This window comes from Acipenser ruthenus, chromosome 9, assembly GCF_902713425.1.
Source record: "Acipenser ruthenus chromosome 9, fAciRut3.2 maternal haplotype, whole genome shotgun sequence".
Classification (NCBI taxonomy): Eukaryota; Metazoa; Chordata; class Actinopteri; order Acipenseriformes; family Acipenseridae; genus Acipenser; species Acipenser ruthenus.
The window spans coordinates 10597011-10660043 of NC_081197.1; the positions used below are offsets into that span (position 1 = coordinate 10597011).

Here is a 63033-nt window from a genome sequence, read left to right on the forward strand (position 1 = left end):
ATATCTCTAAACATTTACAGCAACCCAAGCTGTGTCTGACAGAATAGTGTGCAGGGAATTAGACTTAATGTATTTACACCAATTACCAAGGACGCTGACACCTTATTACCTGTTACTAAAGCAAATACTACTCCCACGGTGAAAGATGCAGAGAGGATGAGGTGTGTCAAGGCGGTGTCTAAGGCTAAGCAGGGGAGAATAAATGAGATGGAAGAATGTGGAACAGCATAAGGTTGGATGGCGAGACCTGTGGACAATGGAGTAGAGCAGCTTCCTAATCAGGTCCAGATGTTCTTCCATCACCGCAGAACCAGAATGTGTAGGTAGGGGAGTCACTGCATATCCTTTGTATTCATCACCAGCTACCCTGAAGCACATTCTTGCAGGGCACCAATATCAGCAATAGCTGGAACACAGAGTAGGACATTCCTCCGTTCAAGAGAGCAGCCAGCAGGAAAGGTTGTTAGTTAGGTTGTTGTTACTAATATTTGTTTGGGACAACTGGAGGCTGCTAAGATTGGCGAATATAGGCAGATGTTAGCCAGAGCCTTATTTTCACACCCAAGATTGCTAAAACTACCCTTTGAACTGACATCATCTTGTGGTCAGTCTCAGTACGCCTTGTTCTCCTGGTGGAGCTAACAGTGCCATGGGAGGATTCCGTGGATGAGGCGTACGAGGAAGAAACTCCGGTATGCTGAGTTAGCCGCTGAGGCGGAACAGCGGGGGTGGAGAGTCCAGGTTTATCCAGTAGACGTGGGCTGTCGTGGATTCCTCACGTACTCCATGACCCGACTTTATAGAGATTGGATTCAGTGGACAGGAGTTGTGGCATATGGTGAAGGATTTATGCGAGGAGGCAGAGAAGTAGCAACTGGCTCTGGCTGAGGAGGAAAGAGGCAGATTAGGGATAACAAAAGAGAGGTGACAGATGAATTCAACATCAATGAAAAGGAATGGACAGCTAAGGCAAGTGATGGAGCAAGTTAACATCAATAAAAAGGAATGGATGGCTAAAGTCAGTGGCATAGCCAGGATTTTGTTTCGGGGGGGATGGATGGAAATTTTTGCACTGGCTAAAGTAAGTAAAGTGGGCTGGTTTGGGTGGGGGATGGAGCAGAGTGGTGCTGGTGCTGCCAACATCACTGTCAATCAGGAAATCCCGCAGTACAATGTTCTTTAAGCGCCTTTAAAAAGTATTTGCTTTTTTATACTGGTTATTTTACATCTGTGAAATAATAATAATAATAATAATAATACTACTTAAAATTGCAGATTTCAACACCACAACATTGACACTATTATAATTTCAGTTATAATCAGTTATAATGGGACAGTTTGATTAAAGAGCTCTGAACATCACAGAGGGCTGGCTGTATCATAAATGCTGTATTTGCTTGTCGGAGTCTCTATTTTAAGTGTCCACTGGAACTGCTGACGTGTAGTGCCATCTGTTGCTGATGTAAAGACGCCCAAAATCATAGCAACCGATCCTTCAAGCCAAAAAAATAAATAAAAAAACACACTTAAAATGTTTCAATACTCAGGGAATGAGGTAGCACAGCAAAATGTGTTCCTCACATTGGCATTGTGTGTTTTATTACAGTCAGTTTAGTCTCCTAAAGAGCTCTTCTAGGCACACAGATTTTATTCTTAGAATAGTAGCGCTTCTTGTAGGTAGCTACTGTGTTCAATTTTAATGTACTAGCCTTTCACTTCTAGAAGGTTCACAAGTGAAATTAATTTAGTGGCCACTGCTTAGACAATATCCCTAAGCCAGCACACTATTTAGTTGAGCAACTGTCAGTCTGAATGGCAGGTGTGTCCCTTCCGGTCTGGATTATTGGACTGCATTGTTAAGAGCTTTGTTAGGAAGCTCTCAGGCACCCACCTGAACTATACCGGGCTGTAGGTTATACCTAAGCCCCTACCGTTTCATATGTATCAATTCTCAAACAAAAATATTTAAAACTTTCATTTAACAAATCTACAAACTCAGGTCTCAAGAACATATTACCATGTTGTTTTCTATTTTGTCTAAAGCTGCAGTCTTGAGGGGTCTATTAAAAAGGTGACAACCAGCATTGGAACATATTGTGACAGTCCTTGTTAGGACTTTCAATCCCTGCTTGCAAAATGAACACGAACAACAGCATAGCTGTTATCTACCGGGAAAGAAAGAATCAATACATCTTCTGGCAGTCGCAAATGTAAATACCCCCCTACTGGTTGAGCTTTTTTTAAATGCTGGTTTCAAACCTTTTATTTTAAGGGGTCAGCATGTTCTACAGAACTGACTCTGTGGGGTGGGATTGTCAATAAAACCTGTTGAAAACACATTTCACTGATGTTTTACAAGGGGCAGACATTTTACATTTTATTATTATTGAGAAACAAGGTCATATTGTCACGATGCTCACGTAACCAAACAATGAATACAGGCAGTGGACAAGCTGTAGCAACCAGAACAGGCCATACTGTAGGCAAACCTATTCCAGTACAGAATTACTTTATATTGTTTTAAATTACTTTTTTTTTTTGCATTGCATTGCATACAGTGACATCTAATGGCAAATTGGTGTAACTGCAGTTGGAATTTTGCTAGTACACAATGTCACTGCATTTACACTTATTTGGCAGACACCTTTATCCTATATTGCATCAAAATAGGTCCCAAAGCGTTATTGGTTATTGACAGCCATGCCCTGCTTTAATCTATATGTTTAATGACATTCACACCAAATACATAACATTTCTATAAATTAAAATAGATCCCCTTGATTCAGGATTCAGGGACAGAATTTGTACAGGGCTCCACAATTTCAAACAGGTAGTAGTGTGCACTAGTCCTTCTTGCAATGTCCAATGCAGTCTCGTCACTGCTGCTCTTGAGGTGTGGTTTAATGTATCGATTCATCAACAGCAACTCCAGTGTCTCTTTGGCGTCTTTATTGCTGGAGGCAAGGTGTAATGGGGTGAGCCGGCCGTTAGTCTGTGCGTTGATGTCTGCTCCTTGCTGAAGGAGGTAGGAGGCGACCTTTGTATTATTCCACTTGCAGGCGCTGTGCAGCGGAGTCCACCCGTCAACAGTCCTGGCGTGAATATCAGCTTTATGTGCTATGAGCTCCTTTACTACCTCCAAATGCCCATTATAGGCTGCACGGTGAAGTGGGGTGTATTTGTCATCATCTCTAGTGTTTACCAGCTCAGCACTGGTAGACAGAAGCCTTCGAACAGTTGAAACCTACAGAAAAAAAAAACACACACTCAACAAACTTTACACAGTACAGAAGATGGCCCAAAGTTGTGCATCACCCTATCGAATTAACAAATTTTGCTCTTAAAGTCGAATGAAACCTGCTGAATGTTACATTGACGTATCAAATTACATACCGCTTTGTAGTTTTCCATATAGTTAAATAAAACCGACACAAATTGAAAAATGCGACACTTTGAAATCTAACATGAAATACTGTACTACTGTTATAGCTTCCGGTAGACTAATAAAGAAACTACAGAATTATCTAAATTATGTTCATGTGTTTTGTTTTTTTTTAAATGATGTCTCAATCCTAGCCATTGCTGTAGAAGCCGTAAACACTACACTTACACAAAATAATAAAGAACTGCTATTTAAAAGAGCCAGAGAACATGCTGTGCATGTTAAAGTATTCCAGTAACCGCCTGCAGTGTTTAATCCTTTGCTGTATTTTCTGTTTTCTATATCGCAGCAATTAAAAAAAACAAACAAATAAAATTAAAAAAAAAACAAATAAGGTGACTGCTTTTTTTCAACTTTTACTCAGGAACGTTTTCCAAGAGAAAGAGATTTTTCTTCTAAACATCACAGTGTGTCCAATTCATACTCTCTTCTGCAACAATGCTGGTTCTGTGATTGAAATGAGTGGCGTATTGTGGGAACAGAAAACCAGCACTGTTGCAGAAGGAAGCATCACTGCAATCCTTAGAAGACATTTCATTTCACTGCTGGCAAAAGCTCCAGAGTAAATGTCAACAAATGTAGTGCCCAATTTATTTATGACCCGTGATGCAAGATTAAAAATGTAAAAAGACTCAGAAACACATTCAAAAATATAACACTGCGAAGCAGACAATACGGGACACAGCAAATGTAACGTAATGCGTTTCTTGTAAACTGTGCAGGGTTTTCTGTAATACTTTAAGGAAATGTGATTCATACAATACTACATGCTTCTGCTACCTCAAGTTTAGTCTTTTACACTGTACAGTGACCTTAAAGAGTCACAGGGGTTCCTTAATTCTGCATTTTAAAAAGTCACCAGGATGTGATGACGAAAACAGAATACATTTGTTTGTGTTCATCTTGTTTCTCCAGTTTCATTGTGATATTTCTTTATTTGTCTATCGTTACATCCCTCATCAACAAAGTGTTTGGAGTCCAACATAAAAAGATGAATTGTAACATGAGCTCTAATTAGTAGATTTAAAAAGTGTACAAAGAGCTCTCACAGAACCGTATAATCAGGCTGTGCCAAGAGTTAAAAAAAATCTACATACATAATGATTACAGAAATGTTCTTTCATATATTAAAAATTATCATAGTTTCCTTTTTATGGAACTGAGATTTTACAAAAATGAATAATACATTAGTGAACTGCTACTGTAAAATGTCATCCTTTCCATAATATTTATTTATTAATCAAATCCACAACACATTAAAACAATTTTGTTAAATTCAGTGTTCTCTTGGAATACATTTTTATTAATAAAGTTTAGTGGCCAGAGCCAATTTCTCAAATTAAACAGTGATTTTATATTGCAAACAAGCTAAGTGCCTGCAGGGGAACGTGCGCACGCCACAGGCAGTATCCATCAGCTTGCACAGTCCAGCGGCAGCACTCTTATCGAGTCTGTCTGTACGCATAGGCTTTTCATATTAGATTTCATTACAGAGGAAACTACTGACGGGACACATACATTATCCTAATCAGCCAACTGGTGATAAGAAGAGAAAACATCAATCCAAGATGTATTACTTCAAGTGAGTTTAGGTTATTTGTCATTCTTTTAAATTGACTATATATAAAACAAACAAAAAAAAATGTAAGTTGAAAACCTACTGCAACTATCTGCCTTGAGCATGTGTTGTAGGACAGGATACAGTGAGCAGAGCAAATGAAATGGCTATTGACCCATTATGTATGTGAAGATTTTTAGTTTTGGAAATAAAATAGATCTTGCATACTAAAATCTTATCTCTTTCCAACCTGGGGATATGTTTGCTCTAATGTTTAATACAGTAGCCTACCCTGAAAGATGGATTTCTAATGTTCAACACTACAGACCTGTATAGGTCTTGGAATGATAATAACTCCACTCAAAACAGCAGACCAGAATACTAAATCTGATATACTAATATTTATATCAATTTCAATTTATTTTTCAGTATAACACAAAGAAAATAAATTAGTTATCCTTGGGTAGTCTTTTTGTAAAGTAACAAGTTAAATTCTTAAAGAAGCTTCATTTTGTTTTACGTGCTTTAAGTGCAACATTTGGCTGCAAACAGAATAATTATTCTAACTGCAGGTTTGCATATCTTACGCATGTGTTAAAAAGGTGACTCCCAACCACACATTATTGGAATTTTCCAGTTGGAGCGAACGGCTTTTAATCTGTGCAGAGAAGTTTGGTTGGTTCTATGCTAAAGTTCAGATGTTACTTTAAAAGAAGCGCAGGAAGTTAACCAGGAGGGCAGAAAAAGGCATGATTATTCACATTATTATTTTGGTCCAGCCTGAGAAGTCTCTGACTTGTCGTGTGCCTGATCAGAAGGGTCCCTGAAGCACAGTGAGGTTAACTTTCCCCTCCAGTCGACTGAACTCCCTAACCTGCAGGAGCCCAAATGCTAATGAAGCGATACTATGGGTACCCAGCCAAGCTCTGCACAGCCAGCAGGATTTCAACCATGCTAGAGTAGCTCACCCCAGGCGAGGGTGCTTTTGCAAGTTGAGCCAAAAAATAAGTGTCTGCTGATCTGCCTCTTGTATATTGTGCTCTACTCTACTCACGCGGTTCATCTCGGCAGACCAGAGCACTAACTCCTCCGGGCAGTTCTCCCGTTTCTTCTCCTGCTGTTGATACCACTCCTCGCTCCGCTCTCCATCCTCCTCTTCGTTCTCTTCCTCTGGCCACAGGCTGTGGGTCCCGATGGGGATCAGGTGTCTGTGTGTGTCCAGCAGCTCCAGCTGATTAAAATCCTCTGGAAAGTCCCCCAGCCTGGCCCCCTTCCCGTCTGCACTTGCTGGGCATGTTGGCGGCAAAGCCGCCACTTTCCTTTCGCTGTTGCATTGGGCCTTTGGTTCAGCCATTTCAGTTTGACTTCTCCTTGCAAAAAATAAATAAATAAAGAAGCTAAAAATACACATAATATTGAGAAGGCATCCTCCAGTTCTGCTAAGTAAAATGTCTAATACAGTAGGACAGGGCAATAGAATAGAATATTAAAAAAAACACACACACAGGGATATATAGATACATAGAACGCAAGGCGGGACTACACCCTGGACGGGACGTCAGTCCATCGTAAGGCAACAGGGACAATTTAGAGAGGCCAAACCACCTAGCCAGCATGTCTTTAGACTGTGGGAGGAAACCGGAATACCCGGAGAAAACCCACGCGAACACGGGGAGAACATGCAAACTCCACACAGACACACGAGGCTGGAATCAGACCCTGGACTCTGGAGCTGTGAGACAGCAGCGCAAGCCACTGTGCCGCCCGAAAATAAATGTTTTATTAAATAAAATAAAAACTGCAAGGTCTCAAATAATTCATTGATGTCTGCTATGGTTTTATTTGATCCTCGTACTGTTTACTGAAAATACAAGCAAAGCATGTTAAAAACAGTTTTACAAAATTGTTGATTTATCAGATGTTTCTGTTAGTTTCAAAAAGTACTTGAACGACTTCCATGCGGTACGGTTAATTTAATTAATAACCAACCACTTGTGACAAGCCTAAAAGTACTGCACTGATGTTAACATTTATTAAATCAACGTACGAGCTTTTAATCCTTTAAATATAACAATGTTAGTCGCATTTCATGTAGCTTAATCAAACCATACAGTTCCTTTTAAAACTACAAAAAACTACAACACATTTAAAATTCAATTAGCTGCTCTACACGAAATGTAAAGGCTAATTGACATACATTATGCAAGAGTTGCATGTTGAGTGCTTTCGTCGTTCTTAACATTTTTTTTTTTAATGGGCACCTCGTTTTATAATGAATTGATATAGCACAGCATTTTAGATTAGTAAAGAATGGGTTACTACAGTTAATTTAGGAAAAGACAAGCCTGGAGTGGCAGAATATTATTATTTTTTTTCTCGATACATTCTGAGCTGTGATGTGATGATCCCGATCTGTGGCTAGTATAACGTCGAAAGAAGCACTGAACGCATTTTATTATTTCAGAACAAAAAATAAACGTACATTAAAATAGCAGATACAACAAATACGTTATCTCATCACACATTATAAAACGTATTACACAATGCACTACTGCGCTCACCTATCTCTACCAGCTTCCATTAAGTTTGTTTTCTCGTTGCATCAACCCGCTCTACGCAACTGAACACGTTTGTGGGAATTGTCGTTTTTCAAATAGGTTGTTCTTGGTTTGATTGTGACAGCGAAGAGGTATCGCACTACAACTCCCACATTTCTGCGCGCCCGACCGTAAACAGAGAAGCACTTCCGGTAGGAGGGAGCTTTCACGTGGATACACAGAATGGACCGCTGAGACAGACAGAGCATCTGAAGTTAATGAGTCGGTTTGGTAATTTTTTGATGTTAACATTTTCACAAAACGATAAAAACAGTGTATAATTATACTATTTTGTGTGCTCTAAAGAGACACGGTTATTATTTTCAAAATTGCATGACGGCAAACAAGTTGTCAGTAAAATGTATACGCTACTGAGTGCTGTTGCTATGAACCCGTGTTATAGTATTATGACAAAAGTAATTCATGTTTTGTATTTGTTTAAAGACAGCATTTAGCTAACATTCTGAACTCAATACACATTAATATTATCATTGCATAAGTAGTCTGAGTAAAACAAAAAAAAAAAAAAATTTTTAGCTCAGAATTTGGTCAAATTGTTAGTAGGATTTTTTGACTAGGGTCTTTAACAACTAATTCAGTAAGTACAGTAGGATATAATATTTGAGAACAAAATGCATTTTCATGTAGTGTATGTTGTATTAATCTACTATCACGTATTTTGGAAAAGTAGGTTATAACTATAATTAACACTGCCGTACCCCCAAACTCGTGCGGTTTTTTTTTTCACTTTTATGAATTCTCTTATTGTTGATTACATTCTTCTATACCTTTACAGACAGTCAGAAATCAAACGTTGTAGGCTTTCCAGTTTGTTTTCTTTCACTAAAGGAAGTCCCTCAGATTGTGACCAAGAAAGCAAAACAGTCATTTTAAATTAAATACATGTGTTGATTGGGTTGGGTTTGCCAATTATATCCATCAGGTGTTTTTTTTCTGCATCTGGTGATTGTTTTCCTCATGAAAAATATTGCAAATAGTTTCTCAAATGCATGCACATTTATATATATATGTCCAACAGCCCTCTCTGCTGCACTCTGTAGCATGCAAACTTTTAAATATCACTTTATGGCTTGTTCTTCTCTAGGTCCTTCATTGACGAAATAAACAAAAATTCTGCATCTATATTCTGTGCTATCCTGGTGAACAGTTCAGTTCAAGATGAGCTCTGAAAATACCCTGTAAGTTGCTGAAATAAGCATTACTTTATACAAATTAAATAGGGAAATGTGCATCACTTAATGTTTCTCTCACTCATCTTTATTCACAATTGCACATTCTGTAACACACTTTCTTAAAAACCTTTTCATAAGACATTTTTACTCACACATTTTCTGACATCCACTCCTACACACTCACTGTATGACCTACACGCTCTAGTTATATGTTTAGCTTTTTTATATATAAAAAAAGAATATTGTCTTGAACACTTTTATGGAAACAGATCAAACCCTTGCATACAGGATGGCTACACGTTGTCCTGATACCTGTTGTAATATGTCTTAATATTTCAGAGATGATGAGAACACGTTCAAGATCTTGATAGCAACTGACATTCACCTGGGCTTTATGGAGAAGGATGCCATACGTGGAAACGATTCCTTTGTGACCTTTGATGAGATTTTAAAATGTGCCAAAGAAAATGAAGTAAGTCACAGAAAGCACGTTTTCCTCTAATGGCCAGTATCTGGTTTCACAGACCTCGATTTGCACTTACCCTTGACTACCCCACCAAAGGTAACATTGCTAAATGGGGCAGTGAAACCAACCTTAAGTGACTAAGTAAATGACTTTTGTTTGAATCCATCTTGGGTCTCATTGTGCTTGATCTCTCAACATCCAAAAACGCAAACATTTGCTCAAGGGAAGGCCATTACTAAATGTTGCGGAGAAGCTCACGTAACATCTAAAACACAAGACACTGGAGTCTATTCAGTTGATTATAAACAGTGGAAGATCCAAGTACTTCCAAGTAAAGAGACACAACAGTCCTCTTGTTTTTAAATACTATAAATGATGGTTGTGCTTACATCTGCCACTGTTTCGATCAGTTGAGTCGATCCCACTTGGTTTTCTAATGTGCAGTTCTCGTTCTAGTGATCAGAATACTCTTTTACAATTCTTGTGTGCTCTTTTAAAGGTTGATTTACTATTACTGGGTGGCGATCTGTTTCACGACAACAAACCCTCTCGACGGACCCTGCACAGTTGCATGGAGCTGCTGAGGAAGTACTGCATGGGAGATCACCCAATACACTTTGAAATCCTCAGTGACCAGGCTGTTAACTTTGGCTTTGGCAAGTGAGTATTGCGGTGCCGGGTTATTAACTAGACTATGTACAGTTACATACCAGAAGTAATTGAAGGGGTAATTAGAAAACAATAAGAGAAGCCCTCTGCTACCCTGACATGAGGTCTATGGGGAATCTAGTGCAGCTTGTGCATATCTACATGATTAACCATATTGCTACTCATATACATATACCACCTACGTTTGGTGTTTAACTAATCCTTTTTCCTTAAAGCCGTGACTATCGCATAGGTTGTGAAGAAGGAGACCTTCTGTGGCTTTTTCAATCCTTAAAATACCAATAAACATCCAAACAACATACATTAGTTTACTATTCAATATTAGTTGTGACCAGTCAGAGTATAGGATTCGTCTGCAGTGTGGGGGAAATATATATTTCTATTATAACAGTAACGTAAAAGAGGCTTTTAAACACTTTTTATTTATTTTTTAGTGGCTAAAGGGGATTAATAACACTTGCTGATTAAGGCAGATTAACAAAACCCCTGCTGCTACTAAACTAAAAATGGAACTAAAAAAGCAAACGGCAGGGGTCCCCGAGTGGCTCATCCAGTTAAAGCGCTGCCGCTGGGAGTGCAGGATGAGTCACACAGCTTGGACGCCGCAGTGGATAAAAAGCAGGGCTGATATCGGTTCTCCGGGATCGGTAGCCCACCCAGCTCTGCTTGGGATTGCTCTGCGTAAAAGCGATTCTGGCTTTAGGCTTGTGAGCTCAGAGGACGCTCACACGCCCTCAGAACGTCTGCTGTGTGGGGACTCGCTGCAGTGAGGGGAAAAAACATAATTGGACGTTCCAAATTGGGGGAAAATAAATAAAAATAATTGGTCACTCTAAATTTAATAAATGAATAAATAAATAGAAAAGCAAACGGCAACATTTTTCACAAATTGAAATGGAAAGTAAATAAATAAAATGGAATAAAATATAAAAAAAAAAAAAAAAAAAAACACACCAGTATATGTACAGGTGATATATTAAGCTGTAGATTTTTCTTGGTCCAACGCCCTTTCTTTTGAGTAGCTACTTGGCACATTAATTACATCAAGAAATGATTTACAAACCACACAAAGCAACCTAAATTAGCCTCTGTATATTTTCTCCCCAGGTTTCCATGGGTGAACTATCAAGATGAAAACCTCAACATCTCCATCCCAGTCTTCAGTGTTCATGGCAACCATGATGATCCTACTGGGGTAAGACTTGCAGTTACATCGCAGTACACAATCTATTTACTGGGTCTATATGGAGAGTAGAGCCTATAAACTGATCCAGAACAAGCAGTTTTAAAGGGTTAACAATATTGCACAAAGGTACTCTTTCTTTAACTATTTGGCTCGCTCGTTATTAGGTGGACATGGGTGCATTTGCCTCAATACAGTTTCACCGATACGTGCATTCTCTTTATAACATGAAACACAAATTGCAGCATCTGTTATCTGTGGCTCCCAACTACAGCGTCGTAAAGCAGAAAGTGCTGTAGATGAAACCCTGAAACCATAATGCCACCCTGTCATGCAGACATGCCTAATACCAGTAATGTTTGTCATGGCATGAAGGCGGATGCGCTCTGTGCCCTGGATATCTTGAGCTGCGCTGGCCTGGTCAATCACTTTGGTCGATCCATGTCCATCGAGAAGATTGATATCAGCCCTATCCTGCTGCAGAAAGGAAGCACCAAGATAGCCCTCTATGGTATAGGTAAGAGTCCTTTTGATCTTTGATCGGTCTACTTGACTAATTTGTGTCTCTATTTAAAATAATAATAATAATTACAAGGAAAATCACAGTCTTGTTTACAATAGTGTCTTGAAAATACACAAAAAACATTCACATAGAAAATGAAGATCAGTTCTTTCTAATTATTTGTTTCCATGGTTCTGAAACTAGATCCTCTCTTAGCTTTCAGGATGAAGTGTAGCAGATGGCACACCACGTTTTCATCTTAAATTGCAGCATGTTCTTATAGCCCAGACTAGTTTAACTCTTGTTCAAAGGGTTCAATCAATCAATCGATAAATATACAGAAACTGGACAAGAAATTTGAAACTCCTGCCTTATGCTTACTGTATGTTAAAGTCCGAAAATTGCTTATTGGTCATAAAACCAGTTAGTTGAATGAAATCCAGCATTTCAGAAGGCATTATTTAAAATTAATAATATTACAATTTCAAATGATGTGTTAAGAACTGCACTGAGTGGGAGATAATGTAGGAGTTTTTTTTCAGAAATTGCCCTAAATAAGGATCGCTGTTATTTTGAGCTGAAAAGAATGCAAAATTGGCGATGTGCAATGCTCATGTCAAAGTACAATGTTAACCTGTCCCTTCTTGCTGGAGAAATTACTCTTGAAGAAGAAAGAATATTGCAGCCTTTTTCCCAAATTGTTCAGTAATAATTGAAACTAGCCAGTGTGCTCTTTCTTTTTTTATGTAATCAGAAGAGAATGACAGTAAGGTACAGTGCTCTCCATGTGTTACTGAGTAGCATCCCAATGTGCAGCTTTCAATCAATCAATCTTTATTTTATATAGCGCCTTTCATAGTGGACCACCATCACAAATTGCTTTACAAGATGCATTAACATCAAGAAAATCCATAATACTTTAAATACAGAGAAAATGCATAATAAATGATATAGCAGCATAATACATGAAATAGTAGCAACAACACAGCAGCTAATCGGGCTTAAAGAGCATTGAAAGAAAGAGAGAACAAGTCGGTCTTGAGAGTTGATTTAAAGCGGGCGACGGTGGGAACATCACGCACCAGGGTTAAGTTTTAAGTAGAGCTGGGTGTCGTCAGCATGGGAGTGAAACATGATGCTGGCTTGGCGGATGGGGTGACCCAAGGGAAGCATGTAGATATTGAAGAGATGGGGCCCAAGAACGGATCTCCTCCCCTACAGCTGTACATTTGGTGTTGACAGGCTTTCATAGCTCTAAATTGAGGGCAGTGAACCAATGAGGGATAATATTATAGCGACCCGGGCACCGTTCTGTGTCTGCTGGACTTTTATGTGTCCCGTTTGTGTGTCTTGTCTGTCTTGTCCTGTGTATGTGTTACATGTAGCGTGAAGGTGCAACCACGCCACATAGAATGGGGAAAGGCGCAGGGATTGACCCAGTTGGTCAGTCTGAGTGGAGTGGGCGGGAGCAGCTGAGTGGGGGCGGGGGGGGCTGCACAGGAATGAGAGGGAGAGAGCTGCAGGTTTGATTGGTGAGCAGACTAATTGGCTGAGATGGGACGATTAGAGTGAAAAAAGGTCCTGTGTGAGAACGAAGCCTGGGAGGGGCGTAGAATGAGAGCCTGAGACAGAGAGAGGGAGCGAGTGCCTGAGTAAAGGAAAGTGGGAGTCAGTGAGTAGGAAAGATAGGGTCTTTTATTATTTTTGTGGCGTGGTCTTGGCCCAAACGGACTGTGTTAATTCAACCAATAAATTGTATATTCATCGCACCTGGAAACGTTCCACTAGGTTTACAATTACAATTGCTGTTACTATTATGTTAAATTTTATAATAAAATAGTTTCGGAAGCAGATACACCAACTTCCTCCCTCTAGATCATTCTTCCCACTCTATCACTGTAAATTAAACAGGCATGCTTTGGCTTCTGCCTGCTTTAGCAGGTGGGTATACTGTAAATATGACCTGCAAGCTCCATTGTGGCTTAAAATCCATAAACCAAGTATTTTTAAGCTGATGGCACTTAACACCTGTACAACACCATTTACAAACAGGGTATGTGGCAGAAGAAAATAATTTCCTTGATTTTTTTTTTGGATTATTTTATTTGTCCTCTTCAGGCTCTATTCCAGATGAGCGTCTGTACCGGATGTTTGTCAATAAACAAGTGACCATGCTCCGACCGAAGGAGGACGAAGACAGCTGGTTCAACATGTTTGTTATTCACCAGAACAGGTACCCATCTGTATAGATTAATCAAAACCAAAAGCCTCCATCATCTGGGATTTTGCTTATATAGTAGTTAACCATCCTGAGTCACATTGTCAGTACCTTAACAGGGCCAGATACATGTAAAATTCGAACTGGGGTCAAACTTGATTAACATTATTCAAAACTTGACAGTTACTTTTTTTTGGAATGGATTTTTTTTCTCCCGCAAAACAGTAAAGTGTAAAAAGTTGTATTCTTTTGTTTCAATTGGACTAAATTTTCAATATTCACATTTTTATTTCACTGAAAGGAAATCCAGTAAAGTTACTTAACCAGAAATAAACTTCTCGGACATTTGATTTAGGAGATTGTCCTTTCAGAACAAAAAAAATGTGCTGATGCCAATACAAAGCTTCAACCCTGTTTTTTTATAATTTCTAATTCTAATCTCCTCTATGAACAAAAAGTTATTTTATCAACACCTTTGTACATTAAACTCTGACTACAGTAAACGTCCACAAATTGTAACTTGTTATGATGAGTCACATCATGAGTTATTGGAGCAGGCTTACATAGTTAATACATCTGTTGTTTCTAATTGTAGAAGCAAACATGGAGCCACCAATTACATCCCAGAGCAGTTTCTGGATGACTTCCTCGATCTGGTTGTCTGGGGCCACGAGCATGAGTGTAAAATCGCCCCTGAGAGGAATGAGCAGCAGCTTTTCTACATCACTCAGCCAGGCAGCTCTGTTGTAACTTCTCTATCTCCGGGAGAGGCTGTTAAAAAGTAAGACTGAAGAAAGATCATAGGCCAGTAGACACATTTAGAAAAAAAAAACATTATCTTAGGGTCCCCAGTGACTCCCCTCGTAAAAGCACACTCACCGATTTTGAAGTGCAGGGTTTCAGGGTTTTATTGTTTCGATTGATCTTTCTGTTTTTATTTTGACTTTTGATTTTTGCCTGTGACAAATAAATTCAGTGTGGCGAGAATCCTGGCTTGTAAATAAAGATTTTAGATATTTTGGAAAAGGTATTCACCTCATTTTATGAAATGACTTCATTGGACTTTTCTTGTCATCAAGTCATCCTTGGCACATTGACCCTACAGGTTATTTTTAAAGGCATGTATTTCTTTGAAAATAATAATAAAAAGTTTGGTCAAGCAAGTACATATTTTTATTGACATGGAGTAACCCATACTTGATAAATACAGCAATATTATCCTTTTATTTATTTTATTTTATTTAAGTATTTTCTGGTACCTATTTTCTTTTCTTCGCTGCTGTTTTTTTATTGTACTCAGTGATTTCAATTCAGTTTAAGGGCGCATATTGGTGTTTCTCATACAGGCACGTTGGGCTGCTACGGGTTAAGGGAAAAAAGATGAACCTGCAGAAGATTGCATTGCAGACTGTGCGTCAGTTCTTTATTGAGGATCTGGTACTTGGGGACCACACAGACCTCTTCAATCCTGACAATCCCAAGGTTATTCAGAAAATTGAGGCTTTTTGCATCGAAAAGGTATCCGGCAGGCTAACCTCTTTTTTTATATAATTTGACTCATTCTCATCTTTTTCAGAATTAATCTCAGTTCCCAAGAATTGGTCTGACTAATATCAAACCTGGAACATGAATTACTGTTTGCAACTACCCAAAAAATAATTCTTGGACTAGAGTTTAAAGGGAAGAACAATCAGTCCCATCAAAGGCAGTACAGTGCTGCTTTGCAGAAGGATAGGCTACTTTTCTTTTTGATTAGGCAACACACCAAGAGGGCACAGCAGGGCCTGAGGTAACTTCAAATGGGATTGTTTAGGTGTACTGTTGTGACTTAAGATAACCTTTCATTACTGTGTATCGTGACTGTCTCGTGGGATAGGGATGTAAAAAAACAAAGAATATATAGAGCTATCCATTTGCTTTTTCTATTATCCTACAACGAAACCCCTTTCAGGAAATGAATACAGACAATACAGATGAATGGAGGTTCAAGCAAGAGGCTAGACAAAAGGTCTAGAATGATAGGTGCCAGTAATAGTTATAGGGCTTGTGCTTTCTGATGGACCATATCCAGGCATAGTGCTTGTTGACAGACCATATCCAGTGGATCCTCCAGTGGATCCTGGATAAGGGCGTCTGCTAAGAAATAAATGACTGATTCAAGTGGTAAGTGCAACTGAGTCACCAGTGTCGAAACTTAAATTGCATTTTCTCTTTTTCCATAAATGTGGACTTAAAAAGTACAAGCACTGATGGCATCAGATATGTATATACTTCACCTTCAAAATTTCTTAGAAAGAAAACAGTTTGGTGATTCATTTCTTACCTGTTTGTATCCTACAGTGTAGGTGTTCTGTATAATTCTCTATTGTTGTGTCTGCTCATGTCATTGTTTGCCATGCTTACTAATTACTCCAGCAAAACGTGACTCCTCAGTGAATGTAAGCTTTGTTTTGTAAACTGAAGTCCATAGCTGAAGCATTGTGCAGTGAAGCTTGTGCAACACTAATATGCTTCCCCACCTCTCTTCTTTACAATTAGCTTAAGGAGTCATTTCAGAAGCAATTTTTAATTTCTGTGGTGTTTGTTAACCCAGACTAGGCAGCTGAGAGAGTTTAAATATAATAAACGGTTGACACATTAATAAAACAAATGTTCTAATGCAATGTATGATTTACATACCTTTCAGAACAGTCCAGATGAATACCACAATTAAAATGAATTCGATATTTGAGCAATATTGAAGGCGCTTTTGAATAAGCTTAACGTCATTAGCTGTTACAAAACGTATTTCCACTGTTGAATTGTTAGATTGAATCAATGCTGGATATTGCTGAACGAGAGAGACTTGGAAACCCACTGCAGCCAGAGAAGCCATTAATCAGACTGCGGGTATGTTGAAAACTTTACTGGCTTATATGCTTTCAAAATGGTATGCTATTCACATGCATGGTTAAACAAGCATGCTTTCAAAATGGGATACTTCCATACATAGAATTGAACGAGCTCGTTTTACTGACGTGCGAGATGGATATAGGACCGTAGTTATTATATTGATGACTTATCCAAGGTAACTAAATGTACATTTCCATGTAATGGTCCTAGATAGCTATAAGAGAAAAAAAAAAACTGTTACTGTGGCAGAAGTATTACTTTGCAGTGCTGATGCTGAAAAAAAAATAATAATATACTGATCCTAAATAATTTGAAAGAGTGCAGAGTGCTCAATTGCCATAGATGGTTTGACTTTTTAGTGATCAGTTTTAAACATATAATGGTATTGATTGCCAATCTTAATTCTGGTTTGGAAGAGAGTTGAAAACATTATTTCGCAGCCATATGATTATGCATGGATAGACTGCACTTATGCATTCTAAAAGGGTCTAATATGCAAGAATGCTTCTGTATACTTTATTTTGCTTCCCAGTTAAGAAATGGCATACAAAAAAACAGCATATTTTCAGAGGTAGCAACAGAGGAGCTGCCAGACAAAGCATGATAGAAAGAAGAATTCTCGTCTTCAACTGTACACATCTTTTGTTAACTATTTATAGTACATTTGAACACAGACTGTAATAAATGCACATAGTACTATATATTATTATTATTATTATTATTATTATTATTATTATTATTATTATTATTATTATTATTTATTTCTTAGCAGACACCCTTATCCAGGGCAACTTAAAATTGTTACAAAATATCACAGTAAAAAGTATTGCATTACAAAGTATAACATTTCAAGTTATCACATTATAAAATATCACATTACAGTATATCATAATACAGGTAAGAGCAGTTATGAAAGTACAATAAGATCAAATTAAAGTAAGAGCAAAATAAAGAATACAGTAAATTATAAGTTAGAGCGAGTTTTGACTAATTCACTAAATACCTGTATGACTTGTTTTGTTTCTCAGGTTGATTACAGTGGAGGTTTTGAACCATTTAATGCTCTACGCTTCAGTCAGAAGTTTGTCGACCGAGTGGCAAACCCCAAGGATATTGTTCACTTTTTCAGACACAGAGAGCAAAAGGACAGAAAAGGTAGGTTGCACTTTTGTTTAACATAGTGGAAGGATGTTATAGGAGGATGTGTGGTCCAGTGGTTAAAGAAACGGTTTTATAACCAGGAGATCCCCGGTATTATATTATAATATTGATACCAACGTTATATATAAGTTTTTGCTCAAAGAGCCAACTTCCCAACGTTTCGTTATGTTTAACATACATTTTGTCAAGGGAAAGTATGTTTGAAAACAAACATTGGAGGTATTTATAGGCTTTTTGATGCCATGGTAACCACACATTTATTTCTCTTAAAGCTAATGTCTTTGTGATGTCATTCACTATGTAGCTAATGATGCACCGATCTACTGATCCTTTCTGTTTAAACCATCAGGCATCATGGTATTTAGTCTATTTATCCATTTATTTTCTTTTATTCTTCTGTATTGTAAATTATCTAATTTAATTTTTTCTAAAATCACAAACTTTAGGTCATTCATGGTGTTTCTGTTCCTTGTAAAGTGTTGAACTATTGGTTCGTTTTCTTTTTTATTTCTTATATTTGACAAGTGGTTCTGGAGGAGATGGTTCTGTCTCTCCTACATATTTTATTACATTTTATGCAAAATATACCATATACAAGGTTGCTATCCTTACATGACAGATTTTTTAAGACTGAATATTTCTTTTCTTTATTTTTGATTTCACTTGTATCTTTACCAATATATTTGCACACTTTACATGTGCTTTTACAGGTTTCAATGTCCCTTAATGTATCTATGACCCATTTACGTTTACTGTGGACTAAAATGTCAGCTATATACAAGTATACATAAATGCTTCCAAACTATTTTTGAAATGTTGGGTAATAATTTAGAATATGTAATTATTAATCGTACTCTCTTAACCCTGTCTTCCCTTTTCTTATAATCAAGTAGTTCATTCCTATTGAGTTTGTCAACCTTTCTCAATTCTCTCTCAATAATTTGTTGTTTATATCCTCTTTTCTTAAGATTTATTCCTTTCTCTGTTTTTTGTAGTCATTTTCATCAGAATAGATTATTTTTATCCTTATACCCAGTTCTTTAGGAATTTCTCTTTTTAGTATAGATAGGATGTGCAGATGACTACAGAGAAAGGAATTAAAAATAAACCTTAAGAAAAGAAGATATAAAGAACAAATTATTGAGAGAGAATTGAGAAAAGTTGACAAACTCAATAGGAATGAAGTACTTGATTATAAGAAAAGGGAAGACAGGGTTAAGAGAGTACCATTAATAATTATATATTCTAAATTATTACCCAACATTTCTACATACACCCAGAGGACAAAAGTCACAAAAAATTGCTACAGGATTTTGTGACTGATCACCTCCCACAACCTCCTCAAAATGTGTTTTCACCAGTTCAGGGCATGTTTAAGACATGGAGACTGAACTTCTCCCTCAACCCCTTAAGAAGGTGGGCCTGAGGCATGCGTACTGGCAGCAACGTGGAAAAACACAATACTTGGGTTGGGGAAACCCAGACAGGATTCGTTCTCGAGTGCTACCAAACTAGAAAACCATTAACTGGATCCTCGTGCATCAAGGTGCAGGGAGTAGAGCACTGTAATGCTCAACGCTTCCTTGATAAACTCTTTATCTGTTTTTTTTTTGTAGATAATGAACCCATCAACTTTGACGGGCTGGTGACCAGGACATCCTCTGAAGGAACGACTTTGAGAGTGGAGGATCTAGTGAAGCAGTATTTTGAGACGGCTGAAAAAGTGAGTACAATTCAAAACAAGAACAATAGTTTTTTTAAAAGGATAACGGACAGGCACATCCTTTTATCTCCAGAATCTTATTCTCTGAATCCCCTGTGAGAAAGGAAGGATAAGCAGTTGCCTTGATATGACAATACAAACACCTCTGCAAGTACATCGCTATGTGTCCTAATGCTTTCCAGAATGTCCAGCTGTCTCTGCTGACCGAGCAGGGAATGGGAAAGGCGGTCCAGGAGTTTGTGGATAAGGAGGAACGGGACGCCATCGAGGAGCTGGTGAAGTTTCAGCTGGAGAAAACCCAGCGCTTTCTGAAGGAGCGCCACATCGACGCCGTGGAGGACAAGATCGACGAGGAGGTCAGTGGCTGTTCAAGAGAAGATAAAGGATTGCTTTTATTGCCTCCTCTACTCACTAATATCTCAATGTGATGTTTTTTGCTTGTGAATTTGGTGCTCATGGAAAGTGTCACTGGCTTCAATCTGGTAAGGTTCCAGCAGACACCAGGAGAGCTTACCATCACAGCTAGATTCTGATCTGAACACCAACTGCTGATTGGTCAAGTAGACTAATGCTGCCAAATTGTGTGATGATTTTGTCCTGTGGACTTAACTTAAGTCATGAAAGTTGAACCACCTGCTTTGCCACCTAGGCCCCTGGGAGGTACTTATTTGAGCTGTTACTGTATCTATGGAACTTTCTGATCAATGGCATTAGCACTCATTTAAAAATTAAAGGCACGTCTAATTGGTAGTTTTTTTTTTTTAAACTAATGGTATGCTGTATTTATTTAAGCAGCTTGATATGTCTTGGCATGTCAGGGCATCGTATAGGTTGGACCTGCTGTTAAGTGAGTTGATACATACCAAACGCTTTGAGAAAGTGGCAGATCTAAATAATGCTTTTTTTACCTCTCTAAATTAATACTGCAGATGTTTTCGTCCAAGGTGGTTTATTGATTCCCTTATTAACATAATTAAAATACAGCATATTGTGCTCTGAAAAGGCCTGGTGTCATCACATTTTGTCACACAGTTGTTCATTTGAGAATCATTTTCTAATCAAAAAGAACCAGGCGTATTGAATTATACATATCCAGGTGCCCTTAGTTGTGCATTATTACTTTTCCCCCCAAGATGAAAATGAAAACTTTGAATTTTGTAGTACAGGTGCACAGATGTCACATGGTTATAAAATTGGATATTAGTCCAAACAGAAAGGGAAACGACTGAAGGCTTATTAATAATGTAATAAAATGCCATTTCATTTACTTTCCATATTCATAGTTTTATATATAGTGTTGTTTTTACCTGCGTCCATCACACACCTGTTTCTGCTGCCTCCGATTTAAGGATTGCTATGGATTCATCTTCCCTGCCAGTGTGATTCTGGGGTGTTTCTGTGTTATGCGTTGTGTTATTTTATTTGTTAGTTAGTTGTGTATTTTAAATGTTTATAACTATTCATTCGTGTTTATATGTTTGCTGTGTCTTTTCATCTGCCATTTCTCTCTGTATCTCCTTACTCTCTTTTTTCTTTTTTTTTCTTTTTTTTACCTTTTATAAGAAACATTTTTTAAATGTTTTAGTATTATATTGTTATTTCTGAAAATCACTTTGTATGTGTATATATATAGATATATATATATCTATATATATATATATATAATATATATATATATATAATTTCATTTTTCAAGGGCTTTTTTTTGTGGATGAATAAAATGTCAACCACATTTGTACAACATCCTGACAATCTCTCGCCTGTTTTTCTTCTCATGTACTGTTTCCTTTTAGAGTTGAAAAGTTCAAACAGTGATTCATCTGTCCAGAACACTCTTACTCTTCAGAGTTGGACCAACCCTTATGGTTTAATGGCTATTCGAGGTGTTTTTGATGGTTCCTCGTCTCAACGAAGGTTTTCGAGCTGCAACTCTCTCAATCTTACCAGCTGTTTCCTTTTGATGTTGTGACTTTTTTGATGTGGAATTGAAATCAGCAGCAAGTTGAGTGCTGGTTAGGAAACAATTAGCCTTGGACTTTCAACAATCGGTCTGTCTTCTCTTTTAGTTTTCCTCGTTCTACCTCGGCAACTTTTGGTTGCATAACTACCGTTTTTTCTGTATCTGTTGATTGTAGTGTGCACTCTGCTATGCAAAACATTGACGTTTCTTGCAATTTTTCTCACGGAATAACCTTGCTTGTGAAGGGTAAATATGGGTACACGATTATCATATTTTATCTCCTTCCTTGGAGCACCAGCAACTCACTTACTGTACATTCCTCCTCTACACTCTTTATTGCTCTTTTTGGTAAACAAATACATTTTTGATACACAGACATGGTGATTTATTTTCACACTGTTAAGAGTTTGATTGTTTGTTTATCTCCTGTCTTAAAATATGTTAATTTAATCAAATTTTGCCTGCCGTCTAAGGTATGGTTATTATTATTATTATTATTATGATTCTTTAATATTTATGCAGATGAATAAGTCCAGTAGAGGAAACCTTTTTTTGTGTGTGTGTGGATAATTTTGGTGCATTTGAATTGAATGTTTATGAAAGAAAACAGATATTTGGCGCTGGCTTCAGGCACAATTTGAGCTTCCCCTGGTACAGTAGCTCTGTGAGGGAACTTCAATCCTGACATTACTACTGCAAAAATATCAAACACTCAAGCTTCTCTGATTTAGCTCTTGTGTTCAAAAGATAATCTACTTTGTACAGCTGTTTTATAAAACTTAAAAGCAAAAAGCTACCAACAGCCAGCTTTTGAAAGTTGCAGTTGCAGGCTGACCTCAAGATTGCGTGTTTGAAGCCATTATGGCATGCTGTCAATTTTCAAGACTTTTCATCTAAAATATAGTACAATTCTGGGGGTGAGGTAAAGGTATAAGTCTTGAAACAAAAAGTCACCTTGGTAGTGATTACTCTTGCACCAGTTTCTGCCTGATGAAGGGACCTACAAAGTCTGAAAATCTTCTTTTTTTTTTTTTTTTTAGTTTGTGTGGCAGGATAGCTTGTGTGGTGATGTCAGACCAGGAACTGAATGACACAGAATGGTGATTGAAGAGCTAATGCGCATGTTTCATTTATAAATAAAGGTTAAACAAAACATAAACACTTTCCAAAACGGCACGGTGGCCAAAATAACTAGACAAACAAAAGACGCAAAACGAAACAAGTATCGTGCTTGTGTAAAACTAGCACGGGTAGCAATTGTTATCATCATTTAGTTTTAGTTTTAGTTTTAGTCATGTGGCTGGAGCCTTAATTAATCATTTAATCACTTATTCAATTCATGGGTCCAGCCACTTTCCCACGTGTTTTTATAGGGAGGATTTTAACTGCCTCCCTGTCACCCCCTCTTCCACAAACACACTTCCCCGTGCTCACGTACCAATATACATTAACTCCCCCGTATATAACCCAAACTATACGTCACATTTTGTCAATACAAACCACCTTACTTGGACGGGTCTGATTTCTACCAGTGAAAGGGTTAAAGGTCTGACATTCATTTTATTTAGGTCCCTATAACACTTTCTCTAGGTCACAAAACAGCCTTCACAGCTTTGCCATTCTTATGTTTATTCTGGACCATCCTTTAAGAAGCAACTTTCATCAGCTACTGCTCAGTGGTTTCATTACTTTTGTATTGCAGCCTCATTTAAAATGTTTGGCGTCTTCATTCAAAATGCACCAGCTGTGTCTGTCTGTACACAAAGAACGTGTTCACTGCCTTTTTCCACCAGTCTTATGAAATCCTTAGACTCATTAACATGTAGATGCTTTGGATTGTATTTGGGGTATAATCAGATAAACTGTTGTATTTTATACACATTGTTAACCTTTATACATTATGATGTCGTCAGTGATTATAAGGACATCCTGTATGTTTGTGCTGCAGTTTATGGCAAAGTTATTAATTTAATCAGAGCTAATTATTTAATCAGTGCCTTGTCAATTCATATTTAACCCCCCCCCCCTTTTTTTTTTTTAATAACACAAAGGTTCGACGTTTCCGAGAGTCAAAGAAGGACACTGTCGAAGAGGAGGAAGATGTCAGAGAGGTATGCAGTGATTCTCTTAGATACCTTGTATTATTATCCACTTTATGATACCTCAAGACTCTTTTCTTTCCTTTCTAGTTGGCTTCTCACAAACCAACCGTGCAGTTTCACTTGTTTTGATGGGCGAATCCAATCACGTTATTACACAATGCAAATTAGTGTATTTGACACAGCTATGGTATTATTAATCTAAAATTCTGCATAACAACAAAACAAATCCAATTATCTATTGGTTACTATAGAAACAGAAAAATGTTAAACAAATAATAAAAAAAAAGCACACAACATATTATGGGTATGTGTATTCATCCATTGGCAGCACATTTTTAAACACAGAAACAAAAAGACCAGCAGTTTCTAGTGACTCCTAGACAAACATGAATTTCACTGATAAGATAGCAGATTTATTACAAGCGCTGCAATTCATAATGCAGTTGTTTTTCCTGAATGTCAGAGTAGTTATGGGCTTATTTGACTTTTTTCACACAAAATATCGAGAGGTGTTGAAGATAAACATGAAGTACGTGCTCAGTATTCTAAACTTCCCTTGAAAGATTTCATTTCAGATTGTAGTCATTGATGGAATATACTGTACAGTACCAGATAGTTTAAAGCAACAAAAGCAAGAAGAGATTTTCGTTCTTTTTAAGCAATAATTTACAATGGGCATATGAGGAAAGTTAATGTGTTTCCCTGTATTTAGCTTGCTTCATCTGTACATTTAATAGGTAATTATTCAATTATCTATCCATTGATCCATCTGTTCATCTATCCATTTGTCTGTTTCACACAGCTACTTTTTGGAGTGTCCTATTGCAGCATTATATTTTCTGGTGATTCTCTGACATTTTAATGTGTTGCACCCTCCTATGTTAATTACCTAACACGCCTTCATTTATGAGCAATCGTGTTCCACGAGTCAAGTTCCATTGCCAATTAGTCCAGTAAAAACGCACTGCCATGTTGTTTTAACCTCAATCCATGCACTGACTGTATGCTTTTTCACATATCCATTTAACTCCATTTTACAAACCTTTCAATAAAAGGTGCCATTCTCCGTACATTGTGCAACCAAGGGATGCACAAAACAAGTCGTCTTGTTCTTGCAGGATTCAGAAAAGGGTTTTAAAGAGTAAGTAGTGGGTTTCCGAAAATATAGCGTGACACATCCCCACATGTTGCTACAACTGTTTAAATAATGTACTAGAGCGGACATTTTGAAAAGAACTTTGAAACAGACTAAATTTGTAAGTGTAAAAAGTTGTCAGGCTCTTGATGAAAAGAAAAATTACAGGTACATTATTTAAACCATTGTAGCAACATGTGGGGATGTAGAACACTATATTTTTAGGAACCCCGCTACTTACTTTTTTTTTTTTTTACTGTATATATCTCCTTTTCTTTGAACACGACTCCCCCCATTATCCAGGCTTTAAACAGGGCGAAAGCCCACCGGTCTCAGGGAGATGGGTCCACCTCCTTCATGGATGACATTGATACCTTGGAGGAGCCCAATGCTGAGGACTCGGATGACAGCATCACCCCCCCACCAAGTCGAGGGAGGGGACGGGCCCGAGGAGGTCAGAGGTCAACAACCAGAGGAACGTCAAGACGAGGGCGAGGTAAGTGAAACGGCCAGCTCGCCTTTTTAAAATAAAAAATAAGGCAGACCCATGTGGTTTAATATCCTACAAGACCAAAATTGTATTGTATTTGTACCCTGCAGTTTTAAAAGATTGCTCTCCCATTTTCATGTTTTTTTTTTAATTTAAAGTTTTCATAAAGGAGAACTCATTTTCAAGAGGGAACAGCAGTGTATATGGTATATCCAAATATCCTATCATTCACATAATACATATCGGTAAATATTTTCAGTTACAAGTACACTGTGATACAGCAGGTGAGGCATCAGAGCTTGTGCTGAAACAGCAAGAGCCCTACTCCCGTAAGACCTTAACGAATAAGATTGATGGTTACTGGATACTTCTATTGATAGTAATACTGTAGATTTAAAACTGTATTAGGCAATTAGCAAGGCAATTAGCAAAGCATCACAGCTCATGGATGTCCTGCTGTCAAGGTTTGGTAGTTTGAAGATATTTTAAAAGGGTTGAATATAAATGAAAAAGATAATTCTATGAAAAGAATGGTGCTGTGATCAATTTTTTTTTTTTTTTTTTTTTTTTTTTACATCCAAATGTGTCAGTCACAGCTGTGTCCTGAGTGCATATGCTTTCGGCAACCACAAGTGCACTTAAGAAATCGGACACAGCTCACTCGGAAGGTAAAATTAGCATTTCAAACAGAAGCACCGGAAGATTTTGTATGTAGAATGCTTCACGGAAATAGAGGCATTGCTCCCATACGGTCTTTGTCGGATTATGTTCTTTTGTGATACAGTCTGTAATAGTACATTATGTTTACAGTGGTGTATGGGATTGTTAATTTGTTTATTTAGCAGACGCCTTTATCCATGGTGACTTACAGAGACTAGGATGTGTGAACTATGCATCAGCTGCAGAGTCACTTACAATTACATCTCACCCGAAAGACGGAGCACAAGGAGGTTAAGTGACTTGCTCAGGGTCACACAATGAGTCAGTGGCTGAGGTGGGTTTTGAACCGGGGACCTTCTGGTTACAAGCCCTTTTCTTTAACCACTGGACCACACAGTTTGATATATGTTTTGCTTGACTCATTCTCATACAAGCAGACAAAGTGCTTTCTTTCCTCTGGGTTATTAATACAGTCTACATGTTCTGAATATTTCGTTTCCTACTGGTTTAATATCCTGTTTTCTGTCATTTGGTATTGCTCTTTCTGTTTATATTGTTATTTGCCTATCTTAATAACTATTCTAGAATAAAGTCCCCTTTCAATCACTTTTAAAAGCTGAATTTCTGAATGTAAATTTTTTTTTTGCCAAAATAAATAGACCATTTGGAAGGCGATTGCAGGTTTGTTTTTGCAGTAGCATTTTGTTTCAGCCGTTTCATTTCTATTGATACCACTGTGTAAGCAAGTCCATGCTAAATAACTGAAAACTTCCTCACAGCAAACAAAGTGGATGTATTATTTTTGTGAAAATTGAAGGCAGTCCCAGTGTTTACCATGTGGAGTGTGACGGACGGGCACGATCAGTGCATTGCGCTACACATTTTGAATGACTGGGAGGATTTCTGGGTGCCATTGTGTTTGTACAGAAATACTCTTGAATTACATAGAGATTTGTTGTCTTGTATATTAAAGGGGGGATTGCAGACAAACAACATTATTTTTAAAAGCTTTTGAGTAAGGTTTGAGTGATTTTATTATTATTATTTTTGTTCTTTATCGCAATTTTAGAAAGCAGGCTGGGGATATAGTGGAGGTGGACAAAGACCCTGAACTAGTCGGACCCAATGAGAGATTCCTCTCATAACTAAACACACCCTGCCATTCAGTCATAGACCTCTCTCAAGAACATAAGAAAGTTTACAAACAAGAGGAGGCCATTCGACCCATCTTGCTCGTTTGGTTGTTAGTAGCCTATTGATCCCAGAATCTCATCAAGCAGCTTCTTGAAGGATCCCAGGGTGTAAGCAGAGCCTGCTAATTGTGATTATTTATTTGTTGATTTAGTGGACAAATGACCACTGGAGGCTCTGTCTCTATCTCTGTTTAGGAGCTTCTGGCTCAACTGAATCAAAGACCTCTGGGAGAGGACGGTCTCACAAGAACCCGGTCATCAGCCCGACAAAGAACATGTCCATCATGGACGGTAGGTCATTATCAAAGATGTTCTTGTTAAACATACCTATAGTACCCACATCACCTGCAGTTTAATTCATATATATATATATATATATATATATATATATATATATATATATATATATATATATATATATATATAATTACTGCATTTCCTCAACTTTGTCAAGTGCTAATAGATTTTGTGTTTATTATTATTATTATTATTATTATTATTATTGTTAGTTTTATTTGGCTGGTGGTTTTATCCAAGGTGACTTACAAGTGGTATAGGGCAGTACTAGATTACAGTGCAAAAACAATATTTAAATACAGTATAGTTTCCAGTAAGTGCAAATACTACTAGAATACAATAAGAGATACGAAGTAAAAATCTAGGATTAAGACAATTTCCTGAGGAAGTAACTGTAACTCAAAACAAAGGCTTTGTGAAGTTACGAAGACCTTTTAAAAATCAAACAATTAAATTGAACACAGCAGTGTGGAGTAGTGGTTAGGGCTCTGGACTCTTGACCGAAGGGTTGTGGGTTCAATCCCCAGTGGGGGACACTGCTGTTGTACCCTTGAGCAAGGTACTTTACCTAGATTGCTCCAGTAAAAACCCAACTGTATTAATGGGTAATTGTATGTAAAATAATGTGATATCTGTATAATGTGAAATAATGTATAATGTGATATCTTGTAACAGTTGTAAGTCGCCCTGGATAAGGGCGTCTGCTAAGAAATAAATAATAATAAAAAAAAATGAAAAGCTCAACTGCACACCCGTACGGGGAGGAGGTCAAACTATTTGGATGGTTAAAAATAAGAGGGACTCGGTTTGTTGAAATGGCACTGAGGGGTGGAAAGCTCATGTCATCTGACAGATGACAGTCTAGCCAAATTGTAAGCCCCTTTTTTTATCCATGGTCTAAATAAATGAAACCCCGAAAAACGCTGCACGTATCTGCCTGTTTACATTGGTTACAGTGCTTTCAGCGGCAGACCTATAAGCATCCAAGATGGCGGACCGAACTCTCGCTCAGTCAGCCGTTGGCGGGTCTAGTTCTTTATATGTCTATGGTAATAGTACCCCACGTGACTCTATATTTTCTTACTTGCAACATTGAACGTTCAGTTCAGGCCTTTCGTCCTGTGATACAGGAAGTAAACTTGTGAAATGAAAGTGTTGTGGCAGGATAAATAGGCTCGACTTTTGAAAAACAAAAAGAGAAAGTCATGTTCAGGACATTAAGAATATGCTTGTGACATTAAGAGTCTAAAAAAAATATGAAAAAAAATACTAGCTGATTTACTATGTTAAAGTAGATATGGAATATGTTTATAATATAAATACTAAAAATAAACTTGGTAGTAATGTAGACAAACATTTTGACAAGAGGTCCTGGTCAAAGTTTAAACATTTTGTGAAAGTGCTGTTTTTGCAACTGGTAGACCTACATTTATGATTGAGTGGTTCTAATATTTGTTGCAGCAATGTACAAAGGGAATTGTGAATGTCAAAAGCTATTCATGTTTGTATTGCTTTTTCTTTAAGCCTTCAGAACTAGCAGCCAGAGGTCTACCAGGACATCAGCTCCCAAAAACGTTGCTCCCGAGGTAAATTGAGTGGTTGTTTGGTTTTTTTTTTTTGCATGTACCTACTGAGGGCTAATCTGAAGCCAAAGTAATTTACAGATTCAAACCCAGGCCTCCAGAGGTGCAAGTGCATGAACCCACAGCACTGCTTGTGTCTCAAATCAGAAAGACAGTGCTAAAGAGTTTGTAACAAATAAAACCACCTGGCAGAGCTGACCAATGGAAAGAGATTAGTGATGCTGGTAAAGATCCACTATCGTGCAGCTTTTAATGCTGTCTTAATTACAGCTTATAAAATGTTAATCAGCGCAGAACCCAAATCCAGGCTAATCTGATCATTTTGTTGGGTTCACTGTTTTTTTTTTGGAATGAAGATATGTTTGCCTTTTAGGATACTGAAGAAGGATAATCAAAAAGAAGGACCTATAGGTCTATATAAAAACCCTTATGCTTCAAGGCTGCCACACACCGGACACAATGCGAAATAATTATTGGAACCAATACTTTTGATGAGAATCTTTCACTCCCCAGGGTGATCGCAGGTTAATGGATTGACACATGCTAGGAATTAACACTATGTAAGAATGTCTTTGAACTGTTAATTGCTATGGGTGGGTAAGTGAGAGAGTGGGCGATGGAAATAGAACTCTCTTTGGCTTTACAAGAGAACATGCCTAGACAGAGGTTAGATTTTGAATTATTGTAAAATAAGAAAATCAATAGGAAGTCCAAGTGACGTATATAAAGCCCTTTAGCCGCTTCAGGAAATGAAAAGACTCTCATTCACTGAGCTGTTGGAGATAGAGATCTGTATACATTCATTTGTGCAATGGGCTCAGGCTGTGAATTGGCTGCTAATAAGTTATCTCGAGTTTGACCAGTGTCATGGTTTCAATCTTGATAGTTTTATGATCCATTGATTTTGTGTCATTTTTTCAGGGATATTATCAGCAATGTGTGGAATAAAAGTAATTTGGTTTGAAAGTACCGGTATTATCAAAATGGTGTAGGCATTATGTCTAGGACCGATAAGTAAACATTCCAGGTCAGACCTTTACCCCAGTCAAACCTCAACACTATTAAAAATCAAGTAGGCAGAATTTGTGGGAAAATTGGGCCTTGCCAATAGATGTGCTGCTTCTCCATTTCAGTGTCCTGTTCGATTGGCAATCTAGAAGTACAATTTAAAATAGAAACAAGTTGGATTGAAATAATACCACATAGCTTGTCATCATCCTAAACTTGTTTTTTCTCTACCGCTGGTACACCAGAGTCTCACCATTAACCTCCCCCTGCAACCTTCTGCCCCCGGTGGATAGAAGAAATCCCACGTTTACACTCGAGTATCCGGCAGAGGAGGGTGCACAGATCCAGCCCTTGTGATCCAAAGTCATGAAGTCTCATTAAAAAATAAAGTGGGGTCAAACAGGGTCAAGACTGGCGATTAACCCTTTCAAAACCAAGCCTTTTTCCGTGGGAATTATTTGGCTGTATTCGACTCTCTTCCTATAAAAATTCACTAAACATTTATTTTTTTTACAGTAGCATCATCGTGTCCTTTTTATCAGAACACTCTAGGGAACATTATAAAGTACTTCAGAAACATACAAACTTTTTTTTTTCTCTCTCCCACCCCCCAACACTTTTTTTTTTTGTTCTGCTTAGACATGCATGTTATTTTATGACCCAGAATATTTCCTGAAAGTTTTGTTGAAAAATATTGATGTTTGGGCAAATTACAATACATTGTTTCACCTCAGTGATTGCAATGACATAATATACGTTTATTCTCAGAGTTTTTATAAGCAATAATGGTCACGACTCTCAATGTATTTTCTCAAAATAAATATTTATAAATAAAATAAGTTATTCATTCTATTATTATCAGTAATAAGGGGGAAAAAAATGTACCTGATACACTTAGTTCATGAAATAGTATCTGCTTATATCCACTCGTTTCTTGATATTTATAATTGTCATAAAAACATATACAAGACACTAAATGCCCCTCTCAGTGACGGCACATGAAAAAAACCTATCAGGAAGTGAACTTCAGTCCCTCCCCTATCCACTGATATGTGTTTCAAGCCTGTACTGCAAAGTACGGTGGCCCTGTAAGTCAACAAAACGAAGTGCGTTTTTTTTTTAAGCGTATTTACATGGTCGCGGTCCAAGAAGCCCACTTCAGTATGATCGTGTTAACACGATCCTGGTCCTTAAAGGGTTAAAGCAAACCTCTGTGCACTGCTTGCTGCTTTAATTCAACTTTTATTTAATCTTGTACTTGGTCTACTTGAAACTGAAAGCTACAGACTATTGAAGAGAGTTTCACACATATTGTGTACATGTAAAAATGATGCTTCTTTCAAATACAATATCAGCTGCAAGTCCATGAAAAGACAAGCGTTGAATTAACAGAACTGGCAGATGTGCTGCAGTAAGAATACCTCTGTTAAGAAAGTGGAACACGACTAAATGGCTAGAATATGCACAAGAACACAGGAATTGGACTGTGGAACAATGGTCAAAGGTGCTTTGGACTGTTGATGGATGGACAACGACACCTGCGCCTTCTGCCGGTTCTGTTGTCAATTCAACGCTTGTCTTCTTTCTATTCCTTAAGGATATTATCTTCAAAGTATTGCTCATCCTTGTTAGACAGCTTTTTGGGTCTTCCAGTCCTGGTTTGTCAATTAGAGATGATTTTTCTCTGTACTTGTTGATTATGCTTCAGATACCACACCTTGAAAATCGAGTGATGTGAGCTATTTCACTCAATGTTTTTCCTCCTTTATGCAAGTCAAGGTTGTTATAATAATAGAAAACATTAGTGGAGGCTTTGAGTAATTTGTAGATGCTCATAATGCATCAGAGTAGAAAAATGCTTTTGCACAGCAGTGTGTGTATATATACGATTACCATTTGTTTCAGATTGTAATCGATGATGACTCTGATGATGATGTATCGTTTGTAAAACCTGGGAAAGTCGAACAAAGGTTGGTATATTTTTTTTCTCAGACAAGAAAAAGAAAAAATACAATGTAAAGATAAGTGATATTTACCATATACAACTATACCAAGTTGCTCTTTTAAACAGCCACACATGTCAGGAGCCTTTGGTGACTGGGCAGGCTGCATTTTATTAATCTGGTATGTTATATGTTTAAACATGTCGGAAACTATTATCTCAATGGTTTAATTGCAAGTAAAATGAAAATCGGCAACTTATTTTTGTTTGTTTCAGTCTGATAATGGTTCAGTGTAAAAAAGAAAGCTGTACCTGAAGTATGTGCAGGCTATTGTTTTTCTCCCTTTCTTATTCTCATGTGAGAGCTTTTGTAGTTTAATTAAACTGGATTTAGAATAACCATTCCAACAAAGGAGTTCTATCAGTGCCCGACAATAAGTGTCTTGTTTACATCATCAAAGTAGGATCCAGTGTTTTGCAAATACTCAAGCATTAGGACACTTTCAATCTAATTTTAGTTAAGCCATTTCAATATCTAACCACAGTTCTGACTAATTATTCAATTGAATGCTTTTGTAACACTGCTGCCACTGCTTTTTCAGCTCCTAAATCATTTTACATACAGACTCCTCAGCAAAATAAAGGTGAAAAAAAAAAACGTTTAGATATGAAATACTTTTCTCTAATATTTAACTTCTTAGCTGTTTACATTCCAGTGTGTTCTGTATGATTCTTTTGTTGAGTCTGTTTAGATAATTATTTGACCTGCTTATTGTAACCTTGAGTGTGGTTCAGGGGGCAGGAGCTAGGGCACCTCCCCCCGTTCTGGCCCTCCAAAATATCTGTCAATCTCCCTATTTAAACCCCAAGACTCGTCCTTATTCTCTGTATATAAAATGTGCTTATTAATTCATAATTATACTTATATATATTATAATTATAATAAGAAAATATGTTGGGAAGCACAATATCTTCCCTAGCCTCCACCTCAAACATAAATACAAACATAAAGCTATGGTGCCATTCACCATATTTCTGTTTTTAAGGTCTTTAAGTCTGTCGTCTGTATCCTCAAGTAGAAGAGGCTCTCAGGGTCAGAGCCAGTCATCGAGAGGGGTGTGCTTTGATGATGACGATGATGAGGTATGCTGTGTTTGATCTTTTTTAACTGATTTCACTGAGGATGGCTCACGATAATCAACGCAGACAGGTAGTCTATCGAGTAGATCTGAACACTAACGTTTGACATAATGGGTTAACAGAAAGTTTTCTGGCCACTTTGAACAGCAATAACTTTGGAACTGTTTCTTCTATTACATGCTTAATGTGACCTCCTATCTAACATTTTCTTTCTCACCTCTTCAGGACGATTTTGACCCCTTTAAAAGCTCTGGCAATGCCAACAGACGAGGTCGGCGTTAGCTTCCAAAACAGAACATGCTGCAGAAATTTTTTACTGAAATACATGATTTTTTTTTCTGTTTTTTCTTTACTTGTTTGTTTGTTTGTTTAAACAGTTTATTGCATGGATGGGGAAAAAAAAAGATCCCCACTATTAGCGGTTGAGCCATTCCAGGCTTTACTCCAAGCTTAACCAGTCGAACTTAAGTCTATGACCTATGTGTATGACAAGGTAAAAAACCTGGAATGCTAAGCAATTGTAATCTTATTTCCATCCCTGCATTATCAGCAGGTGCAGTATGCCTGATCTGATTATTATACATACACAAGCCATGAATAGATATTAGACTGTGACTGCATACCAGATTGAGGCATTGTGGGCACAACTGACCTCAATGGTTTCTCTTGACTCGGATCTCAGATATAGCTAAGATGGATTTAAATGCAATGCAGTGTAGTAGTCATCCCTGCAAACCAGTTTTTAGCACTGTTAAAAATAAGCTTGTTGCCCTTTCTCGTTAAGACTTTTTTTTGAGGCCAAACACACAATTATAATGAGTTAATTTTCTGGTCAGTAATGTTACGTGGTGTTGAACCCGTTTCTGACAGACAAGAGTATAATACGCATTACAGAACCAAATTCTGTTCAGACTCCTTTCGATAAGAGTCCAGGTTCAGTATTGCAATGGCACATTAATGAGGTATTACAAATCTGATTTGCTGTTGTCTGAAGTCCCGCTGCATGCTTCGCCTCAAGCACTGCTTTTATTGCCTGGACAAAATAAAATTCATTTTGACAGACAAGCATGAGATGGTTCAGTTCTAAAATAAAAACTAAATAATTCCCTGCTGTCTTTGTCACGTAAAGCAGTCAGGATAGTTTCAGTAATTGGGCCCCCACTCTAGTTATGAGCGTCACTGCAGTTACATAGTAAGTTATGGTAATAGTCCTGTGTTGCATAGTAATTCGGAATAATTATATACTTGCATTCCAACTGCTGTGGTCGGAATCCCCATAGTGACAGCACTGCAAGCAGTAATGTGTTTTTAATGGGAATTCACAAAAGGTTTTATGGTATTTATGCTAAAATGCATTTCGCAGACATTAATCTGTTTTTTTTTACCACCTTATCTTAAACAAAATACTGAAGCCACTTTCTTGACACATCTCAGATTTACAGGTAGGTCGACATTGCAGGCGTTATTTAATTGATTTATCTGTGTGGCAAAATTAAATAAAAATATAGATATATAAATTGTTTGTTTTGTACATTATTCTGGTAAATGCCGAAATGTTTGGCACTTATTTTACTATAAGTTTTACAGTTGTTTGTTATGTACTGGCAAAAATAAATATTTTCTAATGTAAGTATACTTTTGTTTCTATCATTGTTTATCACTGCAGGAGCTTCCCATTGTTTATAATACAGCTCTCCTGCCAAACTGCCTGTTTTTTCAGAATGGGAAATATTACAAAGCTACTGAATTAATAATAACATAACACTGAAATAATATGTTCCATTCTCAAACAAGCATCACACTACAATGGGAAGTATTAGCGCTACATACACTATGCTGTGCGGCAATGGGTTTTTAGAGACATGAAATTTGTTAAAAATGTCAATACTTGAATAAGAAGGACCTGGCCAGAATTGGTGTTTTTTTGTTGTTGTTTGTTTTGATTTGTTTTTGTTTTTTAATATTTATGGAAATCCCTTATCTAACAAAGCACCCGGTGAACAACTTACTGAACAAATAGCATGATCTGCATTAACACATGTAAGGTTACCAGATATTTTTAATTGCTAAAACTTTTTATATATATTTTTTTTGCTTTCGCTAATACATTTTAGCACCTAATGGTAACTTAAATACTGGAACTGTAAATAAATACATTAACGTGCACTCAAATTCTAATTAATAGTTACTTTTATTATTTTACATGTTTTTAAGATACAAACAATTCACAAACCATGTTCGCTTTTGTGTACGAGATACCCGAACTGAAGAACAGCTTGTAAGTAGGGGATTTATTATTATTATTATTATTATTATTATTATTATTATTATTATTATTATTATTTTGTATTTAGTTATTATTTAGGCTGTTAGAAATACCAATTACATCGTCCACCGCTGGGACACTGAAGGCTATCAAACCACACATGGAATTCTGAGCAAACCGCATTACTCGTGGAATATTGAGGAAAACTTTGTATTCATTAGCAACAAAAACCAGTGCTGCATAGTCACAAAAAAAACACAAAAACTAAATGTTATTTTTTTTAACGCAGCCAATTTCTAATAGCAATAAAAACCCTCAAAAGATGGCTTTACTTTCATAATATCTGAACTGTTCATGTTGACTCCATTAGTGATTTTAATTGGTTTTATACTGTATGCAGAAACAACTCTGTAGAGTTCTGACTTCATCTTTTACTGATGTGAATACCTCAAAAATCAGGTTATAACTGAAAGAAAGCACCGTTTTCTACACAAGAGATTGTAACAGACGACACCACCAGGCATATCCAGGGTAAACTGGATAATGTTCTGTCTAGTGTGTTGTTTTTTTGTTATTTGAGTTTAATGGTTTAATAGCATGCAGCAGTAATGCCATTCAGCATTAAAGATGTGGTACCCACACTGCCTTAAGTGGCTTGGACAAGGCAGATCTGGAAGGAAGGAGAATGAGCAAGGTCTCAAACCACAGTAGTAGCCAAGACTATATACCATTGCAGTAAAATAAGTTATCATAAGAATGGACAGATGTTCTGCTTACCAGCGCTAATACTATGTTACTGACTCGACAGCCCCGGGAATAAGATAAATATTTGGGATATAATCAGCACCTGATTTAGATGGTATGGGATAATATGATAGCTGAAGCCAAGGGATGACTGATGGAGAAAGTAGATGGAATCGTTGATAAGTAGAGGTGGGGAAGAATAGGGAACAACACAAAATATGGCAACCACACAGGTGTCAAAAGACCGTACCATTAGTAATTAGGAAGGGGGTATACATGCTTGCCCTGATTGAACAACAGCAAACATCTATTTGGGGTGTTTTTCCATTTTCCTTTGTCTCAATATTAACACGAATATGTTTCCGTACTTGAGAGGACAAAATAAAATGTTATTTCCCTTAAGCCTTGTTCTGGCATATTGTGGTGTGTAGGATTAAGCATGAGTGCCATCAACAGTGCATTACATCAAGAGTCTTGCATATTACTGTGTTAGGCTAGAGATCTGAATTCCAATTAAAGTGGGATCAGTCACACTAAGATTGTAGCAAGCAAAGGCCTTACATTTGTAATTTGCATCAATAAGTCTCTAGTCTTTGTAATTCGTCTTGGATAAAGGTGTCTGCTAAATAAATAAGAATGAGTCTAATCTTTTATCTGCTCTGCAGTGCCATCTTACAATAATTGAAAACTACTTTAAACTTGATGTTCTTAAAAGAAGAAAAAAAACCTGCCAAGTAAATACTGAGAGGCAAGGACCTGACCATTAAAAATGGTGATAGAATTGAAATCTGAAGCCTTTCACAAAACATGGATAAACAAACCAACATTTCAGTGTTATGCAATGCAATTCAGCACCTTTCATAACGAGCTGATTAACAACAGATAGGTCCTGGAACTGAAGACATGCCATACGGGATGATAAGTCATTGGTCTAGTTGTTCCGCTGCTAAGAAAAGTATATTTCTAACTGAAATGTAGGATGCCTTCAATTAGTATTTTGTGTTTGTAAAATGAAAAGGAAATGATTGACTGAGGCAGCATACTCGGTTTAATAGCACAGTTTATTGCAATCCAAGCTCTTAGTTAGCATAATACTCTATATCATCATCAAATATCTGTTCGAGTTCTAGTTGAGAGTTTGTCGAACTATACAATTGTAGCAGCTCTAACTGCAGCTTTAACACTTTAACACTCTTACTTCCCCTCAGTTTATTAAACCTTTCTTCAAAACAACAGTATATGTGGCACATGACCTAAATCAAAACTGTTTCACCCAAAATTCAAGAGTTTAAAAGTAAAGACTTGTGCAAGAACAATAGTATTGTAACCTGCCAGCACCTCCACTGGGATAATAGGGAAACTGGATTAGGGACCCACCAGTTACCGTGGTGGTTTTACATTATTGGCATGCGCCAGTGTGTGTGTATCTCAGCTATAGAAGGTGGCTTATGCCTGCAGCACGTTAGGGGTATGATTGACAGCTACGGGTATTTTTTTTTATTTTACATACTTTGTGGACTGATTAATTGTTTTATTGCACAACGTACACAGGTATTGCAGTCATGTATTGATGCAAGCTAAACGTTTAACAAGAAACTGCTGCAAGAAAAAAGTGAGCTTTTATTTTGTCAAAAATATACAGTTGCCTTCTGATTGTATCTAGTTGCGCACGTGGGGGCGTTATATGATGAACATTATAATTAAAATGGGGAACACCTTTTGACGAGCAAGAAACGTCAGAGATTACAGATGATCTGTAGACCAATAGTTTTCTGGTTTGTGCATCTAAACTGAGAACGAGAGATGTGCAAAAGCCCTGCCTGCAACAGAAACAGTATCTGTTTGCAAAAGAAGCTGAAACTGCCAGACCTTGACATTGTTTAAGAGAGAAAATACTTAAACTACATAGAGGTTTTAGTCAGATGCGGCTCATTTGGCGCTGTGTTTTTCGTTGATCAGGGGAGTCTGTGTTATCTACAGATCTAGCTACATGTTGTTTTATTGTTGTTGTTTTAAAATTGTAAATGCTTCTCCAGCTGTAAAGATCATCCAGCATTTTCTGCAGAAATGATGACCCGGCACATGTGGCTGTTCCTGACATATTTGGCTTCTACTTTCCAAAAATCGGAGGGTCTTTTTAACGACACTTTCTTTAAAGGGACTTATGAAGCCGCAAACAATTGGTCCAGATCCTTTACTTTAGACAATAATACGCTAGCTGACTGGCAAATTTTGTTAGGCAAAAGAAAATATGAAGCGGAGTCACAAAACCCCACAATTAAAGCCCTGCTAATTGTTGCATATTCCTTCATTATTGTGATATCTCTTTTTGGAAATATCCTTGTTTGCCATGTCGTGATAAAGAACAAAAGGATGCATTCTGCCACTAGTTTATTCATTGTGAATCTTGCTATAGCGGATATATTAATAACGATTTTGAATACCCCCTTTACTTTGGTAGGTATCATAATTTTTATAATTAACTTGATGTCAATTCACTTTTTATACTTGAGCTTTTGTGTCGTGTTTTTTATTTATTTATTTTATTAGAATGCTAAATTGTGTTCCAAACGTGTTCATATTAACACAATAATGCTTTTTAATATAGAAATACACACTTTGTGTTAAAAAACTATTTGTGTTTAAGAAAAAGTAAAACAAACTGTGTTGGTTACACACACCGAAAACATTCTAATTAACAGCGTGTTCTTTTAACAGAATTACTTTTATAAAACATAATTTATAGAAATTATACAAATCCTCGCTACTTTTTCAGATAGAACGCTGCCAGAAAATTGTTATAGGGAAAGCTTACTGATTTTTAAATGTGGGACATTGGAATCCAGATTGTTCTTTTTAAAAAATATTTATATAATGTATATTAACGTTTTCTTTTTTCACTTCTTTAGGTTCGTTTTGTGAACAGTACCTGGGTGTTTGGAAAGAGTATGTGTCACATCAGTAGGTTTGTCCAGTATTGCTCACTGCATGTCTCTACACTGACACTGACTGCGATCGCTTTGGATAGACATCAGGTAACTAGCAGTACTTTTCTTTGCATAATCTGTATTAATTGCCAAGTATTTCTGATTGACATCTTATGACATATTACCAACAAATCGGCGCATGCTCCTGCGTAGTTCTGGGGAAGGCGCTGTCCACTGTTTGGTTCTGAAATCTGTGATCATTCAAACACTGGTCGCCTGTATCAGAAATCCAATTGCGCAACGTTATCTTGTATATTTTAATCTGCAACATTTATTTATCAAGAATTTAAACGCACACATTTGCATGACCTGTGCACACTAATTGAAATAAGTCTAAGATAGATAAAGGTCGGATGTTAGAATGATGAAAAAACAAAGTAATGATAAAACAGCATTAGCAATGTGAGATAAACCAATTAAAACACAAAACATTCACTGGCTTAAACGCAGACATTGTGTGCAATTGTACGTGAAGGTGTTAGAATGCACTGGTTGTGTTATTTCTTCTTCATTTGTACTCTTGTGTTTGTAAAGCCATGAATAAAATCTTTGTCCTGGAAATAATAATATTTCATTTAAATTCACAGGTAATTTTGCACCCTTTAAAGCCCAGAATGTCAACTGCGCGGGGAGTGGCCTGCATCGCTTTCATCTGGATCATGGCCAGTTGTTTTTCCTTGCCGCATGCCATTTATCAAAAGCTGTTCACGTTTTCCTACAGGTACGTTTATGCTACATAGCTAACTTAATTGCTGATTGGGAGCAACACTATAACGCTTGAAAAATACGGAACTGTCCATAATGTCATGGTTTAAGGCGGTTTATTTAGTGTGAGCTGCTGTGGAAAATGATTGCATTGCTGCCTGCCAGTTATAGATTGTTTCCATCACATTTAGGTCGCACTGTAATTTTCACTTCTGATTATTCTGAATTCACTTCACTTTGTGTTTCCGTCTAGCAGCAAGGATACCATCCGAAGCCTATGTGTCCACGATTTCCCCGATCCAGCAGATCTCTACTGGAAATACATAGACTTGGCAACATTGATTTTGCTGTACGTTTTGCCACTCTTGATCATTTCCGTTGCCTATACAACGGTGGCCAAGAGGCTCTGGCGGCGCAACACCATAGGGGACGTCACAACCGAGCAGTATTTCGCCCACAAAAGAAAGAAGAAAACGACCATTAAAATGCTCATGATGGTCGTTGTGGTCTTTGCCGTGTGCTGGTTCCCCTTAAACTGTTATGTCGTCCTTATATCGAGCCAAACAATTCGCAGCAGCCACGCGCTCTATTTCACCTTTCATTGGTTTGCCATGAGCAGCACGTGCTACAACCCGTTTATTTACTGTTGGCTAAATGAAAAATTTAGGTCGGAGCTGAAGTACTTGATGAACATTTGCAAGAAGAAGCAGCGGGTGGAGGAGCATATGCTCCCATCGACAGACCCTGGTCACAGAACCGCCTGGTCAGAAAGCAACAGGAACTATACTAGAGCCAAGGCTTCCCAGAGCCTCAGGTCAACCAGCAACATCCAGTCAGGAAAGACAGATATCTCAGCAGTAGAGCCCATTGTAGCAGTTACCTAATTTGATTTTTAATAAGGTGCTGTGCCAGGTGAAAAAAAAACACACATGTATCCCAAATATTACCATGGTAGACAGAACTATTTAGGTTTAACTAACATTGTAGAGGTCATGGGACGCAGATATTAGGGGTGCAACTAATGCATTTCATGACCTTGCCATGCCTGTAAGATCCCAGAGCAAACATGCTTTGGTGGTTCTTTCCTATAAGTCACCCTGTAAGTTTGATATATAATTGGTACTTTTATGGCAGTGGGGAGTTCAGTGTTGTGTGTGGATATAGATCTATTCTTAGAATCCATCCACTGTCCAATCAACAAGACCAAAGCAACAGAAAAAAGTTAAAAAAAGTAAAATAACCAAATTACTTTTATTTAACTATATTTATTTATTTTGCCATTCCAGGTCATTAAAGGGTGGGCGAGAAAGACGTGTACCTATTGTGGCTTTGAATCATTGCACATTATTAGTAATAGACAATAAACTATATGTGACTGTATGTATGTACTGTAAAAGACATTAAAAAATAAGCACCACGTATGACTTGCCTTAGACACTGAACATTCACAGGTCATGTCTTTCATAATCATTTATTTTTTTTAGACTGGGCAGTAGCAGCACTAGCCCACTTCCTCCTCTGTATCATATCTTTGAGAGACAAATCATGTAAGCTTTTCTATAAACCAGTGACGATATTCTGCCTTTTCAGGGCATTTGAAGTACATGTTCATATGTTGGTATTCGTATTATGAAGATAAAAGGAGTGCTGTTTGTATTGTAATGTGAAAATAAGCACCGCTATCAACGTGTTCATATTTTTTTCCTATTAAGTAATGAAAAAAAAACAGATAAGGAAAAAAAAGAAACATGCACTTTAGTGGTTCTATGATTATGACCATTTTCCCAGCATCTGTGAGATATTAGTTACATATTCTTTGTTGTTATTATGGATGTGACAAGACAATTATGTGTTTGGTACCCAATGATTTAATGCTGTACATTTTGGCTTTATGTAATAAAAACATTGCAATGTTGTTGTTATTATTATTATTATTATTATTATTATTATTATTATTATTATTATTATTATTATTATTATTATTACTCATAGTCTACTCTGCTAAAAAAAGAAGAAAAAAAAACGCAATTTTTGAAAATTCTAAGGAAGTTGAAGCACATTTAAGTCCTTTTACATAGCAAAATAAACCCCTAAAAATAGCTAAGAAGGACTGTTTAATGTTTAATAATCAAGATACTTCTAGGTCTTTGAAAAACTTGTTATTGAAGTAATTTCATGAAGCAAGGTGTCATTATCCCACTGTATAGCTAATCAATAACAGCTTTTGTTGGTTTGTGAATGTCTAATTCAACATGTTAAGTAACACTTTCTAAAATTGTACGATGTATTTTCATATAGAATTAGTTTGGTGGAATTTAAATTTTGTAAATAAAATTGAAAAATATGCTTATTTTCCTTTTGTGTCTTTCACTTTAGTAACATCCATACATGTTCCAAATGTTCAGGTAGCTACTTCTTCAGCAGCTCTGTTGATCTTCAGACGAACACAGGTCCTCACAAGACATTTACCACTTCACACATTTATAGTAGCAAGCAACTTATAATGTGTCTGTTAAAAAAAAAAAAAATCAATTAAAAGAAACTGGTCTTCATCTGTGAATGTGATTAAAACTTCAAATCAGAAAACTTTTCAGCTGAACTTCAGATCCGTGTGTTGTTTTAAAATCCCAGCCTCCCCACCTAACATATTAAAATCATGAATCATTTTAATATTTGTATTATATAAGATATTTCACTGTGCTTTCACTGGTTACACTGCTCCTCTGATACATGGCAAGTTAATAAAACAATCAAACAATGATTCACATAAGTCACATATGCCAACATCAAAATTAAAGAGCAAATAGACAAGAAAACATAATTTAAAGCAAACCAACCAATATATAAAATAACCTTTCAATCCAATGTTATTTTTCCTGGCAATATAATTATTGGTTGTTTTAGGTTTTATCTTACGTATAAAAGTGTCTATGTAGAAGGAAAATGTTGCCTAGCAACTAGAACTAGAAAAACATTCTTCTCAAACACATTAAATATTAACTCTTTCTTAACTATTGTAATTGAAATGTATTCAATTAAACTGTGACAGATGGACTGATGAATGGACAGACATACACCTACATAGACAGTATTCCCCCAGTCTGATACACTCAATATTTTATGCCACATAATACCAGATTGACAATTGGATAAGTGGTTCATATACTCACAATAACTTAATAGTTTAACTGAGTGCATTGTTTCAATGTGTTTGATTGGTCTTGCAGTAGTATGGGTGAAAATAGACTGAGTGGCCTTGTCCTGCTATATGTCCACAGAGACAAGGAGGTGTCCCAGGAGAAAGTGTTAGACAAGTTTCGATAGATCAGGCCATAGGTGGATTGGCAAACTATATTTAAAGTAAAGCCTTCTAAATCAGTGTTTTTAATCATGGCATCATACAGACCCAGCAGACTATCAGTCTTAGTACTAAGTCTTAGTCCCAGCACTAGCAGCACCAGTCTTACCAGTCCCAGCAGTGGCAGCACTAGTCTTACCAGTTCCAGCACTGGCAGCAACAGTCTACCAGTTCCAGCTGTAGCATCAGTGTCACCAGTCTCAGCATTAACTTCAGTAGCATTGAACCAAACGTATGTCTCTCACTGAAAGTATAAACTTATTCATATTTTTAAGTTCTATTCTTCTTGTCTGTTTAATATCACTTATTTCTGAAAGTGTGAATAGGGTCATTTTAGGTTGGTGTGGTTTTGCTGTTTGTTTTAAAAAATATGAGTCATGAAATTTCAAACATCATCCAACACTGGCTGAAGAGTTAGCGATTTATATTGCCTTGCAGTTTGCATTAATAGTCTTCAGGCTTTATAAGATGAGAACTTTCACCTTTGTAACATGAACAGGATATGCAGGTTTTTTTAGACAACATTTTTATTTTATTTTTGCCTCAGTAAAAATCCATTCCTAGCTATTGCCCCTGGGAACAGTTAAAAACAACAACCCCAAGAACATGTAATCTGAAGCTACTTCCTCCTACATTTACTGCCCTTTCACAAACATTGCAGCAAATTGCCTAATAAACCTGAACCTTTCTGTATTTGGATATACAAATTAGTCTTAGTCAAGTAGTTTGAAACAAGTATTGAGAAAAACAAGGAACTGAATGTGTACACTTTGTTCAGAGCAATGAATCTTCTTTATTATTACATTATCTGCAGATCACTTCGAGGTGAGTACGAAATGCCATTGCATTAATTTAATTAGCAATTATGTTCAACAATAGCCCCAATTATTTTTTGTAGGGCAGTTTCAATCAACCTGCCCTCCAAGAAACAACTTAATCCCCTTTCACACTGTCATGCGCTACCCGGGTCAGGACCCGGTGTCATGCGGGTCGGCTACGTGATTTCACACTGCTTTTCATAAAGCAGGACTGACCTGGGTGACAGACGCAAGTACACAATGCTCGTATCAATGCCCCGGAAGCAGCTTGTTGCAGACGCTTCCATCCAAGCTTCTCTGGATTGAACTGTCGGCCCAAATGCTGATTAGAGCAAATGTTTCTTCATCCCTGCTGCAATCTGACTCATTCTGTGTCTCAATCAACATAAATATGGCTAAACAGAAAAAACAGTAATGTTCCTTGCTGAAGTGAAACCTTCACGCAGGCGTGGCTGTTTGTTATGTCGTCGGCTTACGAAAGGCCATCATGCATTTTGTCTCTCAACCCGGGTCAAACCGGGTACGACCCAGGTACATGGTTTCACACTACGCAGGATTGTGACCCTGGCACCCAGAACCCAGGTCTGGACCCGGGTAGGAGTGCCAGTGCGAAAGGGGCTTTATTTGCAGACATCAGCAGTGGTATTTGTGTTACAAACTGTTTATTCATAATTTGTGATTCCTTTCACAAAAACCAGGCCAACCATGTAATTGTTTATTCAGTTATCAGGAACCCCATTGATCATGTAATATTAACATTTAATGCTGACCAAAGACAGCAGTGCTTTTCTGAGGGCACAATTCAGTTGACATGTTTTTAAAGCTTTCATTTCAATAGCTAAGACAGGACAATATCGATCTTGATTGATTCAGTTCCACTGAAACTTGATCCAAACATGGGCCTATGGAAAAAAAAAAAAACTGGGCGTAACTAAGCTAACATGTTGTGTAATTTTAAGCGGGACACAATTGATTAGACCCCTGTGACATTATGTTGCATAACCTGTGTTATTAATAAGATGAAACCTGTTTGATGCACCTATAACAGCAGCCTTGATTGGATCCTAAGCAGATCATGTACACTAGAATGAGTTGTTAGGTAACATTGCCTCATAAGATGAAATTAAATAGTAATGGCCAGCAATATCTTCTCCACTTGAAGTGTTTTCACATCTAGTTCAAATGTACTATCAAGTGTATAATTGCCTAGCGGAAACTCTTAACAACATAGTAAATAAGGTATTTAAAATCCATTTCCTGTGTCTAATGAGCTTCTATGATATTTTGCTGCCTTTGTAATCCTGTTTGGTACTCATTTATAACCAAACAGTGGTTGTAGCTAGACTTCCTGAGAGCAACGCATTTAAAGTGAGAACTAAATTTACACCAGATACAAGGCCTGCAGAAGTTTGCAATGGAAATTAAAAAATAAACTTTGAAATTGTAAGGGGTGGGGGGGGGTAGGGTTTTTAAAACCATAGGCACTTCCATGCCTTTTGATTATGAACATGAATGACCTAATTCCCATGCAATTCTAACTTCTGAATGTAAAAGAAAAAGAAATGCTACACAGTGGAGTCTGATGCATATAGACTGGTTATGAAAAGCATGGCAATTCGATTTGATAGAGTTTAGAAATCACATATGTTTGGCAGTACTTGGGCCGTCTCTGTCAGAGCCCAAATTATTTTTTTAACCAAGCAGAATTAACCTTGCCAAGAAATAATTGTGGTAAACTGCCATCTGTGAAAGGGGGATCGATCCCATAAGCTCTCAAAGGTTTGTATGAAAACAAATATGAACCATCTCGAGGCAATTAAAACCAATTAAAAGCAAACCAAATGTGTGCTGCTGGGTATCACAATGCACAGAACCAGCTGTGCACATCAGTCCCCCAAGAAGAACGCTGAGTCCATGTCATGGGTTTAATTGTGAAGGAGTCTGGAAAGTTTCTTTGTAAATGTTAGCTAACTTTTCTTAAGGAGGCCCGTCTTAGGTTCCTCTGCCCAGTGATTTTTATTTTGCACAGTATATCTTCCTGTAAACTGCTTATTTATGTTACAAATGTATTTGTAACTGTGTTACAAGGTAAGGGAGTAATAACCAAGGCTTTAAAAATGCATTTCTTACCTCTCTTATCCTATTTTTTTTTAGACTTTATTTTAACTTTGATTTGAGTGAAGCCAATTTTCCTGCCACAGTAAATTGGCTAAGCCACAGAGAAAAGTTTGAGGACAATAAAGTTACTTACAGGATCTGAAGCCATACTGTTGAGTATGATTTTGAGATGCCTTATTTTTTACTTGCCATTTGAAACACGAGAATAAACTCTAAAGCCTTGTTAGAAACCCTAAAAAAAAAAAAAAGTTGAATGAATTGCAAACATTGTTTCAAATAATCAATGAAAGCGTTTAATCAAGATTCTTTAAATAACCCTCCGCAGAGTTGGTGATAAAAAACCTCATGGAGTCGTCTCGGATGTCAATTAGCTCCCATGGTGTTACCTCTAATTATTTTCCATTTCAATTTGAGAATACTAAGCAGGTAAAGGTTAATAACACATTGAAGATTTGAAAAAGACAACGGATCCTAATTTGAAGTGCAAAGACGAAGGCAAGTTCCTCAGAGGAATAAAACAGTTTTAATTGTATAAAGCTAACAAGAAACTACTTTGAGTTTCAACAATTTGTGTTTCAACTTGCTGGAGGTACAGCAGATCTCCTTTTCATTGGCACTGTATCAAACAGAACTTGATGAGGGAAAGGGTCCCACCGCTTCCACAACATGGTGTGAATTGTTGGGCAAATGACCAAGAATGAAAAACATTTTAATTATTGATCGTGTTGCAAAAAAATGTGGAAACTATGTGCAACACACTCCCGGAGTATTGTAGAATGGGATCCATTTTTTGTATCGGCTGAACAAGGGTGCCGGCTTACAGAAGACTCTTGTTATTGTCGTTGTCTGGTTAGCTTGTGCTGTCCGTAAAGCAGGAGTCAGATCCACTACCATTGACATGTGCGTGCTGTAATTGGACAAGTGGAAGAGTTGTGGAACAGTTTATTTTAGTGATTAGCTCAACTATGCTAATCACAGCACTAAAAAAGGACCTCATCCTCATTGTTTTGAACACACAATTACAGAGAGAAAAATGTGGCTGGAAGTTTTAGGACCATCCGCTCGCATCTACTTTCTCTATCTGACCTTTAAAAGTTGTAGACAAACATTGACCGACTCTTTTTCACCTTTAGGCCCATTGCATTTGGTTTCAGAATGTTTTAACATGTTTCTCCCCTTTATTGCTGCATCCTGTCACAGCTTGTTTAGCTGAGGCGAGTGGCCATTTCAACAACAGCAACAAATTAAACTAATAGACCCCCCCCCCCCCTCCCCCCCCTTCCTTAATGAATATCTGTGAGCTTTTACTTACACTTACTGACTTGCATCTTAGAAAAGCATGTTGTTGCTTTATGTAATAGGGCACTGATTGACAGGCAGGACATTAATCCTTAATAAGGACTAATTAGGCCTGTACTTTTATCTTTGTTATTCTCTTATTCTCTGTTGTTTGGCTGAAGTACAAAAAATGCCAACGCATCTCTGATGCTATAATTTTCTTAACTCAAAGTTAGCAATCATGTGCTGTCAATGTACGTATGCCCTTCAAGTTCACCTCACTGATTTGTTATTTTATTTAGTAATAGTGTAAAATAATTTCTTCTCATTGCATTCAGCTTTCATTTTTGAGATTGAGGGTGTTGCTCCTATTTTAATTTATTCTCTGCTTTTGTAATACTTTGCTCTTTCAAATATATTCTTTATGCACAGAAAATAACAAGAGATAATATATCTTGCCACACCACTCTTTGCCCTCTGGTCTACCCTGGTAACAGTTTCCTTGGTAACCAGGAGCATGCTAGTTATCTGAAATAGGTGACTGTACAAACATCCTAGAATTTTTTTTTTTTTTTTTTTAATGACTCTACACACAAATGTAAATTAAAACAATTATCTGGAATAATACTGGTATTGAATTATCCACTTACAAGATTCAGCTGAACATTTTAATTGCATTGTTCTAAAAATCTAAATTCAATGGTTCCAACTCCAATTACTGCACACATTTAGGAAACTTTACATATTACCTCCAAATATACCGTTTCCAAGCCTCTGAGCCCAATTTAGTTTTCACTCCTGACTGCATTTCCATCCATAACTATTTAGTGCTCAATAGTGCTGAATTTAGAAATACTCAAATAAACTGAATAGATGACAAACTATTCAATAAAACATTTTCAATATCTTCAGAAAACTTCTATTTGAATTGTTTGTCATTAGATTTATTCTGTGTCTCTTAGTATTTCTAGACCCTGCATTTCCAGTGAGTGCTTACGTTTCCATGTGCTTCTTCCCCCATGAGATTCATCATCCTCTTGTGACATTGTTCTTACAATTTGTATCAGACTCTACCCTAACCATGTAAAACATTCAAACGATTGACCTTTCTTTACAGATTAAACATGAGAATATATTTTGCATATACATTAAATTACAAACAAATCATACCCATTTGTTTTTTCTAAGACTTGTTTTATTAAAAATGATTTGCGCCATTTTCTTTTATTTTTTTTTTACATTTTATTCATGGTAAATATTAGTAACCTTTTACTGGTGCTAAATATCATTGCCCTGTTATCATCTCAGGATAATGAGCATTTCTTCAATTTGAAGATCTTTACCCTTCATTATTATGTCAGTATAATACATAAAGAATGCTCCAGCATGTCTTGTTCACTAGGTATTTCTCTAATTATGTATTTAAAACAAATACGTGAATGCCACATTTGGTTTCTAACATACAATGTAAATTGAACAAGATATACTCTTGTTGGGAAAATGACCAATTACCAAAATAAGCAAATTAATTCTCCTCCGCAGTCATATTGTATATAAATTCCTCTCCAGTTTAATATGAGTGTCATTGTTTTAAAAGCATCATGACTTGCCATCCCTCCCCATCTGAAGCCATCTTCCTTCCTCCTGGGTTTAAAGCATAAATACATTTCAGAAAATGTATTGGGTAATTGCCTTCACTCGTCCAAATCTTTTGGGAAAAAGCTGTTCCTGTGTATAAATTCGTCTGGGGGTGTTGGCTCATAACTGGCGGGGGTCCTGTGGAATTGAATCCTTGTTGGGTTCTTTGCTTTCGAGTTGCTTTGTTACTACCGGGGGCTGGATCAGTGTTGGCAGTCAATAGGGAGAGAGCCTAGGATAGGATTTACACTGGAACAAGAATGGAGAACATTCAGATGAGACTGTATTACCTCTGGTCAGGGACGGATAAAAGGACGTGGGGGCCCTACGCTAAGCCATATTTTGGGAGCATTAGTTAATCCGGCTTTATGCCAAGACATATTGTGGGGGCCATCTACATACTCACTTGCACAACAACCAGGGTACTCAAGGAATGAGGCTTGTTAAACTATTATACCATATTATTCCAATCAGGTTGACGAATCTACCGATGTATCGAATGCTTCACAACTATTGGTGTATATTCATTATGCTACAGAGACAGAATTGAAGGAAGAATTCATGTTTTGCTACACAAGCAACTGGCGAAGAGCTTTTTAAACTATTAAATAATTTTTCTCCAGGGCACAGGCCTTGATGGGGACGTTGTTTTGGAATTTGCAGTGATGTTGCCCGGTATATGACACGGGTGCAGGCATTGGCTGCCAGAGGAGCTCAGAAATGTTCTTACCGTTGAAGTGAAAATTCTGAACTTTATAAAGACACTACCAGTTAATTCAAGGGGTTTTGTCATTGTATGCGAAGAGATGGGGGCAAACTTAGTTGTTACATGCAGAAGTTCGTTGGCTGTCCAGGGGGAAGGTACTGACAAGACTCTGTGAACTACGCGAGGAAATCCGTATTTTTCTTTTTACCGATAGTAATTCTCCACTTGTACAACATTTCAGTGACACTCGTTTGCTGGCCTTGTTAGTGTATCTGACTGACAATGTGTCACTTCAGGGACGAGATACAAATGTTTTCTTTGCTGGCAATCGGACAGAAGCATTCATTAACAAACTTGAACTGTGGTCTTCACACGTATGCAATAGGGATTGGTTTGCATGTTTTCAACACGAAGACATTGTGCAACAGTGTGGTGATCTGTCAGTTGACAGTATCCAGCATGTAATTGTTCTGCACTTAGGTGGCCTGCAGGAGCAGTTTCATGAACACATTCCTGAAGTGGGCAGAGACAAAGGTAACTGGTGACAGGAAATGCAGCACTCATTTTCACAAATGGCAGACGCAGTTTTTTGGTTATCAGCGGGATGTAAGTTTTGGTGAGTTAACCCACAAGCACTTAAAGCCTTCTTTCCCTTTTCATTAAACCTACTTATGTGAGTCAGGCTTCTCAGCATTGACCGCAACCAAAACAAAGTAGCGCTCCCGTCTTTCAGTGGAAGATGACTTACGACTCTACCTTTCTACATTGCTACCCCGAATTCCACTACGAGGAAACAAGCTCACTCCTCCCACTGATAAGGTAGCACTGATGAACATTATACTGACATCACCTATAATTGTTTGGTGTTATGACCTCGAATGTTTGTGCAGTTTTTTTGTAGTTGCAGTGATTTGTACTCATTTTGAACAGAACCGTAAGATAACATGAAAGGTGCTTTATGAAATAAAATTAGCACCTTTGACACTCATACTCATATTATAAATGTAATGATCACAGCCCTTCTACTTTATTACTCAATTTCTTGCAACATATAGGATTGTCAGTTCAATGGGGAGGCGCAATTGTTTTTGTTCTTAGCGTAGGGAGGCTCACTATGACAAAGTTTGAGAACCCCTGCCTTACACCATACGACAGAAATCATATGCGAGTGATAACAATTCAGCTGGGGACCCTACGCTATAACTTAGTTCGCTGGCCCTGCCTCTGGTCGGGATCGCTTATTGTTTTGAGAGACTTTGGAGCTGAAATAAGAATATCAGGGGGCGGGGGGGAAGGGTGTGGCCAAGCTGTTGCTGTGATGACATCACGGACCAGGAAGGAGTAGTAAACAAAGGCAATGGATGGTGGTGAAACTGAACGCTACGGCGCTCAGTGCTTTTATTAAATAAATAAACCAAAAGATTTAAACAGAACAAAACACAAAACACTACAAAACAAAAAGGCACGCTGGCCAAACAAACAAACAAATAAGGTTTAGCAGTTGTTTAGCATCTAATCTCCTCTCTCGCTCAAAAACCTGTCTCGCTTCTGACACTCTCCGCTTTAGCACGGACAGCTGGAGCCTTTTATATTCTGGCCGAGGGGTTAACTAGCTGTTAATTATCTTATTACCCCTCAACCACAGTCTGCACGAGTTTAGTAAGGATGCGTGACTGTCAGCTAGCTAAATAAATCAGTAACTGATCAGTCACACATCCTCACAAGGTTTTTAAAATACAAAACAATAACAATCGGCTTTCGGCGTAATATAAAACATAAATCATAATATAAATAAGTAACAAACAAAGGGGCGGGACACTCCGCCACACATGGCTATGCTTTTTTAAGTACGTTGCCGAGCAGAACCCCTTCCAGAATTGTTACAATACTGTACATAAAAAAGCAGTTAATTTATTTAGTACATCTATAAATTACAAGGTGTGGAATGGTGTTCCAACTCTGTCATTTTCTATTGTACATGTCACAGGGCTTGTTTTCAGCTGGGGACATTTAACTGCTCAAGGCTGGCCTTACCAGATGGTAAAGCCTTCTTCTTCAGGTTCTGTTGCTTAAATAGAGAGCTGGTTCTAACAGAGGGATACAAATAAAGCTTTTGTAAGCAAAAGATAGACAGCTGTTGTTTCTGTCCATTTCAGCCCAAGGGTTTTAAGAGGCCTGCTCCCATTCAAGGCCTTTCCGCCTACACCCATTGTTTTCTTAGCTTCAGGGAAAGAGCCTCATTTGCACTCATTTGATCCCATTGTCGAACACTAGAAAAAGAGTTGAAGCAGATGATGTTCCTTGATGTTGAAATCAGATGTGAGATCAAAAAATTATCAAGTGCACAAGGAAGGTTGGATTATGTTTATTCAATGGGCAGTAACTTATCCTTATCCCCTGTACCCCCTTTTTAAAGGCAATATTTTTATTTTCTAAAGGTCAGAAAGCAAAAATGAAAATGAAATTTAAGAAATAAAAATCGAGGCCTGAAGGTGAATGCCAGTATTTATTTATTTATTTTTTAATTTAGTTGTTGCCAATTATTATTTTTTTTATTATTTTCTCCCAATTTGGAATGGCCAATTATTTTTAGGCTCAGCTCACCGCTACCACCCCTGCGCTGACTTGGGAGGGCGAAGACGAACACACGCTGTCCTCCAAAGCATGTGCCGTCAGCCGACCACTTTTTTTCACACTGCGGACTCACCATGCAGCCACCCAAGAGCTACAGCGTCGGAAGACAACGCAGCTCTCGGGCAGCTTACAGGCAAGCCCGCAGGCGCCCGGTCACACTACAGGGGTCGCTGGTGCGCGGTGAGCTGAGGACACCCTGGCCGACCTAAACCTCCCCCCCCCCCCCCCCCCCCCGGGTGACACTCGGCCAATTGTGCGCTGCCCCCTGGGAGCTCCCGTCCACGGTCGGCTGTGGAATAGCCTGGACTCGAACCGGCAACGTCCAGGCTATACTGCACATCCTGCACTCCACGCGGAGTGCCTTTACCGGATGCGCCACTCGGGAGCCCATGAAGGCCAGTATTAATTCCTCTGGAAATGCCCTGGTAGTTATGGAATTATAAACTGTCAAGTATAAAAACTAGAAAAAAGATTAAAGTGTTTACCTATGCTATACTATGCCTTTTTTCATGAGCTCACAGTTTGAATCGTGTGTGGAACCTGGAATGATCAACCTGTGCAGTAACTAGTATGATTGCTTGTTTAGTTTCCAACGTTCTGTCAGGCCTATAAATCTAATGTTCTAAATTAATTTTACCTTCAAAATATTCTATAGAGCTAGGATGGACACCCCCCGGCATTTATGACTCTCCTGGCCAGGCGCCTGATCCTACTAAACTGGCAGCAAGTGACATGGCAGCCTTTTCTGCCCTATTTTGACCAGATGAAGCTCCACCCCTCCCCTAATTCCACTGTCTCCCCAAAGGAAGGCAGCAATCCTTCCCTTGAGAGCTGAATGTGACTTCCTTTCATTCTTGATCCCTGTTCAGTTCTTTAATGCTTTATTGAAATGACCATGAAAGCTAAGCTAAAGATAAAAAAAAGATGAATTATTGATTATTTAATACATTCATTACTTTAATTGGTAAAGTGGTTAATTTGCATTAGGTAAACAAATCTCTCTCTTATTTTTCAGTTTTACATTTTCATAAAAAAATTGGATTCTGTCAAACTCACAAAACTAGTAAACAGAGTTAAAATATATATATATATAGAGAGAGAGAGAGAGAGAGAGAGAGAAAGAGAGAGAGAGCACTTGCTATTCAGCACTCAAGGACAACCAATAATAAAATGTAAAAAAAACATACCTTTCTTCTTTCTAATTGATACTTTCATCATAATATCTGATTATATCTAATTAACTTCTGATGGGCTCATCGTGATATCCATCAAATAATGGCTCGTAGGCTTAATGTTTCCAAATGGAAAAATACACTGAAAAATAAAAGCACTACCTTGTTTACAAGATGCATTACATCTATGAAGTAGAAAAATAATTGCGAGTTGGTTAAGTGATTGATGGAACATATACTGCTGTTGCAGGGAAACTGCCACCAGCATTTTCAACTAAACTGTTAAACACTAATGATTCAATTCATTCAGTACGTGTATTATTCTGAAAAATGAAAGCAACAGAATGTGAGATATTTGTGAACATTTGATTCTGTTTTATGCAGTTTTTTTCCAGAGTGCAAGTTACTTATTTATTTTCTCAAGACCCACAAGCAAAGTGTCTAATCAACATGATTGGAGGTAGCCATGAACACTTATTACGCATATGGAATAATCAAATAGCAGTGCCTAGGTACCAAAGGGAATATTTACACATGGGCAGAATTAGTGCACCGAAGGCCAAGTATAATCATTCCTAAGGTTATAAGCTTACAGTCCCTTCTTTCTGTAGTTTTAGAAAGGAAAGATGAAGTGAGCTGAGCTGTGGCTTGTCCAGTGTAGGTACAGTAGCCTAATCGGGTTGAAGAGGGCCTTGCTGTCGTGGCAGGAATGCATCTAATTCAATTCACCTGGGATGGTAGTAAAACTACATGGCTATAATTAGGGTTTCTGTTTTTCAGGTTTTATTAATTGTACTTTTCGGTGCTTATTTTTAGCTATTTTCAAGTTTTATGTAAATCTTTTTTTTGGGAGGGCTTTCGTTTTTGATATACTGTATGAAATTAGTGTTCTCGGTTATTTCCCAAAACGCTTGAGCGTTTTTTTTCCTCTGTCAAAATATGTATAGTAGTAACTCGACAATACTTGCACACTTACCTTCTTTCCATTTCTGTCTTCCACAAAGAAATCCTTATGGTCACGGGTACATTCTTCTGGGGTTTTTGTCTGTAGGCATTTTTGTACATTTTGCCACAATCCTGTTTTAAATTCTCCGTATCTTAACTGTAATACAGCTTGAAACCCCGCTAATAAGCCTCCATCCTGATTGTAATCTCGTTTTAACTCGCAAGCAGAGTCTCCAATAGAAATGTAGGAATGTGCTGTCATTCAGCAGCTGGGGTGATTTTAAAGTATTGAGAATCAATGATAGATGCAAGTCAGGAAGGCGGGACATTGCCCAGCAGCACTGGGAAATTCATTTATTATTATTTTTGTAGTAGCTTTTATTTTTGAATGGGAAAAGGGTAAAGTCAACGTGAATTGAGTAACCATTTCCACAGTTATTCCGTTTTTTCCCGGTGTTTATTGGCTATCCACCGATTTCATTATTTTTCTGTATCGGGGGTGTTTTATCAGGTTTTATCGGTTAAAACCGAAAATCAGAAGCCCTAGCTATAATACACAATTAGTAATAGCACTGCATGATAGAGGGTATATTTGCATGGCTTGGGTTCGATGTGTGCTGGGTAACAAATGAATGGCTATCTATGCTCCAATTAGTTGAAACAACCTTTTTTGTTAAATCTGAGCTGAGCTGAACAAATATGTAAATGATTTGGAATTTAGTGAGTTAAATTAACATGTAAATGGAAAAATAATTAATTGTTTTGATTGAACATTAGGGTTAAATAATGACTTATGCAAATTAGAAGAAGAACATCAGCTTTCTTCATGCACAGACACCTACACGGTAGGCAGAATAGAGTGTGATGCAAGATAAAGTGAATACATTGTTCTGTGAAACTGTCCTGTTGTGCTAAATGAACAATTCTGCACAGGCTTACAAAAACTCCGAAACTGATGCAATCTGACACCACCTGCTGCTTCAAACACTTTATTATTTAATGTTTTCCCTTTAAAATGTATTGAATTAGTTTAGTTGTCCTTTTTTCATCTTAAACGATGCATGGAAGATATTGTGCCCAGAAGTGTCACGAGGGACAGGAGATAACGATCTGAAGGACACTGAAAAACACACACAAATGTAGCTGTCAATGAGGATGTCAGCCCTTTAGGAGATTTTACATTCATTTTAACCCTTGACAGTGAAAAGTATGATACTGTGATTACAGCAAGCATCTTTGTTTCTCATGTTGAGTCTGAAGGCAGGAGGAGTAGAGAAGACATGAGTGGACTCTGGGTTACTTTTAAAATTTAACAATTTCACTAATGCCATGAGGCCTGAACTATTAGTATGTCTAACTGTCGGGTCTGTGGCAGAATACAAAGACCTGATCCCAGTGGCCCTTATAATTTTGTTTTTAAATGCACAACAGTATGAGAACAATAGTAGACTCAAGGCACATTTGCATATCAAAAGAAGGAGACTCTTATAGCAGGTTAGGACACTGTAAGCTGCACGACAGTCTTCAAAAGCTAACAACATTCTCTAGACTTTGACTGTATTAGTACTTGGTGTTACATGCATGCATAATTTCTCGACATTTTCCATTTTTTTCCATGCTTCATTGAAAGCTACTCCACTCACACTATTAAACGTGCAATATATTAGTGCAGAGGTAATATATTTTAACGATACTTTCAATCAATAGTTAACTCCTGTGTGTAGCGTCAAACTTCCTAAGTAATCACATCAGAAAATAGACCCGGAGTCAGCTGAATTGAGGTTTATAACTAAATTTCTGTTAAGAACATTTCAATGGAATAGTACAGCAGATGGATGTCAACCATTGTTCAAGTACTCAGTCTTTGTAAATGGCAAAATCAGAATATATTTCTTTATTGGGTTTGTTGTTATTATGATGTTTTTGTTTTTACTGTATACAAAACTACTACATTTTATATATTGGACTTTTCTTTAGGGCTAGAGAACAGTAATTCTGCAATGATGTTTTTGACATTTTGGTCAGTCCTTATATATAAACGTTTATCATAGTAAACCATAGTAAATTGTAATAAAGCATCGTGAAAGCATGGGGAAGAATTGTAAAGCCCAGAGAAGTATGGTAACGCAAATAAAATAAAAAAGGCAAACCATAGTAAATGCATAGTATAACTCACAAATGAATGTACAAATCTACTGTGGTCAAATTTTTAAGGGTGGTCTTTTGAAATAATGAGAGACTGGAATGATCACAATGGTATCTGAGTTGTACGGGGATCAGTGCGTCCTCGCCATTGTACTAGGAATCACATGTTGACATTAAGGACTGTTTTTTTAAAGCCCATTTTGGTGAATTAAATTACATGTGCAGTTCATGAAACATTATTACATTTTTTAAATGTTTTAGAAACAGTTACAAGCCTTTTATCAGATGTCAGCGCACTGATCAACCAAGCAAATTACTCTAAGTACAGAATCCTGGGAAAGGGCCATTGAATGACATTGTATTCACAACACTGAAAGGATTGTGTATGGCTCTGATCAAATCTGAATTTATTATAATATTTAAGAGCAGGAGTTTTTTACCTGAAGCCCACCTGTTCAGCTGCATTAGGCACTGCGGTCCACTATTAGCACTTAAGAAAAATGGCAGATACAATATACCTTCATCGATTATTATTCTCCACAAGCTTTCTTTTCAGGGTAAGGTCTTACTCCAAAACTATCTGTATGAATGAGGAGTAGCTACATACCATTGGTGTGTAACTCTAGAATCATATTTTACATAGGATTTGTCCTTTATATCTCTAATAAATAATCTTAAATCTGAACAACACTCAAAAAATGTATTTTTGTAATTATATATGCCATTAGGGGTTGGCCAATTAAGTCGCATTTTGTTTCCTAATTTTAAGTGTGATTGAATTACTAACTGTTCTTAATGTAAAATGTTGCAATTTACTGCGTTTCCTTGGTAGCAATTCTTTTTTTTCATCTCAAAAATCATACACATAAAAAAAACCTAATCTAAGTGGGAGTTTCAATCAATATAATTGTGGAGGAGTTAGGGTTAGGACTGGGGTTAATCATGCATTTAAAAAGCCACAATGACATGAATATGTTCTACTCTGCTACTTTGTTGTTCTGTTTGCCTTCCACAGTTTGAAGCAGCACAAAGCTTTTGCTTGGGACACAATGTTTGCATACCAAGTGAGCCATTTTTGATCAGACTGTCTTCAAAGCTGAAACAACAAACTTTTATATAAAGGGTAAACACTAACTCAAAATTCATGGCAAATGTATTCAGGCACTACACATTCTCCTCAGGTGGTGGAATACCATCAAAGCATACCTGTGGTTGCTGGAAGGCCACTCTGCAGCCCATGAGAAAAGGCATGAAGAAAGCAAAAAAACCACAAAGCTAACTTTTGCAAGGAGCTGAGGAGTTTGTTTGAAATCATTGGCAGTTTAGAAGGTGTAACAGCCAACCCAGGGGAACTTATAGTTCCATGGATTTGTAGACCTAGTGAATAATAATATAAAGAAGTGTTAATTCAAGATAAACAAACACACAAACAAACAAAAACACATAAATAAATACGATAAAAGAAATAAGAATGACCATCTCTGGATTTAAAATATATATACTTCTTTCCGTTGCTGTCTTCCACAACAAAATCCTTATGGTCATGGGCACATTCTTTTTCTTTTTTATGTGTTTCGGCATTTCTTTACATTTCGCCACTATTTGCAATTCTGTTTTAAATTCTCACTATCTAACGTAATAAAAATCCCACGAACAAGCCTTCTACTGTAATTGTGTAATCTCACAAGCAGAGTCTCCAATAGAAATGTAGAATTTGCTGCCACACAGCAGTTGGGGTGGGTTTAAAGTATTCAGAACGAATCAATGATAGATACAAGTCAGGAAGGAGGGACATTGCCCAACTGCATTATTATTATTAATTTCTTAGCAGACACCCTTATCCAGGGCGACTTACAATTGTTACAAGATACCACATTATTTTTACATACAATTACCCATTTATACAGTGGGGTTTTTACTGGAGCAATTAAGGGTACAGTAGCAGTGTCCCCGACTGGGGAGTGAACCCACAACCCACCGGTCAAAGGTCCAGAGCCCTAACCTCTACTCCACACTGCTGCCCTGTTGTTTTTTCTTTCTCAAATGGGAAAGGGGTGACTTGACATGAATTGAGTAACCATTTCCAGTGTTTTTCGGTGTTTTCCGGTGTTCTTAGCTATACACCAATTTCATATTTTTTAATTGGGGGGGGGGGGGGGGCGTGGTATCAGTTTTTAAGTCAGAAGCCCGATTTATAAGTCATTTAAACAATCTTTAGGATTTCTTCCAAGTTTATTAATCACTTGTCGTTTAGCCATTCACAACAAGTCAATGGTGATCTCTGATCATTTTGCTATCCTTTTTTAGACAAATCTACGTCTGCTAAACTACTCTGGTGCGTGCTGTCAAAAATCGGATAAGAAATTTCTCAACCGCACCAGAGCTCTCAATTGCTAAAATGAACACCACCTATAGCTACGCACTCTCATTTTAAACTAGGAAAATCCCCCATAGCATACCTCACCTAATGTGAAGAAGTGGATGTCCCACAAAATGTTTTACAGTTAAACTCTGATAAGAAAGATGTTCTCTTATTAGGTTCTCATCTGCAACTAGAAGCCACAAAATCTTAACAAATAGATCTCGGCAATTTAACCACTAACATATAAGCAGACGTGAAAAATCTGGGGACCTTAAATGATTTTGATTTAGCTTTTGAGTCTCATAGTCGTAAAGTCACCAAAGTCACTTTTTACCATCTGTGAAACATTGCTAAACTTAGCTATTTTTTCTCTTTGTCTGATGCTGAGAAACTAATTATGGCTTTTGTGTCTTCCTGGCTTGACTACCATGTTCTGTTTAATAGGCTCCCAGGTCATGCTTTATCTGTAGAATGTACAGAGTGCAGCTGCTAGGGTTCTCAGCAGAACTCCTGTGTTGGCCTCACTTTACTGGCTCCCAGGGAAGTTTAGAACTGATTTAAAAAATGTACTTTTGACTTATGAAGCACTCAATGGTATGGCACTAGCTTATATAAAGGACCTTTTATTCACACATATATACCTCCACATGATTTAAGATCAGCTGATGTGGACCTGCTGTGCTTCCCGCAAGCATACACAAAAAAGGAAACAAGAGAGCTTTTAGTTACTCTGCTCCCAGGTTGATGAATACATGACCACCTCATATCAGAAGTGCTATATCAGGGAATGGCTGTAAGTCAACATTTAAAAAAAACATACTTTTATAGGTTAGCTTTTTTTAAATAAAATTCTGTGCTCTTTTTACTTATTTTTTTTAAAACATTTTTTTAACATTATACCAAACTGCTTTTTTTTATCTTGCTTTCTTCTTACACTATTTCTCCAAGCAAATGTATTTTGACTTTCTTTTGTTTTGTCTTGTATAGTGTTTTGAGATGAATACAATTTGATTGGATTTGATATATTGGGGTTATTTATTCTGTTTGTAAATGTCAAAATAAATGGGGGTGGTGGTTTTTAAAACAGTTTAAAACACATTTAACAACAGTTCGATCTTCATGCTAATACGTGTATTCAAAGAGTTCTAACATTGCTTTTATTGCTTATCCTCCTGGATAATTTATTAACAGGGGAATCGATAGCACACCTTGCCAACCTTGGGAGAAACCAGTGAGGAGTTTCTTTTTAATCCTAGTTTTAATTGAGGAGGGTTGCGACCTATGTTGATGCATTGCTAGCTACAGTAGGTTACATCTTTATCTTATAACAACTCTTACTAACACTATGCACACTGTTTCCTTTAAAATGTTATCAGTATAACCAAGCCATCAGTTTTGATGCCTGAGCTATAACAGAGCTTGAAGATCTCATGCATAACAGGTGCAACAGCTTGCAGTAGGAGGCGCATGCATGATGTGGAAAAGTGTGATAATCAATTAAATTGCTGTTACAGAAAAACATTTTAATAGATAACAATAAATTACAGTAAATATAACTCATTTTCCCTAATTAATTCCAATAATGTTAAATTAAGTTTTTGTTTTATAAGGTCCACATAACAGAATTTCAGCTGGCTTCCATATATACAAGTAGTTTTCTGCCACAAGAGCAGTATCAATGTACTGTAGCTGGACGCTGCCATGGCAACAGCAATTTCCCCAAATAACCCGATATTAACGGCACCACTAAACATCCAGAGATGTTCACTGAAAAACAAACCACTTAGCACTACTGGGCCCCATTCTGAAGCATTTTACAGACCCTTATATTCTCTTATATTGATTTAGTCTTATTTGACAGTTATTGGGGAACTAAGAAAAAATGAAACCAAGTAGAAATTGTTGGAGATGCATTCACCAAAAAGCTTCATACTGGACCTGTACAGATCACCTGAGACAACTATATAAACCTATACAGTGACTAACTTCAGCACAAAGCATTTTGAAGTGAAAATACTTCTCACTTACAAAGCTGTACAGTCTTTTCCTTCCCTACCTGTACCCAGGAATCAGCCAATGCTTGTTCATGAACACTGCACTGAAGTGGCACAACACTTTTTGATAGCAATTCGCAACTTGGCAGAAACAGAAACATTTGAAACAATGAATTGTTCATTGAAACTTTGCTGTTTATTGTTAACGCAGGATAACCGGATTTGGAATGCGAATAAAATTCCATAGCAGTACATTTTTTGATTAGTGCCATTTACATAACAGTATATTGAAGTGCTGTATGTGATTTGCAATTTATAACAATACACAAGTTATTTGTTTTCATATCGAGAATTCTGATTGTCACGTATGTAATCCTCTGGTGTACAGACTTTTCATACTAAATGTCCTTAGGAAGTAAAATACATTTATTTTACTAAACTGTACATCTTTAGAATAAAACTTGAACCTGGCTGCAGAAGAGTATATTTAGTATTAAGTGAGCAATGTTTTAAACAATACTATATTACATTATACTGTATATCAGATACACCCAACTGTATTGTAAGGTTCTGCCGTCTATTACGAGTTTTGGGACTAGTTCAACCAAAATCATGAATCATTTTATTTTTTTATTTTTTTTTACAGCAGGACTGAATTTACCATTTAAAATAGTTTTGGAGCAACTGATTGTAAAAATTATTTTTAAAAGTTATACAAATACATTATTTTTAAAATATAAAAATATAACGAGTATAATATTTAATATATGTATTTTAATTAAGCAACATAATTCAACAAAAAACTAAATTATCTGCTAAAGTTTCTGCAGTGTAAGCACTGGCTTTAATCACCCTGTTGTCTGGCAGCTGGAAGTCTGATCCTTTACATCATGTATAATTTAGCTTTTTCCCCAGCAAGGGGCAACATCAAAGTCAAGAGGAAAAAAACAGAAAGGCCTCTTCTAGATCCCACTTGAGAAATAAATTGTGTTAGGCTACACAAGATGAAAGTCTAGCAGAGGCAATTCATACACCTGGATTCATCTTCCTTCTTTTCAGTAACTCAGATACAGTGTCTAGTAGTACATTTTCTGGTTAGCACATTTTAATTCCATTCTTTCCCAGGCGCACTTGTCTATCTGGGAGATATATTTCAAATTCTACTGTACATGTCAAAACATAATCTGTATAGATTTTAATAGATTTGACTGCACGACTCAGTCAAATGATTTGTTGTTGTCTGGAAAACAGAAAGCTTACGGAAGATTTGACTACAATTTTTAAAAGTTTCTATTTCAAACTTAGCAGAACCACAGGTCACATTAAGGGGTAGGAGACACTCTTTCACAAGAGGACAAATGGAATGGGTGGCCAATCCATGCAGGTACCGGCTGAAAACTATGTTGGCCTGAGCCCTGTCGGACATCAATGAAATCAGATACAAGTCCCCTCGGGTCAAAACGAAATCAGAGGTTCTGTTAGTATGACTGTCCCATTATGGACAGATAATCACAAAGAAATAAACTTACTTTAGCTTGCAATTACTACTGTGTGGAGATTATTTATTGACTTTTACCCCAATATGCATGAACAGAAAGCATTCATTCATAAAGTAATTCTTTAAACAGCACTGTACACTGTTCTGGTTGTATTAGCTCTTTCATTAATCATGGCATCAAATGCATACTAAAATTATTCTACAGTGCATTTAATACATATGCATGGTTAGCATCAATTACATCTCAAAATATTATATAAAAGACACATGAAAGATTCGGTTGTCAAGTCAGTCATCACAAACATGAATAAATAATTCTTAGGTCAACTTACCGTAGTTAAAAAATAAATAATAATTATCTGAAGATATATTAAATTCATTTACTTGTACAAGCTGCGCAGCCAAACGATATAAAAAATAACAGTGAAATGAATGAACCAGAGGCCAATATAAAGGTGTTGCACACGCCAGTGTACAAACTGCTTTTACCAAAACATAACGCGGATATAACACAGGGTGTCCAGAGGCTTCGTCCTGTTTTTAGGTGGCTT

The 63033-nt window shown here is 37.2% G+C and overlaps 3 protein-coding genes across 12 annotated transcripts; 2 read left to right on the forward strand and 1 right to left on the reverse strand.

Moving 5' to 3' along the window:
- Nucleotides 1–2364: 2364 nt before the first annotated feature.
- On the reverse strand, nucleotides 2365–8441 carry LOC117405400 (ankyrin repeat domain-containing protein 49). 6 transcript variants are annotated; one of them, XM_059031107.1, is made up of 3 exons: nucleotides 8386–8441; nucleotides 6055–6370; nucleotides 2365–3244 (listed from the first exon to the last, which is right to left on the reverse strand). In XM_059031107.1, exons 2-3 carry the CDS (start codon nucleotides 6352–6354, stop codon nucleotides 2783–2785), a joined length of 762 nt encoding a protein of 253 aa, XP_058887090.1. In that variant the 5' UTR covers nucleotides 6355–6370; nucleotides 8386–8441; the 3' UTR covers nucleotides 2365–2782. The 6 variants fall into 6 exon arrangements, with proteins under 6 accessions (XP_058887090.1, XP_058887093.1, XP_033864317.3 ...); XM_059031110.1 differs by having other exon boundaries at nucleotides 6055–6367; nucleotides 8386–8429; XM_034008426.3 differs by lacking the exon at nucleotides 8386–8441 and adding an exon at nucleotides 7562–7645 and having other exon boundaries at nucleotides 6055–6367.
- LOC117405902 (double-strand break repair protein MRE11) lies at nucleotides 7664–34744 on the forward strand. 4 transcript variants are annotated; one of them, XM_059031104.1, is made up of 20 exons: nucleotides 7664–7749; nucleotides 8703–8796; nucleotides 9130–9262; nucleotides 9756–9916; nucleotides 11033–11120; nucleotides 11484–11625; nucleotides 13729–13843; nucleotides 14424–14609; nucleotides 15175–15346; nucleotides 16637–16717; nucleotides 17749–17875; nucleotides 19498–19604; nucleotides 19787–19960; nucleotides 23616–23675; nucleotides 25105–25297; nucleotides 27340–27435; nucleotides 28966–29027; nucleotides 31938–32002; nucleotides 33021–33117; nucleotides 33340–34744. In XM_059031104.1, exons 2-20 carry the CDS (start codon nucleotides 8777–8779, stop codon nucleotides 33394–33396), a joined length of 2136 nt encoding a protein of 711 aa, XP_058887087.1. In that variant the 5' UTR covers nucleotides 7664–7749; nucleotides 8703–8776; the 3' UTR covers nucleotides 33397–34744. The 4 variants fall into 4 exon arrangements, with proteins under 4 accessions (XP_058887087.1, XP_058887085.1, XP_058887086.1 ...); XM_059031102.1 differs by having other exon boundaries at nucleotides 7713–7828; XM_059031103.1 differs by having other exon boundaries at nucleotides 7713–7819.
- A 1312-nt stretch (nucleotides 34745–36056) lies between these two features.
- On the forward strand, nucleotides 36057–42166 carry LOC117972785 (G-protein coupled receptor 83-like). Of its 2 annotated transcripts, none has more exons than XM_034922982.2 (4): nucleotides 36057–38581; nucleotides 39034–39159; nucleotides 39699–39832; nucleotides 40070–42166. In XM_034922982.2, the coding sequence occupies exons 1-4, from the start codon at nucleotides 38192–38194 to the stop codon at nucleotides 40698–40700; spliced, it is 1281 nt and encodes a 426-aa protein (XP_034778873.2). In that variant the 5' UTR covers nucleotides 36057–38191; the 3' UTR covers nucleotides 40701–42166. The 2 variants fall into 2 exon arrangements, with proteins under 2 accessions (XP_034778873.2, XP_034778874.2); XM_034922983.2 differs by having other exon boundaries at nucleotides 36058–38581; nucleotides 40073–42166.
- The last annotated feature ends 20867 nt before the right edge of the window (nucleotides 42167–63033 follow it).

Bases quoted from the DNA above. Each gene is read 5' to 3' on its own strand.
- LOC117405400 (XM_034008425.3), bottom strand. From the start codon at position 7,581: ATGGAAGCTGGTAGAGATAG. The intron at 6,371-7,561 runs GTGAGCGCAGTA...ATTTTTTGCAAG, and splicing joins ATGGAAGCTGGTAGAGATAG to GAGAAGTCAAACTGAAATGG. The intron at 3,245-6,054 runs GTGAGTAGAGTA...TTTTTTCTGTAG, and splicing joins GGTCTGCCGAGATGAACCGC to GTTTCAACTGTTCGAAGGCT.
- LOC117972785 (XM_034922982.2), top strand. From the start codon at position 38,192: ATGATGACCCGGCACATGTGGCTGTTCCTGACATATTTGGCTTCTACT. The intron at 38,582-39,033 runs GTAGGTATCATA...TCACTTCTTTAG, and splicing joins TGAATACCCCCTTTACTTTG to GTTCGTTTTGTGAACAGTAC. The intron at 39,160-39,698 runs GTAACTAGCAGT...TTAAATTCACAG, and splicing joins TCGCTTTGGATAGACATCAG to GTAATTTTGCACCCTTTAAA.
- LOC117405902 (XM_059031104.1), top strand. From the start codon at position 8,777: ATGAGCTCTGAAAATACCCT. The intron at 27,436-28,965 runs GTAGGTCATTAT...TTTTTCTTTAAG, and splicing joins GAACATGTCCATCATGGACG to CCTTCAGAACTAGCAGCCAG. The intron at 29,028-31,937 runs GTAAATTGAGTG...CATTTGTTTCAG, and splicing joins CCAAAAACGTTGCTCCCGAG to ATTGTAATCGATGATGACTC.